Source organism: Prionailurus bengalensis, chromosome A1 (assembly GCF_016509475.1).
Source record: "Prionailurus bengalensis isolate Pbe53 chromosome A1, Fcat_Pben_1.1_paternal_pri, whole genome shotgun sequence".
In the NCBI taxonomy this organism is placed as follows: domain Eukaryota; kingdom Metazoa; phylum Chordata; class Mammalia; order Carnivora; family Felidae; genus Prionailurus; species Prionailurus bengalensis.
In genome coordinates, this window is record NC_057343.1 from 3312258 (window position 1) to 3384346 (window position 72089).

The window sequence follows — 72089 nt, forward strand, 5'->3', positions numbered from 1 at the left end:
TCTCTAGGATTTCCCAGGAACTCTCAGGAAAGAGGTGTGCAAGGCAATTGTTCCTTTAAATCATTAGCAAATTAATCTTGTAAATGGAGTAGGATCTTTCACAGCTCTTGTGTCTGGAGGGGCAAAAGCCTCTATATTTTATACTACTTTTGGGGGGAGAGTAAAGAAGTCATTCCCAAACTTCCAACATCTTGATGTTATCCAGTTTCCCAAATATTAGCATCGCTACGGTTTAAGCAGCATGGTGCTGGTGTATGTACATGGTAGGCACACAGGCACGCACACACGGACATGCACACACAGACACAATATGGCTCAACAGCAGACTCGGTAATCCAGACAGAAACCCCATAATTAAAGCTTGCGGGGCATCTCCACTCATGGCACTTTTGGGTTCCATGAGCAAATCAAGTTATGACAGGAGTCAAGGTGGGAAAGCAATCAGTCTCTGAAGAGACACCATTTCCTGCTTGGGCTGAAGGTTGTCTCCATATAGGCAATTTGGACAAAGATGTGCTTAGGTTACAAGGAAGACCGTCATTACAAACTCTTCCCCTAATTTACTCCAATCCAATCCAATCCAATGGCACGGACATCTACATTATCAACAGGATGGGGAGGGGGGATATCTGTGATGAATGAAGGAAACACGTCAGGAATGATAGGGTAACTCAGCTTGCAAATATGGTCCTCTCTCTCCTCCATCAGTTCTTGGCTCTCTATTAGCTCATTCCAATTAGCGTGTAATTTAAAGAAATTCTCTTACACTTGTTTTTGGTGCCAGGTTAAGACCCCATTTGGCTCTTCCCCTTTACGGCAAAATGCATTCATACATACTTGCGTAGGTACGTAAATGGAAGGGTAGCGTTTTACATTCTCAAACCAAACTGTCTACATTCTAACCTCCATGTCTTCTCTCTTTGTCCCTCCTTTGTCTTTTTTTAAAAAGTGTATTTACTTTGAGAGAGAGAGAGAGAAAGAGAGAGAGCAAGCAGGTGAGGGGCAGAGAGAGAGGGAGAGACGCAATCCCTAAGCAGGCTCCTTGCTGTCAGCCTGGAGCCCAACGTGGGGTTCAAACTCATGGACCGGGAGATCCTGACCTGAGCCAAAATCAAGAGTCAGATGCTCAACCAACTGAGCCACCCAGGCGCCCCAATTTTCCTTTTTTTTTAAGTTTATTTATGTATTTTGAGCACACCCACATGTGAGCGAGGGAGGGACAGAGAGGGAGAGAGAATCCCAAGCAGTCTCCGTGGTATCAGCACAGAGCCGGACGTGGGGCTCTCATGAACTGTGAGATTGTGACCCGAGCTGAGATTGGGAGTCAGACACTGAACCGACTGAGCCACCCAGGTGCCCCTCCTGTATTTGCTTTCAAGCAACAAAAATTTTATTTTAACTGGCTTCGAAGCTAAATATTTATTGCACAAAACTTTACAGATTGCAGTGTTTATAGACCACTCCGGCTTTTGAGAGCAATTAAGTCAGCCCATGCAAAACTACCACATGAATGAGCCAAGTACAGGCACGTTTGCGTCCCGTTCCCCTGTTGGTATAGAAAGGGAGAGAGCCGGTTCTTAGGATAAGCCCCAGGGACATAAGAAAGTAGATTTTGTTTGCATCCTGCTTCAAACACACTGATTTTTTTAAATGACACTTGCATACGGAGTTACATTAGGTAATATTTTTGTTCGACGTTAAAATGGTAGGGCGGCTGTGCTAAACAAAATTTAAATACCTTCTCAGGGAATTTATGAGTGAATACAATGACGCTTTATTTTTTTTAAGTTTATTTATTTATTTTGAGAGGGAGAGAGAGAGAGAGAGCACTAGTGGGGGAGGGGCAGAGAGAGAGAATCTGAAGCCGGCTCTGCACTGTCAGCACAGAGCCCGATGCGGGGCTCAAACTCAGGAACCTTGAGATCATGACCTGAACTGACACCAAGTTAGATGCTTAACCCACTGAACCTCCCAGGTGCCCCCAAATGATGCTTTATAATCCTTTAGAGAAAACTGTTTAGCAACACGGATAAAATGAAATTAGGAAAATATTGGCAGTTGATGAATGTTGGTAATAGAAATACGCGAATTCACTCTACTAAATTCTACTTTGTTGTTATGTTTGAAAAATCCTAATAAAAATTAATCTTATTAATGTAAGAATAAATAACGTACTATTTTTCCTCCATATATTCAATATCAGTAAAATTTCAAATATACACTTACTAATAAATAACTGAATTCCTACTCAGCAGTCAGTAGTTCGTCCTACAAGGAACAGAAAATGCCTATTTAGGTGAGGCTTTCAAGTTGGCCATACATTGTTCAATATGGTACATATATACTAAAAATAGAGACTAGGAAACTAAATGCCTAACGTGATATGATTGTTTTTGAAGCAACTTTTGGTATCTGACTTAGCCACAGAAGAATTTTAGCATGTGAAATAAAATATACTTTAAATGAAATTGAAATTATACATAGCATAACATTTTATGTATGTTTGTATGCAGTCTTAGTTAAATCTGCATATTTTTAAAAAGACTGGATATGAAACGGAATTCTCATTCAGCAATAGAAACTACATAATGCCTATTATTTTTCAAAAGACCCAAGAAAACTCTTCATTAAATTTCTCTAAGACTAAATTATATTTCAGATAGTCATAAATAAGGTATTTATTGATTAAATGATAAAGCAAAGCAAATTTACTACCAGATTATTTCATGATACTCACAGGCATTCAGTAAGATTTGTATATCCCCCCCACCCCAAAAATGGAGGGAATCAATTAAATTCCCAGCAGGAATCATAGTTGTGAACTTTATTTGTGAAATATGCCTATCAAATTATATTTCACTCAAAAGATTAATATTAAAAGATGAGATTTGTTTTAGATTTATAATTTCTCATCCTCGAAAGAACTCATCCTTATGTCCTAGACATAAGGACAATGTCTAATAAACATATAATGCAAGCTACAAATGTAAGTTTCAATTTTTTTGGTGTCCACATTACAAAGGGAGTGAAAGGAAACTGGCGAAATTAATTTTAAAAACGTATTTTATACAGTTCAATGTATCCAAAAGACAATTTTAGGACAAAATCGATCTAAAACATTTTAATGAACCTAACTTACTTTTTGTTACTCATATTGAGGTTATGAAATCTATTCTTTTTAATACATAAATCTATTTATTTAATAGGCAAATAAATAAGTCTACTTATTTTTTCCATTTATTTTTTCTATTTATTCAATAGATAAAGAAATCTATTTTTTCTATAAATCTATTTTTTTAATTTTTATTTGAATTTTAGTGAGTTAACATGCAGCGTAATATTAGTTTCTCAACACTTCCATACATCACCCAGTGTTCATCACAACAGGTGCCCTCCTTAATCCCCATCATCTAGTTCACCCAGACCCCCCACCCCCATCCAGGCTGGTAGCCGTCAGATTGTTCTCTATAGTTACGGGCCTGTTTCTTGGTTTGCCTCTCTCTCTCTGTCTCTGTCTCTGTCTCTGTCTCTGTCTCTCTCTCTCTTTTCCTCTTTGCTCAATCTAGTGTGTACTTCGTACTTATAGGACATTCCAATTTGAGTGCTAAATTTTCACTGGAAATGTTTGAGCCACCTTTCAAGCCCATAAAATTTATAGTTGAAAAAGTAGATTCATAGACTCACGTTGTTCCAAAGGTACCTAAAGTTTTCTACAACTTCACAGAGTGCCACTTTTTAAATTTCAGTGAAAACTAATCAATTACAATTATAGTTCCTCAGTCTCACTAGCTGCAGTTCAAGCGTTTTGTAGTTACACGTCACCAGTAGCTGCCGAATTTATCCACGCAGGCCTGCAGTCTTTCGGCACAAGCAGTTCAGGCAATGAAAGCGAAGAAGACTGAGTGATACCCATTTGGACTGTATATTTTAAAAGGGGGGAAAAATGAGGAAAATAAAAGTATTTCGGACTTTATCCCCCCCCTCCCCAGAAAACAGCAAGGCACAATTTAATTATTTTCGCTTTTATATATTAGCCACAGATAAAGTAAAAACTTCAAAGTCGGTCTAGTATTCACCATTATACTTTTAAAAAGTTTATTATCCCTTTGAGTATAAAATATTTGCTTTTGGATAAACAACCTTTGTAGTTATTTCTTTTAAAGATACAAAAATGTCCTAATAATAAATAGCCTGGATCTTTGCAATTTTATTTCCAAGCCCTGGGCTGTGGGCTTATTGCAGGCTATAAAAACTGATATGGGGTAACTTTGAGCCACAGATGTCCTGCTAACTACAATTCCAGTGACATTTAGATACACACGTTGCCAACGGAAATTTATTAGTTTTCCTCCACAAGCATCATAACATGGATTTGCACTGCACCTAGGTTATTTATATCCCTGAATTAGAGGGATATAATATGGTTTTTAACCCAAATAATTTATTTCAGTATGATCACACCAAGTGAACACTTGCGTAGCACATACAATAGCACCCACGCTGATCTAGGAACGTTACTTGTTCAAGGCTGTTTCTTCCTCCTAATCCCCCTTGAATGTTGTATTATTATCTTTCTCGTTTACAGATGTGGGAACCATGACCCAGAGAAGCGAGGGCTGTTGCCCAATGGTACTCCTGTTGGTACTCCGGAATCCAGGAGTCTGGTCCCAGTGTCCACATCCATCCACTATATTCCCTATCGCTTCACCATAAAGGTCTTTGGCCCAACCTCTTGACAGTCATGTCCTGAAGTCAGCTTGTTTCTTTGGAATGACATGTCATTTCAGTTGCTGGTCCCGTTATTCCAGGAAACATAAGCACAGCTAATCCATACGGAACCTGTCTTAACTCAATATACAGTCTTTTTATTTTTTTAAGTATAATTTATTGTCCAATTGGTTTCCATACGACACCCAGTGGTCATCCCAACAAGTGTCCTCCTCCCTGCCCATCACCTGCTTTCCCCATCAACCCTCAGTTTGTTCTCAGTATTTAAGTCTCTTATGGTTTGCCTCCCTCCCCGCCTGTGACTTGTTTTGTTCCCTCCCCCTCCCCCATGGTCTTCTGTTAAGTTTTTCAGGATCCACAATGAGTGAAAATATATGGTATCTGTCTTTCTCTGCCTGACTTATTTCACTTAGCATAATACCCTCCAGTTCCATCCACGTTGATGCAAATGGCCGGATTTCATTCTTTCTCATTGCCAAGTAGTATTCCATTGTATACACAAACCACACAGAGTCTTGACGCCAAGATTCCTCTTAGCCCCGCCCACATCACAGAGACTACAATGGCCACGAGTTCCAGCAGGGGGGTTTCAACCACCCGAGCGGCGCATCTTTGTAATCAGGGAAACAGCAGTGTACAAGACACTTTGAAAATCTTTTCACTAGCTCTGGATTTAGGAGTCTCACTCCAATATTAAGATATACACGAAACTCTCCTGCCTCCTGACCTCAAAGTACTGGAAGTACCTTGAATTTGACTCATACTGAAAGTAATCTCTTGCTCAGTGGCCTTTTTCTATCACCAATAAGCTTCTGTTTGCCCTTCCTGGAACAGATCTCGATTTTGACTACTTTTTAGATATTGGCTATTAATGCATATGTAGATGGCAGTACAGCTTATTTGTTAACCTCAAACCAATGGTTTATATTTCTCTAAAATGAAAGAGATGGTGATGAGCTTTTTCCTTAAATTCCAGGTAGCAATAAATTATTGACCTTTTTTGTTTTTTGTTTTTAACTTCATGATCCTGTCAATCACTGACAGTTGAATAAATGCCTCTAAAAACCTACCCCTTAATAGATTTGCATTTTTTTAAGACACATCTTTTTCTGCCCTCTATTTTTAATGGGTTTTTCCTTTCCTTTCTTTTTTTTTTTAATGTTTATTTATTTTTGAGACAGAGACAGAGCATGAACGGGGGAGGGGCAGAGAGAGAGGGAGACGCAGAATCACACAGAATCAGAAGCAGGCTCCAGGCTCTGAGCCATCAGCCCAGAGCCCCACCCCACGAGGGGCTCAAACTCACGGACGGTGAGATCCTGACCTGAGCTGAAGTCGGACGCTTAACCTACTGAGCCACCCAGGCGCCCCTTCCTTTCTTTTCTAACTTTAAATTTCTTAAAAAAAAATTTTTAATGTTTATTTTATTATTTTTTTTTTTTTTGAGAGAGACAGAGCATGAGTGGGGAAGGGACAGAGAGAGAAGGAGACACAGAATCTGAAACAGGCTCCAGGCTCCGAGCTGTCAGCACAGAGCCAGACGCGGGACCGAACTCAGGAACTGTGAGATCGTGACCTGAGCCGAAGTCCGAAACTTAACCCACTGAGCCACCCAGGCGCCCCAACTTTACATTTCTTTAAAATCTCGGCATAAGTCAGGACGCCTGAGTGGCTTAGTCAATTAAGTTTCTGACTTAGGCTCAGGTCATGATCTCACGGTTCTTGAGTTCGAGCCCCACTTAGGTGCTCTCTACTGTCAGCACAGAGCCTGCTTCTGGCCCTCTGTCTCCCTTTCTCTGCCCCTCCCTTGCTTGTGAGCCTGCACTCTCTCTCTCTTATAAATAAATAAATAAATAAATAAATAAATAAATAAATAAATAAATATTTTTAAAAAATAAAATAAAATATCAACATAAGTCAATATTTCAAAAAATGATATTTAGGGTAAGTGACATTTTAACAGTCATTGTTTTGTCTTTGATCCAAATAATCTGTGTTTTCTTTGTTTTCCCTTTTGCCTATAATCCTTCCACATGGTTCAGTCCTCCAATCGTGAAAGTGCATGGGTGCGCGGGTGTCTCTGATGGGTGTAAGTGATGGACAGGAAAGGCCCAGGGGGTCGGTGGGGGAGAGGAGACGGCTGCTTTACCATGATACAATAACACACTATGGGTCTATGCTTTCTTGAAACTATTCCAATTAAGGTTTCATACTCACCCACCATACTCTGGAATCACCAAATCTTCCCCCAAATCTTCCTGTGGCCCATCCAGTAATTGATAGGAATCCTCACTACTCACCTTCTCAGCAACATTTGACCAAGTTGATCACATTTCCCTTTAAAAATGTGATGACTCAGTTTATAGGACACCTTACTTTCCTGGTGACTTTTTTGCAGTCACCATTGCTACTCAAGATTCAGACCTGTTATTTTGTCCCATCATATTTATTTTGCAGGTGATCTCATGCAATCTTATGCTTTCAATATCAACCATTCACTGATGCATCTCAGATTCTTATGTCTAGCCTTAGCCTTGAGCCTGAGACCCACTCTTAAATACACAACTTTCTACTGAACATCTTCGCTTAGATGTTTTGAATTTAATACATCCAGTACTGATTCTTGATTTTCCTCCTTAATCTGCTCCTCCAATTTTTTTGTGTTTTAGTAAATAACAGTTTATGCAGTTGTTTGAACACGTAGCCATCACTTTTTGTTCACTCTTTCATCAATATTTCATCCCCAAAGCACATCTACCTAACTGATAAGAAGATGCTGACAATGTCAAACTGATAATTGTCTTAGCTCAGGCTGTCACAACAAAGTGCCAAAGACTTGGTGTCGGAAACAATAGAAGCTAACTTTCTCATAGTTCTGGAAGCTGGATTCGAGGAGCTGGCAACATAGGTTCATCCTGCAGTCTTTTTTCTTGGGCTGTAGGTAGCTGCCATCTTGCTATATGCCCACGTGACACACATCTTTCTTTCTGCATAGATGAGAAAAAGAGCAAGCTCTCTGGTATTTCTTTGTATAAACACTTAACCTAATGACAACCCCACTCTCATGACCTCTCCTAAACTTAACTACCTCCCAAAGGCCCTACTTCCAAATATCATCACATTGGAGATTGTCATCATATGAATTTGTGGGGACACAAACATTAATCCAATATAGTCACATATGAGTCTCACGACCACCATTGAGTTTCAGTGCCTCCTTTGCGACACCCTAGATCAAACATCATCATCTCTCTCCTGAGTGCAGTGACACCCTAATTGGATTCTCATATGTCCCTGTTGCTACTTTACAGACTACTTTCCATAAAGCGTCCAGAGAAATCTTTTAAATTAATTGTACATTTTAATAGGCGATTCTGGTACAGGGTAGCCTCCAGAACATTTGGTTTTGTCAATAGCCATGTTTTTTCTCTCATCACGAGGACCACAAATTAGAGAGTCTGAGAGCTTAGAGGCACATGTCTGTTTGTCATTCGGAGGTGCAATGAGACCTTCTTTGAACTGTTCTTAAAAGTCTAGGTCATCCTATTCCAACTCCCTGTGAGGTGCTAAAGCTGTATAATAAAACGTTGATCTGCTCTGCTGGGGGAAAAAAAACAATGGATAATATTGCTGGCCATATCTTACCACAAAACAGAGTCGTTAAACTTGCAGCTTAGTAAAATTCATGGAAAATTTAAGTCTTAAAAAGCAGCAATACTAAAAGCTAAACAAACAAGAAATATTGAGGTATAAATGTCACAAAATATGATCAAGATCTGTACCCTTGAAAACTAAAAATACCAATGAAAGAATTCGCAGAATATGTAAACAAATATAGAAATGTACTGTATATATCCAACAGTCCCTCCTTATTTGTCCCCAAAAACCACAGACCTGGGCAACATTTCACATAAATGGAACCATGCTGTATGTGGTCTCTTGTGACCGATTTCTTTCATTTAGCATAATGTTTTCAAGGTTCGTCCATATAGCATGTACCATGTACCAATATTTCATTCCTCTTTCTTGGCAAATAATATTCCATTATATGAAAATACCTTGTTTATTTACCACTTGATATATATTGGGGTTGTTTCCACATTTTGGCTACTATAAGTCCTAGTATAAGCATTCACATTTGTGTAGATATATGTTTATATTTCCATATCTTGATTATAGCCTGGATGGGTATATAGTGGCGTATCGTTGTGGTTTTGGTATGCATGTCCCGAATGACTAATAATGGTGAGCTTCTTCTTAAGTGCTTATTGCCCATTTGCACATGTTTGGAGAAATATTTATTTAGGTCTTCGGGTTATTGTGCAATTGCTTCATTTTTCGGTAATTGGTAGAGTTCTTTATGCATTGTAGATATGTCTTTCAGCATACATGACTTGCAAATATTTTTCATTCCCGGTGTTTTCTTTTCACTCTCTCAATAGTATTCTTTGAAACACAAAAGTTCTAAATTTTGATAAAAGACAATTTTTCTATTTCTTTTTTGTTGCTTGTATTTCTGGTATTATATCAAAGAAAACTTTGCCTAACTCAATGTCACAAAGATTGATCCTACCTTTTCTTGTAGGAGTTTCATAGTTTTAGCTTTGCATTCAGATATATGACCTATTTTGAGTTAATTTTTGTGTATGGTGTGAACTTGGGATTCAACTTCATTCTTTTGCAGGTGGATGTTCAGTTGGCCCAGGCCAATTGTTGGAAAGATTGTTCTTTCCCTCCTTGAATCTTCTTGGAACCATTGTCACAAGTCAACCAAGCATAAATGTAAGTTAAGGTTTATTTGTTGACTCTCAATTCTATTCCATCGATCCATATTTCTAGCTTTACACCAGTAACATACTCTCTTGAAAACCGTTGCTTTGTCATAAGTCTTGAAATCAGAAAGCGTGAAACCTTCATTTTTGTTCTTTCTTAGTTTGTTTTGGCTATTCTTGTTTCTTTCCCTTTTTACAAAATTTTATTTGAGAGAGAGAGAGAGTTAGTGAAAGTGGGGAAGAGGGGCAGAGGAAGAGAGAAAGAGAAGGTTCCATGCTCAGTTCAGAGCTAGACCCAGGGCTTGATCCCACAAGCCGTTATCCATTATTCCATTATCTGGGATAATGGCCTGAGCCAAAATCAAGAGTCTGAAGTTCAACCAACTAGACCACCCAAACGCCCCAGCTTCCTTCCTTTTCTATATGAAATCTAGGTTCAGCTTGTCAGATTCTGCAAAAATCCTGGCTGGTATTTTGTTAAGAATTAGGGGCGCCTGGGTGGCTCAGTAGGTTAAGTGGCCAACTTCAGCTCAGGTCATGATCTCACGGTCAGTGAGTTCAAGCCCCTCGTCGGACTCTGTGCTGACAGCTCAGAGCCTGGAGCCTGTCTCAGATTCTGTGTCTCCCTCTCTCTGACCTTCCCTTGTTCATGCTCTGTCTCAAAAATAAATAAACGTTAAAAATTAAAAAAAAAAAGAATTATGATGAATCTGTATATCAATTTAGAGAACATTGCCATCTGAGCAATAGTAAGTCTTTTGATCTATGAACATGGGCTATCTTTCCATTTATTTAGGTTTTCTTTAATTTTTCAGCAACAATACTTTGCAGCTTTCAGAGGATAAATTTTTCACTCCTTTGGATAATTTTATCTTAAAATAAATTTCAGAAACAAAATACCTAAGAAAAAGAAATAAAGTATTTTATACCATTAATGCTATTATAAATAGAATTGTTTTCTTATTTTAATTTTCAGATCTTTTATTGTTAGTTTAGAGAAATACAATTGATCTTTGTATTCCAATATTGTACCCTGTAATGTTACTAATTTGTTTATTAGTTCTATGATTTTTGTGAATTCCTTGGGATTTTCTATATACAAGATCACGTCAACTATGGAGTAGAGATAGTTTTGCTTCTTCCTTTCTAATTGGGATGACTTATTTTCTTTGTCGTTTTGTCTGGCTAGAATCTTTTGTAGGAGCTGGAATAAAAGTGGTGAGAACAGACATCATTGTATTGTTTCTTATCTTAGGGGAAGCATTGAGTCTTTCACAAAAAGATGTTTGCTGTGGGCTTTTCATAGATGTCCACAGGTTAAATTTGAATTTATCAGGTTAAATTCATGTTTATTGAGATGATAGTGTTTTTGTTATTATCCTATTGACAAGATAGATTAATTTATTTTCAGATATAAAAACACCTTGCATTCTTGGGATTAATGTCACTTTGTCATGGTGTGTAATACTTTTTATATGTTAGTAGATGAAATTTGTTTGTATTTTGCTGAGGATTTTTTGCATCTATATTAATAAGAGATATTGTCTACATCCCTTTTGTTTAATGTCTTTGCCTGATTTAGATATCAGGAGAATATTGACCTCATAGAATGAGGTAGGAAGGGTTTCAATTCTTTATTAGTATTATTTTTTATTTTTTTAATGTTTATTTATTTTTGAGAGAGAGAAAGACAGAGCATGAGCAGGGAGGGACAAAGAGTGAGAAACGGAGCCATAGATTCTGAAGCAGGCTCTGGGCTCTGAGCTGTCAGCACAGAGCCCGATGCGGGGCTCAAACCCACGACCTGTGAGATCATGACCTGAACTGAAGTCGGACGCTCAACTGACTGAGCCACCCAGGCACCCCTCAATTCTTTATTTTTTGAGCCTCTGTAAAGAATTGATATTAATTCTTCTTTAAAAGTTTCATAGAATTCACCAGTGAAACCATTTGATACTGGGCTTTTCTTTGTGTGAAGTCTTTTGACTGTTAATTCAATTCTTTTTTTTTTTTAATTTTTTTTTTCAACGTTTATTTATTTTTGGGACAGAGAGAGACAGAGCATGAATGGGGGAGGGGCAGAGAGAGAGGGAGACACAGAATCGGAAACAGGCTCCAGGCTCTGAGCCATCAGCCCAGAGCCTGACGCGGGGCTCGAACTCACGGACCGCGAGATCATGACCTGGCTGAAGTCGGACGCTTAACCGACTGCGCCACCCAGGCGCCCCTGTTAATTCAATTCTTGTTACACTTGCTTAGTTGTTATACTTCCCTTGTTATTCAGGGTTTTTATTTCTTCTTGAGTCAGTTTTTATAATGTGTTTCTTGTAGGAATCTTTCCATTTCATCTAATTTATCCAATTTGTTTGCCTACCATTGTTCATAGTATTTTTTATCATCGTGTTTCTCTAATGTCTGTATGGATGTCTCCTATTTCATTCCTGATTTTAGTAGTTTGAATTTTCTTTTCTTTATTTCTTTCTTTTTTTTTTTTTTGGTCAATCTAGCTGAAGGTTTGTCAATTTTGTCAATCTTCGTGAAGAACCAACTTCTGGTTTCTATTAATTTTCTATCTTGAATTTCATTTACTGATGCTTTAACCATTATCATTGACTTCCTTCTTCTTTCCTAGGATGTTTTTTGGTATTTTTCTAGTATCTTAAGAGAGAAATTTAGGTTATTGATTTGAGATGTTTCACGTATATACACGTAAGCATTTACACCTATAAATTCCCTTCTGAACTCTGCTTTAGCTGCATCCCAATGTTTGGCATGTTGTGTCTTTATTTTCATGTATCTCAAAGTATTTTCCAACTTCCCTTATTTTTTTTTCTTTGATTCACTTATTATTTAGGAATATGCTATTTAATTTTTATATGTTTGCGAATTTTCCAAATTTCTTTCTGTTATAAATTTCTAATGTTATTCTATTGTGGTCAGAGAACATATTTTGTATGATTTCAATCCTTGTAAACTTAATGAGTTGTTTTATGGTCTACTATATAGTCAATCCTGTAATTCTATGTGCACTTGAGAACAGTGTGTATTGTGCTGTTGGGTGCAGTGTTCTACAGATTTCTGTTAAGTTTGGTTTATAGATAGTGTTGTGCACATGTTCTATTTCCCTGTTGATCTGCTTAGTTTTTCTATCCATTATTCAAGTCTCCAACTATGATATTGCATTATCAGTTTTTCTCTTTACTCAGACTTTTTCCTATATTTTGAGGATTTGGTATTAGGTGAATATAACATTATAATTGTTATCTTTTCCTTATAGATTTTTAGCTTTCATCACTATAAAATGTACCTTTTCATCCCTTCTATCCATTTATTTTCAACCTATTTGTCTTCTAATGTAAAGTGTATACAGCACAAGTTAGATCTTATATTTTCTAAACTGAGTCTGACAATCTTTGCCTTTTCATTCAATTTTTCATTCATTCGCATTAATTTTTTTAAATGTTTATTTATGAGAGAGAGAGAGAGAGAGCAGGAGAGGAGCAGAGAGAGAGGGAGACACAGAATCCAAGGCAGGCTCCAGGCCCCAAGCTGTCAGCACAGAGCCAGATGCGGGGCTTGAACTCACAAACCAGGAAGGAGATCATGACCTGAGCTGAAGTCAGATGCTTAGCCTATTGAGCCACCCAGGTGCCCCTCAATTCATTCACATTTAATGTTATTGATATGGTTGCGTTTACTTTTCACATCTTACTTTTCGTTTGCTATGTGTGTCATGTTTTTTTATTCCTATTTTTTCCTTTCCTGCTTTCTTTTACATTAATGAATATTTTCTAGGGTAACGTACTAATTCCTTTAATTATTTTTCAATCTGCATTTTTTTGGTTATTTCATGAGTAGTTGTTCCATGGCTTACAATATACTTCCTAATTAATTAATATTAAATTCAGGCTTCCACTAATTTAATTCCAGTATGTTATAGAAACATTACTTCTCTGTACTTCTATTAACTCATCCTATTTTCTGTGCTATCATTTATTCATAACATCTGCGTATGTTAAAGGCCCAAATATGCATTGGTATAATTATTAACTTGAATAATTGTATTCCCTTCAGGGAAAGAGAGCAAGCATATGTGTATAGAGTTTGTTGTATTAACCTTGTTACTTTCCATTTGTTCCTGTAATTTCACTACACCGTGTTGTGTCATTCCCTTTAACACAGCTTTCCTCCCACCCATCTGCTTTGTACTGTTCTTGTCAAGATGTTACATATCTGTATTTTACACGTCCAATTCCATACATATTACTTGACATTACTGCTTTTGAAATAAGTTAATAGAAGAAGAGAGAAACATATAATTATATTGTTTTTAGAATTACCTTAGTGATTACCATTGGCTGAACTCTTTGCTTTTCATGTAGATTTGAATTATCCTATGGGGCCTCTTGCTTTCAGCTTAAAGAGCTTGCTTGATAAAGTGATATGCTTCCAATAAATTCTTTGAATTTTTGTTTCTGGAGAGAGAGCACTGTCAGGTTTCCAGGTACCACTGCCAGACAGGCTTAGATAAATAACCCCAGATCCACTGAGGTTACCAAAGGAAGCATAACCATTAAGGATGATGCACCCCCGCATACGAAAGGCAGAAAAACAACCCAGAAGAAAGATAGGTAAAACAGAGAGGGGAAGGTAATCTACAAACTAAAATCTGAGAAATGGTAAACGTTGGGCAAACAGGTGAATGTCGATGTAAATGTAATACGTGTGTGCTGATGGGACGGGGTGTTTGCTGAGGTCATTTATATCCAGCAGAATGAATCTGGAAGAATCAGTGGGACATAGGCTACCAGACAGTATTTGTAAAGGTGAACAGGAGTCTGCATCCTAAAACCAGCCCAGTAGGAACAGCAAAGTCAGCAATATGTCATTTGTAAATCCCTTCAAATCATTTTCCTGGTCAATGCGACACTATTTTTGTCACTTTGTTGAATGACAGATATTTGAGCTTAATCATCTAGCTATTGAGAGGTCTATAAACACTTGAGGTGTTGCTTTAGGCTTTTTATCTTCACCTACCAGGTATTTACGCCAATCTAAGCAGCCTTCTGAGCGAATGAATCTAACCCATCAGACACGGGTATGTCAGAGGGCAGGGAGGGAAAGAGGCGCGCGAGAGATGGCAGTTACGGACAACTTCAAAGTTGTTGGCATAAACAAAGGAGTGGCTGAATGTGACAATTACTGGAATTGGGACCCTGGAGAGGACAAGAAAAAATCATATCGGGAGAAGAAAAATCTGTCCAGAGTCCATTCAGACTGTTTTGAGAATTTACTGAAATAAATAGTAACGCAAAGGGGCCTAATCCAAATATTGATGGTGATGATTGATTGCTACCTTGCAGCCATGGGCTTCCCCCTGTACAAATATTTTGAAACCACTTCTATTATGTTCAACTTCATATTAAACACTGCCAAAATGTTTCTAGCTGTCTAGCCTATGTTTTGGCCCTAAATATAAATGTGAATGCTAATTCTTTTATACTCCTTGGCATCTCAGTCTTCAGTATTTTCTCATTTCACTGGGATAAACATAGCCGAGTGTTTTCTTCCAAAATACATCTACAGCACATCCAAGGGTTTTCCTATCGACATATTCCCAGAACACTGAGCAAAAACTAAAAGACAGAGTATAAACAAAAGCATCTCTATGTATAAAAATTGAACTTGAGATTGAACAGAGGAAGAATGAGTCAACACCACTCGCCATCAACAGATGTTAGAGGTCACCGGGGGTTGTTGTTGTTGTTGTTTGGTAAGCTCTGTCAGTTGTTGTTTTTAATTTTAGTGAGCATGAGATTCACCTGGTGGGCTTCCTACATGAAGATTTCCTAGGACACCCAGAAAATCCGATTCAATAACTGAATAAATCCCAGGGAACTGCCTTGTTAGCAATAATCAGAAACTAATGGTGAGATGGTGTTGCCCGTGGATCACACGGGGAGAAACCGTCCATCATTTTGGTCGTTCATATTTGGCATGCTTTCTTTCCCTCTCTCTGCCTACTTTTGAAGATGACAACTGTCGGTAAGATTAAGCACACCGCGATGCCTAATGCCACAGCTGTGCAAGGGTACTCGCCTTCGCTGCATGTCTGTAGATGCCAGACTCCTCCTGCTGTTGTCACTGGTCCCACGGAACACTCTAGAGCTGCCTTGAGGCTAACACAGCTGCCTCACAGAGAAAGGAACTGAGAAATGTTTCTAATTAGACAAATCTGATGACCAGTTATTTTGAAAACATTTCAGAAGCTGTTTACCAGAGGACATGTACAGATTTAAATTTGACTTGATGATCTGTGTTCAAAGGACTGTATGTCAAAGCCACATATTACATAATTGCTTGAGATTTCCTACTGTGTCATTCAGCTATGTCTTCTTGTAGAAGGCTTTTCTGGAGAAAAAATATTGTCACGACCTCAATTTCCCTTTGTCTTATGCCTTATTGGTGGAGCGCTCTAAAGGTTATAGGTATCGGAATTACAAAATTGGGATTGTGTGAGAAGAAACACATTAGCCTTGGGAGATTGCAAGCATTGGACGTGTCCTAAGATTTGAAGATGTATCTGAGCTGTTATGTTGGAACTCTCCAACCCACCGGAAGTAGGAGTAGATAGTAACTTCTGGAAAATGGAAAGTAGTTTTAAAAACCATCAACTTATGATCAAATGGGCTTTACAAACCGTCTTTCAGAGTTTAACTTCCTTTTTATTGAATGTAAATGCTTCCTGAAAATTGATATGTGTTGCAGCTTTCTTGGGTGACACGGGACACAGCTAATTAGAGTCCTGAGGGGAGATGGTCATGACTCTGACACTTAAAGAGATGATACTCACCATCTTTTCTTCAGTGGAAATGGGAGGAGGAATTCCTAGAGCTAGGAGGGAACATTCACAATCATTTCGAGAATACTGGGAAAGTAGCTACTAATTCTTTTTCTTTTTTTTCAGTTTTATTAAGCTACAATTGACAAATGAGATTGTAAGATATTTAAAGTGGACGATGTCTTCTTTGTCCATTCATCTACCAATGGGCACGTATTTACATATATCAGTCAGCCATAAAAAAGAATGAGATCTTGCCATGTGTGACAAGGATGGACCCAGAGGGTATTATGCTAAATGAAAGAAGTCGGACAGAGAAATTCCATACGATTTCGCTTACATGTGGAATCTCAAAAAAACAAAAAACAAAAAACAAATGAACAAACTAACCCAGAATCAGAATCATAAATAGAGAGAACAAATACCAGAGGGGAGGGGGTTGGGAGGATGGGCAAAATAAGTGAAGGAGTTTAAGAATTCCAGTTATAAAATAACTTCCAGTTATAAAATAAATGAGTCATGGGAATAAAAAGTACAGCATGGGAAATGCAGTAAATGATGTCGTAATAATATTGTATGGTGACAGATGGCAATTACTTACTTATCCTGGGGAGCATAGCTTAGTGTATAGAATTGTTGAATCCCTCTGATTCTAATCACTGTGCTCTAATCACTCTGAAACTAATATAACATTGCATGTGAATTAGATACTTCAATAAAATAAAAGAATAGATAATAAAAATTTAAAAATAAAGTAAATAACGCGACAACTTGATGTTATGTATACGTTATGTGCACATACATACATATTCCTTTCAGAGAAAGGTTTTTAAGCGTCAAGGGTTTGTCTTGTTTATTATTATTTTGGTACTCTGGTGTGTAGTTGATATTCAATAAATAATGAGTGAATTAAATTTCCTAATTATTAGATTATTTTTATTGCCCTTCTCTGTGAAAATATTTCTATGTGTTCATCATTTATCTTATATTTGAGCTTACTCCGAGTGCTGCAACATATCATTTTTTTAATCAATGTTTTTTTTTAAACATACATTCTAGTCCTTCTCGAGCTCCCTTTCTAGCTGGGACTAGGATAGAATCTAGATGGAGAGAAAAGCAATACATAAGATAAGCAGCGAATTTCATGTTATGGTAGAAAGTGGTCAATAGTATGGATGAGGAAAAGAATACAGGGGAATCCAGTGAGCAGAGCCAAAAGCACCAGGCTGAGGAAAAATGAGGAAGCAAAGACTTGAGGGAAATGAAGGAATTAGCCATGAGCCATGTGAGGGAAGGACATTCAAGGAAGACGGATTTGCTGATGTAAAAGCTCCGATGTAGCAGGGTACCTGGGGTTTCAGGAGAAGTGAGGAGGCCAGTGCAGCTGAGCAGGGTGGAGTGGGGGAATAGTAGGATTCTGGGGGGTATCATTCAGGGTCCTGTAGAACTGGCGTGTGTTTTCTCCCCCTCAAATCCCTGAGAACTCTACGTTTCTGTGCTTCACCCCGGCTGCTCTGCCAAGAATAGACTGTAAAAGCAGATTGACCAGTTGTGAAGTTACTGCCATATTCCAGGTGAGATATGATGGGGACTGTCCCATAGGTAGGCGTAGAGGCACCGGCATGAAATGGTCAGGATCTTTGCTTTTGGCCATGACGGTTAAGGTTTGATCAGCCTAACCATAGTGGAACACTATCAAAAGATGATAAAATTGAAACCACAGCCACAATCTTCCGAAGGCCCCAGAGAAGAGCCAAGGTACCTACAACTCGAGTGACCAAGAAGCTTAGAGCAGGAAAATGGCATTGAGGTGAGTCTACCGGGGCTCACCGCTTCTCTCATCCTGGTACCTGTCAATATCTAAGGATGAGAGTCTGAGAGGATAAGGTGAGAGCAGTGAGGACATTTCAGAACTGCAGGAATTCCACAGATATGGGGAGACGAAGGTTGAAATCTAGAGGTACCAAGGCAGCCTGGATTTGAGAAGGGTAAAGCCAGACAAAAAGGTAATCGCAGAAAGCCAAGTCTGTTATTTTTCATGGAAGCATTTGCTGATTCTTAAGTTAGATGGGGGTGAGGGGAGATGGCAGGTGAGAAGCCAAGGAGTCAAGCAGAACTAAGGTGACAATTCCATGCAAATCAAAGCATGTAATTCAGCATTTGGCTGAGAATGCAAACACCAAAGTTCAGGACAAGATAAAGAGGAGGGGTCACGTAACACTGCGGGCTTTCAGATTGTTAGGGAAAGATCTGTTCTATGATGGCCAACAGGACTGATAAGGGAATTTCAGTCCCTGCCTGAAAACTTCCCTTCTGGGTTCTTGTTCCCACCCTGCTTGCCTCAGGTGCCAAATTACTACTAATGATGAATGAGGAAGTAACAGACTATAAATTGTCCCTTCTGTTGATGCTCTGGGCTCAGAGCTCTGGAGAATGATCTCCTCTGATCCCACCCACGTAAAGTAAACCTCCTGCCTTCCAAGATCTCCGAGTGCCACTTGGTTCTTCTCCCGGGTGATCCAGACCAGTTTCCATAACAAGATGAGATCCATGAAAGACTGTTTTCTAGGAGAAAGGCAAAATAAGAAATAGATTATCCTTCCCTGAGATAGAAACCCAGTTTGAAACATCTATCCTGGAATGGGTCAAGTTCATCTGAACTTAGAATAGGAATTCTAAGTATCTTCCAGATCAAAGGAAATAAGCCCTAGATGAAGGATAATATCTGTGAAGTCTTTACATATGTAGACACAGTATCCTCCATTCAGTAATGTATCATCAAGCTCTTAGGAGATAAAACCAGGTAATCAAAAACAAAGAGAAAAAATAGACACTAGCAGCAGCTTCACAGGTGATGGAGTTGTTGGATTAATTTGTTCAAGTAAATAGATGACAAGCTGGAAGTTTTTATCAGATGATGCAGATATATTCAATCAAATGGAAATTATAGAGCTATAAAATAAAATCACTGAAAACAGCAACTCAATAAACAGTCTCAGCATCCGGTCAGACCCAGGACAGAGGGCAAGTAAGCTGGAGGATAGATCTTGGAGAAAAGACTCCCTTATGAAGGATAGAAAGAAACTTTAAAAATGAAAAGAAAAACAGTATAGAAGTACATAGAAGATATTGTGAAGGATCTAAAATGTATCTATTCTCAGTTCCAGAGAGAGAGAGGCCATGGAATAGAAACAATATTTGAGAACATAAGAGCTGAGAATTTTTTAAACTGATAAAAGACACAAGTCAAAGATTAAAGAAAAACTATGGAGTTAAGTTAAAAAGCAAGTTAAGTTAAAAAGAAAAAAAAAGCACACATATCTGCACATCAGCAGCATAATAAACCTGCTAAAAGACAGAGGAAATTTGCAACCATCCAAAGAAAAATAGACCTATTACATTAAAAGGAGTAACTGAGGGCTGAGTTCTCAATAGAAATAATCTAAGCATAAAGAAAAGGAAATGACAACTTTAATATGCTGAAAGAAAATAATCGTCAATCCAGAATCCTTTATTTAGGAAAAAAACCTGAAAATGAAGTCCTTTACACACACAGAAGCTGGTATGATGTATTGCCCTCAGACCTACGATGAAAGACAGAATCAGGGAGTTCTTCAAGCAATAGGATGATGGTGGAAACACGGGAACAGAGAAAGGAATGAAGAACAATGAAAAAAAGTGAATATATTAGTAAATCTAAATGACGATTTGTCTCCACAAAGATAATAATGTCATAGACTTGAAAATATAGGTACAATGAAAGTACATGACATTAGTAGAAAGAGGCTGATGGAATTCATCCTTTGCATTGATGAAGAAGTGATAAACGTTATTTAGAGCAGCCTTATTCCATTTAGGATTTATGTTTAAATCTGTAGAGTAATATACTAATAAAACTATAGACAAGAAAAATGAAATAAAGAACAGAATCATAAATATTTGATTGACTTAAGTAATTCAATAGAGTAATAAAAGAGCAAAGAGTAGAGGATAACAAGTAAATATTTTATAGATGTAAGATTAAGTAAATGCTTCAATTAAAAGGCAAGGGTTTACAATTTTTCAAACTCTCCGATATCTGCCGTTTATCAGAGATAAGCTTTAAATATAGGTTAAAATTAAAGGATGTAAATGATACAACATAAAGACTAACCAAAGCAAGCTTTAATGACTGTGCTAATGCCAGACAAGGCTGAATCTAAGGTGAGAAGCAGTGTCAGAGACATTTCATGAGGATGAAATGGTCCGTCTACTGGTAGATACAATTCTGAATTTGTTTGAAGCTAATAAGATAACCTTAAAATACGTCAAGTAAAAACTGGAGAAACTGAAAGGAGAAATGGAGAAGTCCACAATCATAGTCTTTATCACCCTACTCTTGTTAATGAAACAGACAAAAAAAATATCATACATAGAATATTTAAATAGCACATGTAACAAATTTGACCTAATTCATACATCTGGAACATTGCACTTAACTTGTCAATGCACTTGAGATATACACTGCAATGGGCCCTATTCTGGGCCTTAACGCAAGTGTCACCAAATTTCAAACTATTGAAATCATACAGAACATGTCCCACCCTCCTCCTCACCAAGGACTGTGCACACAGGACTGAGACTGCTGGGAAGGAGCCCCCTTTCCTGGTTGGTACGCAGGCATTGGACAGGTGGCTCTGGGAAACTTGAAGGGAAAACGAAGTAACACAGGTAATTCTGAAAGTATTCTTAAAGCATAAAAGCACCAAGCAAACTGGGTTGACTACCAAAAAAAAAAAAAAATCAGACACTCATGTTCCTATGAGTCCTTGTTAGTGAAGCTGAGGACGAGTTGTCTGCAAATGCCAGACATGTCAGGCAGACAAGAAAATAATTAGGGAAACTGTCCTGCAACCACAGGGACTGAAAATGAGCAAACATTGTATGTGTCTGTAGAACTACCGGAAGTATGGTAGTTGAGGAAAAGTAAATGTTATATCGAGGGTGCAGAGAATGTGCTGATTGCTTCATCTGTAATACTTGAGAGACAAAGATTCTAGGTCATATCATGCCCAAAATTCCCATAAGAGAAGTACAAGGCTGGGCATTAAGAGAAATAATATTGTTGTCTGAAGTTGGGTGATACAAAAAAAATGAAAAGAGAGAAAAAAGAAATGAGATCACTTGGGGCACCTCGGTGGCTCAGTGGGTTGAGCATCCGACTTCAGCTCAGGTCTTGATCTCATGGTTTGTGAGTTCGAGCCCCGCGTCGGGCTCTGTGCTGACAGTTCGGAGCCTGGAGCCTGCTTCCGATTTTGTGTCTCCCTCTCTCTCTCTGCCCCTCCCCAGCTCACGCTCACTTGCTCTCTCTCTGTCTCAAAAATAAATAAACTTAAACAAATTAAAAAAAAAAAAGAAATGAGATAACTGTATGATTGATTGGAGTTTAGAAAATAAAAGAAAATAAAGCATGAACTAAATCCATTATTCTAATATATGGTTCTAATAATAATGGCCACTTCCACAACAAAAATGTAGCCTTTCCTAATTATTGGGGCTTCATAAAGAAAATCACACAGAGGAAGAAGATTGCATAGCATATAATAGTTATAAATATAAATCAGAAACCAAAACACATTGTTCGCGGCTATAATATGGGCAGCAATGTGTCGGGCAGTAATCACATGTGAGAGAGGAAAACACTCCAGAGAAACCCAGCATGAGGGGCAATCTCGCACTTTTGTGTCAACTCCAGATCAGAGCCTAACCTGCTGGGACTATGTCAGCGGCTAGCTGACCCGGGGAAGGGAAATTGCCAATTCCATCTCCCTGTATCCTTCCATACGGGAGAACGAAATATCCAACTCCAGGCTCCTCTAGCCATCCTTCACCACGTGAGGCAGAGGGACCTGAGCTAGGGACGCAGGCTGACCAAGAGACTAGAGGATGCTCCCCGTTCCTGCACACCTTACCACTACATGACCAAAGGCCTACTTACTACATTCACTTTCACCCAGTGCCTCATGTTCAACTTTCATCAAAAAGTGAATGCTAGGCTATGGGGCGCCTGGGTGGCTCAGTCGGTTGAGCGTCCGACTTCGGCTCAGGTCATGATCTCACCATTGGTGAATTTGAGCCCCGCGTCGGGCTCTGTGCGGACAGCTCGGAGCCTGGAGCCTGCTTCCGATTCTGTGTCTCCTTGTCTCTCTACCCCTCTCCCCTGCTTGCATTCTGTCTCTCTCTCAAAAATAAATAAACATTCAAAAAAAATTTTTGAAAAGTTAATGCTAGGCTAAAACCAAAAAATATAATTTGAAGAGGCTGAGCAAGCATCAGCACCGGAGTCAGCTATGGCAGATATTTTTAAAAGTATGATGAATACATTGAGGGATTTGATGGGGGAAATAGACAACATGAAAAAGCAGATAAATAAGGTCAACAATGAAATGAAAATTCTAAGAGAAGTCAAAAACAAATAATGGAGATCAAAAAGTCACTAACAGAAATGATGGGTGCTTTGGATAAGCTCATTAGTAGACTGAAGAAAGCTGAAGGGAAAAAAAAAAAAAAACATTTGAGTTTGAGGATATGAAGGGAGATAATTCCAAAACTGAAAAGTAAGGAAGGAAAAAAACCCAGAATATCTAAATAATAGTGGGACATCTACAGAAGTTATAACAGATGCTTAATGGGAATACCAGAAGAAGATAGAAAAAAACAAACCAAAACAAAAAAAAAAAACAAGAAGTATTTGAAGTAATAATGACTGAGAATTACCTCAATTAATGTCGGACACCACAGCACAGATCTGGGAAGCTCAGAGAACACCAAACAGGATAAATGCTAAAAATTCTACAGTAAGCATATCATATTCAAACTTTAGAAAACCAAAGATAGAAAACAATTTTTGAAAGAAGTCAGAGGAAAATCTTACCTATATCTTACCTATAGAGAGGAACAAGGATGAGAATTACATATGACTTCTCAGAAACGTTGCAAGGTAGGAAAGAAAAACAAAAACAAAAAAACAAAACACCAACCTAGAATTATGTAAAATTACCCTTCAAAAAGTGAAAGAGAAACAAACACTTCCTCAGACAAACCAACCATGAGAGAATGTGTTGCCAGTGTATCTGACTCGTAAGAAATATAAGAATTTCTTGGGAATGCAAGCTGGTGCAGCCACTCTGGAAAACAGTATGGAGGTTCCTCAAAAAACTAAAAATAGAACTACCCTACGACCCAGCAATTGCACTACTAGGTATTTATCCAAGGGATACAGGTGTGCCGTTTTGAAGGGACACATGCACCCCCATGTTTATAGCAGCACTATCGACAATAGCCAAAGTAAGGAAAGAGCCCAAATTTCCATCGATGGATGAATGGATAAAGAAGATGTGGGATATATATACAATGGAGTATTACTCGGCAATCAAAAAGAATGAAATCTTGCCATTTGCAACCACGTGGATAGAACTGGAGGGTATTATGCTAAGTGAAATTAGAGAAAGACAAAAATCATATGACTTCACTCCTATGAGGACTTTAAGAGACAAAACAGATGAACATAAGGGAAGGGAAACAAAAATCATATAAAAACAGGGAGGGGGACAAAACAGAAGAGACTCGTGAATATGGAGAACAAACAGAAGGTTATTGGAGGGGTTGTGGGAGGGGGGATGGGCTAAATGGGTCAGGGGCATTGAGGAATCTACTGAAATCATTGTTGCACTATATGCTAGCTAATTTGAATGTAAAATACTCTAAAATAAACTATACACTTTGATACCTTCCCCCCCACCCCCCCAAAATAAATAAATAAATAAATAAATAAATAAATAAATAAATAAAAAGAAATACAAGAATTTCTTCAGAGAGAAGGAAAATGATAGAGGCCAGAAACTTGGATCTGTGTGGAGAAAGGAAGATCTTGAAAAATGAGGACGCGAAAGTAAAATAAAAACTTATATTTGTCTTACTCTTAGCTGATCAAACAGATAACAGTTTGTTCAAAACAATAATAGCAAAACATACTCAATTATGTGGCTTATGAATAAGAGAAATGACAGCGATGATACATGAAATGCGGAGCAGGGATGAGGCGTGTTGTGTCCGTCCGAGACGCTTGCACCACAAAGTGCTACAGTGTTACTTTTAACATTTGGAGGAAACTCCATACTGTTTCCGGGGTAGCTGCACCAGTTAGCACTGTCACCAACAGCGTCTGAGGGTTTCTTTTTCTCCACATCCTCTCCAACACTTGTTATCTTTTGTCTTTTTGATTGTAGCCATCCTGACAGGTGCACAATGATGTCCATCGTGGTTTGGATTTGCATTTCCCTGACGGTGAGTGAGGCCGAGCATCTTTTCATGTGTCTGTTGGCCATCTGTAGGTCCTTTTTGGAAAAAAGTCAACCAAATTCACACTGAAAAAAAACAGACGGATTGCCAGAGTGCACAAAAAAACAAGACCTAACTGTATGTTGTCTATAAGAAACACACTTTAAATATAAAGACACGTATAAAGGAAACAGATGGAGAAAGATAAACCATGCTTCCACTCATCTAAAGAAAGTTGGCATAGATATGTTAATTTCAGAAAGAGCAGGCCTCAGAGCAAGAAAAATTATAAGGGATAAAGAGAAACATTACATAATGGCAAAATTGTCAATACTCTAAGACGTAACAACTCTTAGTGTGCGCACCTAAGAAAAAGGCACCACCATACACGAGGCAAAAATAGAACTGCAAAGAGCAATGTATTAGTCCATTATTAGAGCTGGAGAGTTCAAGACCTGTCCTAGGAATGGACAGGTCCAGCAGGCAGAGAATCAGTAACAATATGGTGGAACATCAATCAACTGGATGTAATGGCATCTACGGACTACTTCATCCAGCAAGAGAGAATTCTCATTCTTCTCACGCTTACATGGAATACAAGCCAAGATCAATCACATTCTGCACCCTCAAACACATCTGAACCGATTTAAAAGAACAGAAATGGTGCAATGTCTGCTCTCAGAATACTGTGGAATTCAACTAGGAATCGTTAACGGGAAGATAGCTGGAAAATCCCCCAAATACTTGGACATGAAACTCCATACTTAACAACATGTGGGTCAGAGAAGAAGTCTCAAGAGAATACTTAAAACATTAATATTGAAATTAAAGAAACCTCAAGGGAAATTAAATGTTTAGTTCAAAACATTTGAACGGAATGACAATGAAGACGCAACTTATCAAATTTTGTGAGATGCCGTGAAACATTGCTCAGACGCCAATTGATAGCACTGAATGCAGATATTATTATAAAAAGGAATTGGTATTGACTAGGAAAAAAGAATAGCAGGGGCTACCCGAATCAGCCACACGGTAGGAGTGACCATGGCTCCCAGGGGCCTGTTCTGCAGAGGACCCTGCACCACCGAGAACCTCAACAGCCCTTGCAGAGGTCAGAGTATCCACAGATTTCGTTACTGAGAACCTCATCGTGGACTCCAGTGGATGATTCCACAAGGAGCCCCAGTGGCTTTCACCAGCACAGCAGGTGCAGACCTGCTATGCATTCAGTGCTGAGGCCCCCACAGGTTTTTGTGCTCACAGACTCTAAGACTCTGGGTCTCTCCACACCTCACCACAGAAGCTCCAAGCCCCAGGGTCCAGTGTGACCTCCACACCATCATGCTGCCGGATCAGTCCCCTGCAGCTGCTTGAGTGAATGCAGATGACCCCGCCACTATGCCCATGCCCATGACTAGCCCGCGAAGTGCAAGGGCACACTGCCAGCAGCTACATGTCGGCCAACAGTTGGCCCCTTCCCCAGCCCTTCCCACTATATGGGTGCCTGTAGCCCATCTCTGCCACCACACAGGTACTTGCAATTGACCCCACAGTAAAGCATGTGTATACCACTGACTCCAGCCCCCATTTTCACATGACTCAGTCCCTCAATGCCGGACCTAGAGGCACTGCTTTAGGTTCAACAATCCTTGAAGCCACTGAGGATCCTCCCCAGCATTCGTTACCGAGGACCATACCATTGTCAATGTCATGGACCCCAGTTTCCTACACCAGAAACACCGTGAGTCCTGGCCCTACAATTGCCACATGTCCCCCTCCTTGGTGCTCCGCACCACCAGATTCAGTGTGCTCCCACCTGCCTGTGAAGGTATAGCCTTATTAAAGTCAGTCCATATAGTCTGGAAGAGGTGACTTCTTCTTCAAATGCACAGACACTTATGCAAGGCTATAGGGATCATGAAAAGTCAGAGAGACATGACTCCATCAAACTAATACAATAAACTTCCAGTAACTAATCCCAAAAAAGGGAGATCCAAGAACTATCTGACAAAGAACTAAAAGTAATTGTTCTGCAGAAGCTCAGCAGGCTACAAGAGAACACAATTTAATAAAATCAAGGAAACAATACAAGGACAAAACGAGAAGTTCAAAGAAGTGAGAAAATATGACAAAGAACTAAACAGAAATTTTGGAGCTGAATAATACAAGGAACAAACGACAAAATAAATTAGAGCTCTTTAATAGCAGATTCAATCCAGAAGAAAACCACCAAACTCAAAGAGGTCATTTGAAGGTATCCAGGGACTCAAGAGAAACCATCAAAGGAAACAATATTCAAGTTTGGGAGCCCCAGGAGGAAAAGACAGAGAATGGGAAAGATATGGACATTGAAGGTCGTGAAGTTAAAAGATGCCCAACCAGTTTCCGTTAAAGGAAACCTTAACCTAGACACATTATAATAAAACTTTCAAAAATCAAAGTCAAAGAGAGACTCTTGAAAGCACCAAGAGAAACAAAGCTCATCACATGTGAAGGAACACACATAAGGCTATAAGCAGATTTCTCAGCAGAAGCTTTGCAGGTCTAGAAAGAGTAGGATAACATATGCAAAGGACTTAAAGAGAAAAGCCAACAACCAAGAATATTTTACCCGGAAAATCTATTCTTTGGAATTGAAGAACTCATAGACATCCCCATACAAAGAAAAGCTGGAGCCTACCACCACTATAATTGCCTTACAGGAAACGCTAAAGGGAATTCTTCAAACTGAAAAGGGAGGATGCCAACTAGTAAAATAAAATCATATGGAAGCATAAAAGTCACTGGTAAAAGCAAGTATATAGTCAAATTCAGAATATTCTGCTATTGCGATAGTAGTATATAAGTCAGGAATAACTCTAGTAGAAAGATAATAAGGCGAAAGTAAAAGTAAGTATAGCTACAATAATTTAATGGACACGCAATGGAAAAAGCTGCAAATCGTGATGTCAAAAACATAAAATGGGAGGGAATGAAAGCATTGAGCTTTTATACTCAAACTCAATTTGTTCTCACCTTACCAGTATTTATGTAAGCCTCATGATGTCATACCCTGAAAACTAAAGGAATTAATATTGTTAAAATGTTCACACTACCCTAAGTGTTATACTGATTCAAAGCAAGCTCTATCAAAACTCCAGTGGTATTTTTCACAGAAATAGAGAAAACAATTGTGAAATTTGTTTGGAAACACCCAAGAGCTAACACAAACACCTAAAGCAATCTTGACCAAGGAAAATAAAGCTGGAGATACCACTTCCTGACTTTGAACTACATCTTAAAGCTATAGTAATCAAAACAGGACGACACTGGCCTAAAAACAGACATAGATCAAGGGAACCTAGACAAGACCCCAGAAGTGAAGTGATGAGTGCACAGGCAGCTGAGTTTTTAAAATGGTATTAGGATTACACAAAGGGAAAGGATAGTCTCTTTGGTAAGTGGTGTTGGGGAAAATGACCATCCACATGTAAAATAATGGCATTGAATTCTTTTACCGTCTAAAAAGAAACAACTTGGGGCGCCTGGGTGGCGCAGTCGGCTGAGCGTCCGACGTCAGCCAGGTCACGATCTCGCGGTCCGGGAGTTCGAGCCCCGCGTCGGGCTCTGGGCTGACGGCTCAGAGCCTGGAGCCTGTTTCCGATTCTGCGTCTCCCTCTCTCTCTGCCCCTCCCCCGTTCATGCTCTGTCTCTCTCTGTCCCCAAAATAAATAAAAAACGTTGAAAAAAAAATTAAAAAAAAAATAAAAATAAAAAAATAAAAAGAAACAACTCAAAATGAATCAATTAGGAACAGAAGCCATACAACTTCTAGAAGAAAACAAAGGAGGAGAAGCTTCTCAACATTGGTCTTGAAAATAATTTGGGGGGTTTGACATCAAAAGTATAGGTAGTAAGAGGAAAAACAAATGCCAGACTACATTAAACTAAAAAAAAAAAAGTTGCACAGTAGAGGAAACGGCCAACAAAATAGAAAAGAAACCTATAGAACAGAAGAAAACAATTGCAAAGCAAATATCTGATAAGGGATTAATATCCAAAATATATAAAGAATTCACACAACTCAATAGCACAATTCCCGAATAACCTGATTAAAAAATGGGTAAAGGACCTGGGTAGGCATTTTTCCCAAATGGCTATTAGTTGCAAAGATGCCTAACATCACTAATCAGCAAGGAAATGCAGATCAAAACCATAATGAGATATCGCCTCCACCTCTTAGGATAGCTATTATCAAAAAGTCCAAAGGTAAGTATTGATAAGGCAGTGGAGGAAAAAGAACGCTTGTGCACATTAATTGGAGACAATACATTTTAAAAATGTGATATATATAAAATGAAACATATTAATGTATTGCATGTTATGCCATAACATATGTTATAACACAATAATGCTATATTATATTAGCATATGTGTTATATATAAATATGTAATAAATAATAGCATATACAGCATATATGTTACATATAATGGAATATTACTCAGCCATAAGGAAAGGACACCATTTGTGACAACATGGTTGGACCTTGAGGGCATTCTGCTAAGTGAAAGAAGTCAGACAGAGAAAAACAAATACTGCATGATCTCACTTATATATGGAACCTTAAAAAAAACCAAAGTCCTAGAAACAGGGAACAGATTAGTGGTTGCCAGATGCAGGGGATGAAGGGTGCAGGAAATGGGAGAAGGTGGTCAAAAGATATAAATTTCAGTCATAAAATAAATAAGTTCTGGGCATGAAATATACAGCATGGTGACTATCGTATACTTGAAAGCTGCTAATGGAGTAACTCGAAAGTTTTCATCACAAGAAAAAAAATTGTTACTATGTGCGGGACGGATGTTAACTAAACTTATGGTGGCAATCTTTTCACCGTATATATAGATAGATATAGATATATAAAGATGTAGATAGATGTAGTTATAGATATATAGATACAGATATAGGTAATCATTATGTTACATTACACACCTTAAACTAATACATTATATGTCAACTATATCTCAATGAAACTGGAAAAATATTGAAGACAAATTTTAAAGAAATGATTATGCATTGTAATATTGTTTATAAGAGCAAAATATAGAAACTCACCTGTAAGGATACCAACAAGAGTCTGGTTAAATAAATTAGGGTAAGCAAAGAGAGATCTCTTTTTCAACTGAAGTATATTGACATACAATGAGAAATCTCTTTTAATTATTGTATGGACTAATCTTCAAAGGTATTGTTGGTTTGTTTTTGTTTTTGTTTTTGTTTTTGTTTTTAATCAGATGCAGGGGCATCTGGGTGGCTCAGTCAGTTAAACATCCGACTCTTGGTATCAGCTCAGGGCATGATCTCACAGTGGGTGAGATTGAGCCCTGCGTCCGGATCTGCAATGACAGTGCAGAGCCCGCTAGAGATTCTCTCTCTCCCTCTCTCTCTCTGCTCTGTACCCTGCTCAGGCTCTAAATAAATAAATAAATCAGCATTTTTTCCTAAGTCAGGTGCAGAACAGCACATAAAGTATGCTACCACTTATGCAAAAGGGCAATGACAAAATACGTAAGCGTATTTCTTCCATTTGTGTAAAATTTCAGGGAAGATTACGGTCACCAGACAAAATACAGGGCACTAGGTTAAATTTCAATGTGCGATAAACAATGATCTTATTTTAGTATGTGTGCATCCCATGCAATATTTGGAGCATGCTTACACTAAAAACATGTTCATTGTGTACCTGAAATTTAAAACGAATCAGGAGCACTTTGGGTTTTTTTCTGCTAAATCTGGCGATGCGATGCAACTTATAACAATGTTTAGCTATGGGTGTGAAGAGTCTGGGGTACTCATGGCCAAACGGGAGGCAGGGGCTGAAGGAGGACTTTCTCCTTTATACACTTTATACTTTTTGATTTTGAAACCGTGTACCTATTACCTATTAAAGGAACATAAGTAAAAATAAATGTGAATCCAGTGGAATATCCATGTAAGTGCACTACCAAAAACCACGTGTCATTATATTCTGTTTATAGTGAGACCAGGTCCCATCCATCACCTTATAATTTGAAAATACAAATATTCAGAATTCGGTGAAAGTCGAAACATTAGGTGATTTTTACGAAGTGCCCAGGCTCCCCCTAGGCTTCTCGTTGTCCCCATTTAAGCAATGGAAAGAAAAAATATCAAACATCTGAGGTTTGGGATAGAGGATAAAAGTGTCAGAAAGTGTTATTCTTGAGAAGGCAAGCTGAGCCAGGTTTTTGAAATCTTCCCAAATCTTCCCCGCCTTTTGACAGCTTCTCAGATAACTCAAATGGCCAGTCAGACAGGTTGCTGTGTAGCGAGCACCAGGTGTGAAAAAAATCAAAGAGTGTGACACACACTTGTTAGCATGGCAGGCTGCACATAGACACCTGGTGGGCTCATATACATGCACATGCACACACACACACACACACACACACACACACACACACAATTACACGCGCACAGGAACCGAGCTGTAAAAGTAATGTGAGATTCTCTCGATCATTAGCAACTTGGGTTCTCATTCTAATCCAGTAAGTGTAATACTCAATTGGTGGGGAAAGTGAAAAGAAAAAATAAGTAATTCTGACTAGCTTTGGTCTCTCTTTTTTTTAAAAAAAAATAACATTATGAAGTTAGTGCAATGAATTAACTTTTCGACGTGAATATCTTTGCTGTGTTCCTTTAAATTTCATTTTACTGTTTTTTAGACGAGGTATATGACAAAATTACTATCAGAGGCCTCTTAAGTGTTAAAAATGTAGCAAGTTTTTTCTCTTAAGCAGGTTTTTGAAAAATTATAAGTAAATGACTTGTTCGAGGAATGCAGGTAATATGAATTAGAAGAGATATTTTGAGCTGAACATTTCTGAGGCCGTTATTGTTTGGGAGAAAGGTTGGGTTTTCCTTTGCTCAGGATTTTGAAAGTAGAGTTTATGAAAATGTCACAGCCATAGTTCTAATCAGCTGAGATTCCCACCCTCCAACCTTATGCCAGCTGGCTCACGTAGCCTCAGACTTTTTTGGCAAATGGTCAAATACAACACACACATTTTCAGCATCTGGATTAATCAGTGATAGAAGGCTGGTATTTTACTGCAGTGTAATTAGAAAACACACACACACTTTTATTCCTAATCAATAGAATTATTTCTGGAACGAAAACTTAACTTTGGAATTTCAGTGGAAAGACGTTGTTAAAAGTAAAAGCTCATAAATTTACAATTCTTTTCAGTACATAGTTTTCTGTTCCTTTTCATTTTTGGTTATAATTTCATCTCGAAAGCGGGGGGGGGGGAGGCAACAGTTCCCTTTCTGTCTTAATTGTCTGTTCTTTAAAATAAAAATCAAAACAGCAACACAATTAAGACGCTAGAATTCTTAGCTGAGCATTCAGGGTTGATTTTCCTTTTTCTTTTTTTTTTTTTTTTTCTGTCTGAGATTATAATCAAAACAGTGTTGGTCCTTCTTAAAATTTCACAGTCTCCGTCATGATGATGTTTGCAATGTTTCAAATGAGAACCGTATGTTCTTCCCTAACCTATTTAACAGGGGTAGCCAGATGTTTGAACAAATTATGAAGGACAGGTCTACCAGCTTATCCTAACAGAGAAGCATAATGCTGACCACTTACCAGTTCTAACGATCTGTCCTCACCTCAGCTAGCAGAAAGAAAAAGAAAAGTATGCCTTTAGTAGCAAATATGATTGGGACTCATTGTGTTGGTCCACGTTAGAAGGTGACAAACCTTCCAAGAAGTAAACAAAAAAACCTTTAAAAAATATTTATAGAGTTCAGATGGATTATGAAAAACTAGCATCCTGCAAAAATACTAAAGTCAGAGTGAAATCACAATAGCTTTATTATCAGCTACAGCTGTGATTTCTCAGTAGACTTTCTTTTGATTCTGCAGGTTCAATAATAGATTCCTTGGTGTTAAAGACATTTGCTGTCGAAGCCATGCAAAGCAGGTAAAACAGATTAGACATTATCTCTTGAAGCAAATGTCTAAGGTAACCAACTCAACATGGAATACATCACTACCACTCCTTTCTACACATAAGGATTGCATTTGCTTGCAATTGTAGCTAATTGTAACCAGTTACTTAAAACTATTACTACTTGGGGAAAACGTACATATTTAAGGTATATTTTTAAAATAAGCAAAGAGACAGATACTTTTATACATGTGCTTATAAACAGCTCTGGACAAGCAAGCTAGATCTCCGGCAATTACATAAAAGGATGATACATCACTACAGCGTCGGTTACGTATGATAGGATGGCATGTTTTTTTAAACATTTCAAAATCGATTCACATAACTAACTACAGTAGTAGGTGATTGATTACAATAAGAAAGTCTCACTGAAATAAGATTGAAAGAAAAGATCTATCTCAACCTGATAAAAGCCCTCTACAGCAAAGCTAGAGCTAAATTATATTTAATGGTCAAACACCAAACACTCCTTTCTCCTTTAATAGTTGGAATGAATCAAGGGTGTCCTCTTTTGTCACTTCTACTAACATTTTACTAGAGGTCATTTTCAGTGTAATGAGGCAAGAAAGAGAATCAAAAGGGACACAGGTAGAAAAGGAAGAAGTAATAAAAAAAGTAAAAAAAAAAAAAGAAAAGGAAGAAGTAACGTTGTTTTATTTATTTATTCATTTATTCATTCATTCATTCAGTTATTTATTTAAATTTTATTTTGCCATTTTTCACATTATCATCTTGGTATTTTTTGTTTCGTTTCGTTTTCAGGTTAGTTAACATATAGTGTAGTCTTGACTTCAGGCATAGAACCCAGTGATACATCTCTTGCATCTCTTATATGACACCCAGTGCTCATCCTGAAAAGTGCCCGCCTTAATCTCCATCACCCATTTAATCCACCCCTACGCACCTCCCTCTCCATCAACCCTCAGTTTGTTCTCTGTATGTAAGAGTCTCTTATGGTCTGCCTCCCTCTCTGTTTTAACCTTATTTTTCATTCCGTATGTCCATCTGTTAAGTTTCTCAAATTGCACATAGGAATGAAGCCATATGTTATCTGTCTTTCTTTCACTGACTTATTTGGCTTAGCATAATACCCTCCAGTTCCATCCATGTTGTTGCAAATGGCAAGATTTCATTCTTTTTCATTGCCAAGTAGTATTCCATTGTGTAGATAGATAGATGATATAGATACATATGGATCTATGTACATATATATAGATCTATCTATATATATCCCACATCTTCGTAATCAATTCATCAGTTTATGAACATATTTTGGCTCTTTCCATAATTTGGCTATTGTTGATAGCACTGCTATAATCCTTGGGGGTTCATTTGCCACTTCAAATCAGCGTTTTTATATCCTTTGGATAAATACCACAATTGCTGGGTCAATGGGAGCAGTTCCATATTTGATTTTTTGGGAACCTCCATACCATTCTCCAGAGTGGCTGCACCGGTTCGCATTCCCACCAACAGTGCCAGAGTGCTCCCGTTTCTCCACATCCTTGCCAAGATCTGTTGTTTCCTGAGCTGTTCATTTTACCCATTCTGACAGGTGTGAGGCGGTATCTCATCGTGGTTTTGATTTGTATATTGTCTTTATTTTTAGAAAGTATGATGGTATAAGCAGAATACCCTAGAAATTCACAAAGAAACTACTGAAACTAAATGAGTGGGTTTAAGAAGGAGGAAAGTGGAGGATAAAAGGTATGTCTCTAAAATCAGTCATATGCCAATGTACCAGTAGCACCAAAAATAAAATGGTAACATAAATGCCATTAAAATACCCATAAAATCATGAAATATTTAAGGATGAATTTAACAAAATATATATGAGCCCTGTCACTGAAAACACAAAATGCTGCTCAGAGAAAATAAAGGAACTAGTGATATACAACCCAACAGGGATGAATATTAAAAACATTATGGAGGGGCGCCTGGGTGGCTCAGTCAGTTAAGTGTCCAACTTCCGCTCAGGTCATGATCTCACGGTTCATGGGTTGGAGCCCTACAGCTGTGCTGACAGCTCAGAGCCTGAAGCCTACTTGATATTCTGTGTCTCCTTCTCTCTCTCTCCCTCCCCTGCTAGTGCTCTGCCTCTCTCTCTCTGAAAAATAAACATTAAAAAAAGTTTTTTTTTAATATTATGCAAATACCTGATACATTGTGTGAAAGAAAACAGACACAAATGACTACAGATTGTGTGAAGTCATTTATAGGAATTTCCTGCAAAAATTCTCGGTATTGATACAGTACATATTGTTTTCCAACATTTCACATGATTGACACTACACCAAAATGGTCCCCAAGATTCTTACCCACCTGTGGTATACATGCATTGGATAATCTCCTCATCAAGTGTGTGTGGGGAAGAAGCTTTTGAATATATAATGAGATATCATACCCATGAAAAACACAATCACTGGAGTGTTTCTTAAATTTCCATTCTTCCAGGGCACCCGGGTGGCTCATTTGGTTAAGCCTCTGACTCTTGATCTTTGCTCAGGTCATGATCTCATGGTTCGTGAGATTGAGGCCTGCATTAGGCTCTGCGATGACAGTGCATAGCCTGCTTGAGATTCTCTCTCCCTCTTTCTCTGTCCCTCCCCTGCTCATGCTCTCTCTCTTTCTCAAAATAAATAAGTAAACTTAAAAAATTATTAAAATCTCCATCCTTCCTACTATTGGCCTCATTTCTCAGTTTGTAAATAAAAAATAAATCACTTACTTCCATTATGCCAAGCTATATTACTTGTAACTATGGTCTGCAAGTGGATACAGAAAATAAAGATAACAATAGATGGAAATGTTAGTAGAGCACAGAGTGGAGAAGGGAGTGAAAACGTCTTGATTTTTCCAAGAAGGAAGTTCTATGCTGACTTTCACGTGGAGGGTCTGTAAGAGTAAAGACACATATCTCTGAAGTAAGTCCATGTAGTGGAAGATAGGAATTACCTAAGCCTGCTTACTTCAACCGTTACACCTCAATACCTCATGATTGATTGCTTTAGCTGGAGATTTTACTTTGGGCTGATAAATTCCTGATAACTCTGCTTGTGTCCATTGTTTTAGTAAGTCCTTCTCCCCTTGCCCCTTGATGACCCCATGTATTTTAATAAGATCATGGACTAGGACAAATTAGAAGAATAGTTATAAAAGCTACTTATTCTCATCTGCTAGTTTCCCTTATTTGTCATTTCTTGGCATATTCCTAATGATTAAATTTTCTCCTCATTATCAGTCACACTTCCAGTTTGTTTTTTTGTTTGTTTGTTTGTTTGTTTGATCCTTGGTAGTTTGTGATTGGATGGCAGATATTGTGAATGTTATATTGTTGCCTGCTGGATTTTGTTTTATTCCTTTAAAGAGTGTTGCCTCTTTTTCCTGTCAGTTAATTATATTACTTGAAATCAGATTCCTTTCAGGTTTCCTTTTAAGCTTTGGTAAGTCGGGACTAGTGAATGTACAGCTTTAATGTACAGCTAATTTAACCACACTATTAAGGCAGGTCTAGTCACAGTAGCCTTAGCACTCCAGTGGAAATACAAACTATTCTCAGCTTTGTGTGAATCCTGCGAATTTTTGTACCTTCTCTTTTCTAGTTGTTTTTTCCTCTAGCTTTGGATCATTTTGGAGCATTTTGACTCATGCATGCACAGATAAGTACTCAGCCTAAACCCCAAGGCTACTCCCCTGCAGATCTTTCGGTGCAGTTTCCTCCTTTGTAGTGTCCTGCCCTACAAATTACAGGTGCCTTAGCTTCCCTGAGTTTTCATTTCAGTCTCTTCAACTTAGAGAGAATGGTAGGCTCTGTTTGAGTTCTTCTTGAAACTACCTGTAAGCATTTAGCTAATGCAACCATGGGTTTTCTTTATTTCACTATTTACCCAATTTTATGTTTGTTTAGTTAAGTTTTAGTGTGTGTATGGGGAGCAGGAGGGCAGGGTCATTAAATCCAACTCTCTTACTTCATCTTTACTGGAACTTACTTGATTTCTTTTTAAAGTAATAAAACTACAATTCTAGAACCACAGAATTCTACAATTCAGCCTTTTTAATAATACAGAACTATTTTCAACCCATCCACAAATTCATAATTTTTCATCTGCGTTTTTGAAAAGGAACATCATACTGTGTTAATGATAATACTTCCCTCTCCTCCCCAACATGTTAATGTTTGGCACCGTATTCATTTTGAACCAAGAATTTGGTTAAAGTTAAAAGTATGTATTCTTAATTTTCCATAGACTTTCACAACTGTATGTGCATTACACATACAAATGTAATACAAAACTATTAATACAAACAAAAACCCAGAGAAGTAGAGGATGGAATGGAAAAGGACATTGGAAAAAGCTAATTGGGGTCAAGTAACTGAACCACATAAGATGAAGTATAGCACATGTGCTTTATGATCAAGTGGTTTTCCACATCCTATGTTTTCATTTCTAATTCGATGGTGACAAGACCACCCTCTAGTGGGATAGAGAAGCATGTTGATTGGCCAAGTTGTAAAGGAAAGCAATGAAATATTCTGCAGTATTTACCTCTTATCTTTCTTTATTTAAGAGATTTTACTTCAAATTTATTAGCATAATTTGGACATTTTAAAGTTTTACATACTTTGAAAAATAGTGTTTTATTCTCGTGTAATGCTCATGAAGTGGAGAGGGCAGGGATTAATAACCTTATTTTACAGATGTTGAGGCCATGGATTGAAATAGGTTTAACCGACTTGGTTAGCTATATTAATAATTAAGTGATGTGATTAGCATTCACAAGTCTGGTGTTAGGAATAACATTCATTGTATCATGAAAACAACTGTATGCATCTCTACAGAGAAGGCTACTGACTGCTCCTAGATTTTTAATAACAATCATGGTGTGGAATATCCATATTTCCCTTTCGGGAATAACTTTTCCAGTCCTTTTTAGTATGCAATCTTGATATTAAGATTACTTAAGATTACTAAAATCATTACAGAGAAATAAAAACATCTTCCTAATTTATTATATGTATTTTAAAGTTTAAAATAACAAAACCAAACAGTGTAGATATCTTTAATCCTGAAGTTAAAATTTCCAAGAATATTTGGAGAAAAAAGTTTCCCTTGTGTGAAAAAAACATCTATCTTCTTTACTGTATCATTTTCCAGTAAGTACCAGTAAACCTCTGACCTTGGGGGTCTCTGAGAAATTCCTAAATACCTCTTTGGTTTTGTGGTGTGAATTTATTTAAAGGCTCCATTAACTTTATTTTGCTAAGAAACTCTTTATCCCCATTTATTCATTGTGGATTTTTGTCTTAGTGGCTAAGATAGATGTGAAGTTCAACCCAATAACCTAACTTCTAATTTTATCTCATCACCTCAAAATCATATTTTTACACCTATTACCTAAAGGAGTAATTAGAGGGAGCAGTAGTGTGGTTTAGTGGTTAAAGACTTAGCCTGAGAACTAAAGAAACTTTACTCCCACTCCTTGAGCTGACTGTATGTCATTGGTTAACCCTTTAAGTTCTATAAATGTAGGGTTTTCAAAAAGAAAACCAACACTTCTCCAGAGGTGATGAGGCAAGTATTTTCCAGAATAGAGCCACGTTGTAATTGTCTTGAATGACCGCAATTTAATTCGAGGTTTTACAATCAATGGTAGATTTTGAGGGAAGCTATTAAAAGATCATGACCTGGAGTGAACAAAAGGCAACTCTTCCGTTGGCCCGGGTTTACTGTGGCATGCCACAGAAGGCACAAGAGAGTCTGGAGGACTTACTTTATTATAGAAAACAAGCCAGTTACCAAAGAAGGTTGCAAGTATCAACTCTATTTTACTTTTGATCAAATCCATAGTGCTCTATAGAAAGTAGTACACTATAATAGCTGCCATTTAATCTAAAATGCTAAAGCTTTCAGAGAGAAAAGGAAGAATAAGATATCTTTCCAGCTTGGCCTACTACACACTCCCAAATCCTCTGAAAAGAAATACAAGAAAATGAAGATAATTCATTCACACTAAAATTACAATAAAACCCAAGTTTGTATCTCAAACTCCAGAAAGTAACTAATCAATTAGGTTTATAGATCACTTTAAATTAAGCTGAGGGAGCACATTAGGAACCTTTTAAATATCACAGCAAGTTAAGGTAAGTATAGAAATTTTAGACAGATTGTACTTGTATCCCCTGAAGAATTTTTAGATTACACAATTTCCACTCAGGGAAATTTTCAAAAAATTAACTCGTTGACATAGAATATAAGACAATAGAATGATATAAATAAGACATGGTATATCTAAAAGGCAAAATTACAGTAAAATAATAAAATTTGAATACACACAATAAAACATAGGCAGAATTGACCCTGGAGGAAATAAAATTAATAACACTGAGGTATGAAATAATCAGAATATAAAGAAGTCTTACAACTCAACAACAAAGAGATACAACTCCAATTTAAAAATGGGCTAAGGCTTTGAATAGACATTTCGCCAAATAAGTTATACAAATGATCACCAGCACATAAAAAGATGCTCACTGTCATTAGTCATCAAATAAATGCAATCAAAACCACATTCTGATAGTTTAATCATGAAGTTACCATATGATCCAGCAATTCCACTCCTTGATTGACATCCAAGATAGATGAAAACATATGTCTGCACAAAACTTTTACAGAAATATTCATAGCAGCATTATTTACAATAGCCAGAAGATGAAAATAATCCAAACGTCCAACAATGGATAAGGGAATAAACAAAGTGTGGTATGTGTGTACAAGGAATGTTGTTCAGTCTTCAAATTGAAGGAAATTCTCACACACACTATAACATAGTTGAACCTGGGTGACATTATGCTAAGTGAAATAAGCAAGACACAAAAGGACTAACACTTGGTGATTCCAAATAAGGTCACATTCTGAAGTCAGGTGAACATCAATTTTTGAGGGACACTGTGGAAAATCTGATCATTTTTGCGCTAAGAAATAATAATGAAAAGAATATTTACATCTAATGTATAATTTATTCCTCACAATAACCTGGGAAGTCAGTACTGTTAAAATCCATCTTTTCAGATAAGGAAACCACCATGGATTAATACACACAGCTGGGTGACTGAGTCACATTTGACCCATGGTCAAATTTAAAAGCATTTGGCTATGCACTCGACACTGATGAGCAGGCTTGGTTTGGCATATTTTTGTATGTTTACTCTCTTTCACTTACTTAAAGAATTTTTCTACTTTCCCATTCATTTATTTATCTTCAAATTTATAGTAATCGATTCTCATTATGCATTATTTTTAATGGCAAATAGTCATATAGTGAATGCTTAACAAATTAGGTTAATAATAACAAATGTCTAACAGTAAAATTTATCCTTAGGTTTTTTAAAGTTATGTTTTTAATCTCAAAAATAATAGATGTTAATTTCCCAAAAAAATAAATAAGTAAATAATCGTCAAGGATGGAAAACACAATTCCTCAGCTCACCTACCCAGTGATAATCATTATTAAGACTTCAGGGCATAACTTCCTGTTTTATATAGAATTTCTTTTACTATGCAGTCATGGTTTACACACTTTTTACATATTTCAGTTGTGAAATTAGAGGTTTGATTTTTATTCACTTCATTTGTTTGCGTATTCAGTAACAGTTTCCCAGGTACCTGTAATGTGTTGGGTGTTACGCCAGGCATGGGGTACAAAGGTGAACAACTTGTGAAGAGTCCCTGCCCTCATGCAATGTACAGTCCGGTGGGAGATACATATTTTTATAAAATAATCATACACATAAAGGGAATACACATGATGGGGAAAACACAGGCAAAAAGGGAGAGCAAGACATTTCAAATGGAGAATACATCATGTGCACAGGGCTTAGAGATACTATAGGTGCTCAGTGGATTCCACGACGTTAAAGGATCAGCTAGCCAAAGAGAGTTTGGTTCTAAATCTACCAGTCGTATGAAAGATGGCCCAGGAGCCTCTACAAAGCAACATTTGATTCACCCTACTGTGGAGAAACATGGCTTTTTATCACTCCAGTGGTAATTCTGAAACCTAAAGGTAACATATAATTTCAAACCTTTCTGTCACTGAACACTTTTTACCAACAATGGAGAAGTAGATTTGATTTCTCTTTGGGCCTTGATTCCAACACAGGTGGTTGTCCAAATGCATAGAGAGAAATTATAAAAGGGAAATATAGCATATTAAAAATTAAAAGCAATGTAAGTAGGGGAAAATGTCATGAGTAAACATTTAAAGAATCAATAAAAGAATATTTGTAATAATGAAGAGATTTTCATACGGAAAAGGCAACTAGGTTCTAAGCTGAATTTATAAAGCAAAAACACCAACCTCCTCTACAAACACAGGACATTTTTTAAAATTTCCCAGAAAAAAGGAATAGATTATTTGCTGGATGTTAAGCTTCCTGGCAACAGTAACTACTAGAAGACAATGGGGTCATACCTTCCATATTCTGCACGAAAATAACCTTGAACATTGAATTTTAAGCCAAAACAAACATTCAGCCAAGCTCCGTTTAAAGGGTCAGAATAGGGGCGCCTGGGTGGCTCAGTCAGTTAATCGTCCAACCTCAGCGCTGGTCAAGATCTCACAGTTCGTGAGGTCAAGCCCCACATCTGGCTCTCTGCTGTCAGCCTGTTTCCGATCCTCTGTCCTCCTCTCTCTTTCAGCCCCTCCCTCGCTCATTCTCTCTCTCACGGACTCTCTCCCAAATAAATAAATAAATAAATCTAAAAACAATAAAAAATAAAGGGTGAGAGTAAAGTGATAACATTATACATGCATAGAACAAAAACTCTATCAATTACTTACCTCTTCTAAAATATGTACCAAGGGATGTTTTTCAGAAAAAAGAAGGTAAATCCTGAGTAAGACATATACAAAAAGTAGTGAAAAACAAACATTTATTATTAAGCCAAAATGTGTTGGATATATGTGTCTGTCAGAATTGAATCTGGAAATATGACAAAATATGCAGTTTTATACTCATATATCTAAACAGATTTTTATTGGCATGAAATTGACAAAACACACAAAATTAGTCATTTTAAAGTGGACAATTCAGTGGCACTTAGACTTTATCCGATGCCTTTGCATATGTTGTGGTTTCATATTCATTTATCTCTAAGTGTGTTTTTTCTATTCTAATTTCTCTTGTGGTTTCCTCTTCAACCCATTGGTTGTTTAAGACTATGTTGTTTTAAATATCGAAATATTTTAACATTTTGCCCAGGATCATTGTGGGCTGTTCAGTTAACCTTACGTTTTTAAGGACTGCTCAGTGCTTTTACTCCCTGACTGAGTCATGGGACCCCCCCAGACAGGTTAGAACAGACAAGCACGATTATTTGTGACCATGATCTGTAGTGCTCCCTCCAGAGTCGGGGATCAGGGTCCCACACTGGGAACGTGGGCTGCCGTCTTCAAAAATGCCGTGAGCCAGAAAGGCGTGGGACAAAGGCAATTAAAAACACCACAAAGTTTTCCTACTATTTTCAAGGTGCCTGCTCCTCGATTCAGGACTCAGTTAGATGTTATAAACCTTTGACCGTTTTTCAGAGTTCTAGCAAAATTGGTTCTGACTGCGTCTGCTTGATTTCTTGACGTTTCTGTGGAGGCCTGGGTGCTCAGAGATGCCTCCTGGGCCATTTTTGCTGACGCCATTCTTCTACACCCACATATATCTTTTCTTTTTTTTAACATTTATTTATTATTGAGAGACAGAGAGAGAGAGAGAGCGCAGGGGAGAGGCGGCGACAGAGGGAGTTACAGAATCCGAAACAGGCTCCAGGCTCCGAGCTGTCAGCACAGAGCCCGATGTGGGGCTGGAACTCACAAACCGCGAGATCGTGACCTGAGCCGAAGTCGGACGCTTAACCGACTGAGCCACCCGGGCGCCCCTACACCCACATATTTCTGCCCTGTGGGGGAATGGCACACTTTCCTGGGGAAAGGTGAATTATATTTATCTCAAGAAAAGGTAGGTAACTGGAATGCAACAAGAAATAAAGAAAACGCTGAAGTACTAATCAAGATCTGACCCAGAGAATGGAACAAGGCTCTGGAGGTTTTATAGTTGATTTCAATGAGACTCCTAAGAAATAAATAACCCTGAGCACATAAGACACAGAGATTTATTCCTTTCACATGACTGCTTTTTGCTAAAGTCTTTAAAGAATTATGAAACACGGCTAAGAAAGTTTATCATGAATGTAAAGATGGCTCAATATGAGATAGTCTATCAATGCTACTCTATACTAATAGAGTTGATGGGAAGAAAATCAGTCATTCATATAGATGCCTAAATGACAGGTGAGAAAGTTCACCACCCAACTCTGGCTCAAAACTTAACTAATACACATTGCCTTCTAAACCAAACCGAAATTCTTATTCAGTGTATTATTAAAACATGAACAAATGCAGATCTGATCTAGAAGAAAGAAAGTGTAATATCCAGGTGTCAGAAAAACAGAAGGCACTTGTAACTGAAGATAAAGCCAGCAAGTTAGAGATGCTGTGGTCCCAAGGGATATTTTGAATCTGGATATAAATTCTCTATCTGTGCTCATATAATTGGTCTGATTTCCCTAAGAAAATTTCAGCATAGAGGAAGAGAAAGACAAGTAACCGAGACTAATACAAGGTTTTGGCCTCTAAATTATAGGTGGCCACCATTGGAGGCCACAGTGGCAAATCCCCGGCTCTCAGAGGTCACACAACATTGATTGTAGCAACAGAGTTGAAAGCGTAGGCAGTGGAGGGAACTGGACTGAGCCGAGGAGGGTGGCCCATATAAAATATTTAAAGCCAATTTTTAAGAAGTAAATGCTGCTGGCAAACAAACAAAGAAACACATCCTCTTGATTCATAGTTGAATAATTCCCTGGCTGGCTTTGGCTGCTGGGGGACCTATCTGCAACGGCGTGGGGGAACTCACATCATTCCTCGGGGGGGTTTTGGTCAGTCCTGCTCAACAATTTTACCCACAGCCAAATGAGAACTCCTTTCAGTCTGTCCCATGTCAGCAAGCTGTTCGTGCCAATCATCAAATTAAAATACGTGTCCTCAGCATTCCCTCACAAGCACAGATGTGTAGGCAAACCACATTACAATAGAACGTGAAGAATATCCATCTTGCCTGTTTAAAACAGTGTTTGAGCCCTTTGGCATATTTTTTAATATGTACTCTGATTTCCCTGTTGTCACCAGTGGGTTTTCAAAAATTGCTTAGTATTTATTTAATCCCTATATAAGCCAGGTCTGTGCTAGATAGAGGGGAAAATGGGGGGCGGGGGGGAAGAGAGGGAAAAACAGCCATTGACCAATGTAATTGGAACTTCTGATAAGAAACCTAAAGGCAATTACCAGAGTTCATTAAAACAGGAAAAGAGCAGTATATGTGGGCTGTGAGTGTATTTGAAGTCAGAGACTACGTTAGATAAGGGTGTGGTCATGAGAGGCCCCATTGAGACACAGAGCCTATGTTCAAGGTTGATTTCTGTCTTCTTTCCCTGGAGGTCAATATGGTGTTTAAGCTCACCTGACTGAACACGTAACATTGCTATTAAAGGCACCTAATTATAAACCTAGGTGCAAACGTAACACAATTTCATTTATAAGTACAAGAATATTTTTGAACCAGATTATTAAAATAAACATGCCGAACTTGCTATAAATTTTTTTTAAAGACTGCCCAAAGAAGCTTGCTCTCCCCTGTATTAAGATGTATTATGAAACCACAGTAATTAAAGCAGTGCGGTACTGGCAGAAATAAGTCAATGGAGCAGAAATTCATAAAAGCTCTACAAATTATTGAAAGCTTGTATAAATGTAAAAGGTATAAATGGTTGTCCCTGTGTGGTATAGTCACAGCCATAATCATGTCCCACCTTTTTCTCTTTTTGCTGATATGGAATTGATAGACCACAGCAAGGGGCTTCCTTGAATAAGGCTTTCAGTTGGGTTCAGCCCGTGAGAAGCACAGCAGGAGATTGAGGGTAGGAGGCTGACTGCGAGTTTGGAGTATTCATTCTTCCCGCTCCCTTGTTGCTATGTTTTTGGGGCTTGATTGTATCCCTCTGCCCGAAAGCCACAGCTCCTACCGGTGGCACTCTCTCCCGTTACTCAGTGTTGTTCTGGTGTCACTCCTTCCCTTGGCTTCTCTAAGTTATGCTAAAGGATGTCCTGTGGCTAGCGTCAGGGTACTTCACTTTTCTTTATTCATTTTCCTCAAACCTGCCAATACCTTTGTAGTAGTTTTATTAAACTTCCTTCAATTGTCTTCTGTGATTGTTCTATCTTTGTCCTATCAGGGCTCTAACCCATTCAGCAGAACGGGGGTGAAGGAAGGGATGAGTTGGCCACAAGTCGAAAGAGCACAGGGATAACCTCATTGCTGGGCAGGTGTGGAAATACCTTGTTAATTCATAAAAACTTTGTTAATTGGTTAGTCATGAGACACTCTGCCATCCCTGGGAAGAGGTGCTATTAGAAGTCGCGACACTGGGACCAGCAGCGGTGAGTTGTTTTGGCAATAATGGTAATCGTGACGGTAGGTGAAAGAGTTGATTCTGTTGGCTATAGAGATTGTACTCTGTGAAGAAGACAGATTGAAGGCCTTGAATTACTGGCTTATAACTTGTGTGTGTGTGGGGGGGTAGGAATCAGACTCTGTGATATCTTTGAAGGACTCTCTTCCAGTGGAGAGGCACAATTGTGGAGTTGGGTTGCTGAATCCTGCCAGGTTTCTTATGTGAATGTCCGGAAACTGGTAGAGCCCGACAGGGATTCTGAGATGTGGGAGGAAGAACTTTGGGGAGATACAAATGAGTTGAGAACTTTGAAAGCCCTGATCCTCTGAAATTCTCTTGTTGATTTAAGGAGGCAGTTCCACCAACTGATCTGGCAGGAGAAGTTAGTCCCAGAAAAACATCCTTAAGTAACTACTTCAGAAGTGATTGCCTCTCAAGAGATGCTGCTTGTCTTCAGAATTCATTCCAACCATTCCTCCCTGACTGCAATTTCATAAAGAGAATTGGGTCCCAGAAGAACCTACACCTAGGAAGTGTGAAGCATAGTCTTGAGAAGACTTGTTAGGACTTAGAAAATTGTACCAGTGGGAATCTGGAGAGCAAACATGGGAATAGAGGCTCAGGTGTTAAACCAAAGAGGGTATAATTTTGAGTTTTGATCTCAAAATCTATTGATTTTGTTTATTGATTTATTGATCCAAAAGTTTAACTTTATTGATATAAATGGGTTCACTGGAAATTTGGAATTTCATGTGTGGATTTAAGCACCTTGGAGTGGCTAAGTTTGCTTGTAGTCACCTAGACTCAACTCATTGGGTTACGACCAATGAGGTTCAATGATGGAACCTGGCTGACATACTACAGAGGAAGATGTCTACAGGCTCAGGGAGTTAAGAATGTTGAATTGAATGGATTTTGTGCATACTTCCCAAATTCACCTATCACCTATTTTTAAAAGACCTGGAGAACATTTCTTTCTCTCCATCATTAAGAAATGCATTAGAAAGAGGTTCACTGAGATTCTTGAAAAGCCCTGTGGCGATGCCCTCTCTGGGATGAAGACGTGGTGGGATGTGAGTTCAGGCTGGCGTCATGATTTCTATGGAAATAATGAATCCTAGGGTGGGAGGTGCTAGAAAGGATGTGGTACGGTTATTTATAGTAAGGCCCAGACTTGGAGTCATAGCACACATTTCGGTATGGAGGGGTCTTTGGTGATTAAGAACGTGGGTAAACTACAGAGTTTTGGCTTGATATATACATTTTCTGAGATGTGATAGGCAGCAGCATGATTTGATCCAATGTGGAGGATGTTCACATCAACTTACCCAGTCCCCAGGAAAACAGTTCAAAACAGAGCACCTCAAATGAGGAGGAAGCTGAGTCCCTTAAAGGAGGAGCCCTTCAGCAGAGACACCAGTATATATAGGTGACCGTTGGAGCAATGTGGGGGGTTAGGGAAGCCAATTCTCTGCACAGTTGAAAATATGCATATGACTTTTGACTCTTCCAAAACTTAACTGCCAATAGCCCACCGTTGACCCAGTCTTGCCGATAACATAATTAGCTAATTAACCCATATTTTGTGTAGGTATTATAAACTGTATTCTTCTAATAAAGTGAACTAGAGAAAATAAAATGTTAAGAAAATCACAAGGAAGAGAAAATACATTTACAGTACAGTACTGTAAAAGATCCACATATAAGTGGACCCGTGTAGTTCACACCATGTCATTGAAAGGTCGACTATACTCTGAATTATCTCAGTACTTTTCCCAGGGGGATCTGCATCCTTTCGCCAGTTTGTACCTGGGAAAGGGAATACCTGGTCTTGCCGTAAGTCATCATAATGGAACTTTAAGAGACAGCAAACTCCTGGAGACTCACAAAGTCACTGTGGCCTTAGGTCAGAGAGGAGTCTTGGCCTAAGTCCACTTCTCTCTAAGGCCAATAGACCCACTGCCCTAATTCTAGGTCTCGGTTGTAAATGTCCCAATGTGATCTCAGAGGGCTTTGGCCTTCTTGATGTTCCACTGAGCATTCCCTTAATGCCATTCCACTACTGGGACATAGGTACAGGAAGTTCCTGCAGCATAACTCTGGGTGCTTGGGCTTCTAGACTGTCTGTTCTCTACAATGACCCCCTTTCACCAGACAGCATTATGAGAAACACCTCCCCCAGTTCAGTCTTTACCCAAATGTTTGTTCTTCAAAGAGACTTCCCTGGTTACCCTATTTGAAACCCTATTTGATGTTGCGTGCTTTACAAAAACCTGTTTCATGTTATACACATTTAAGTAGGGGCTCTTGTGAATAGAGAGTGGAGAGAAGGAATATTAAAATGAAATAGGAGGGCTTGGGCACCCAGGTGGCTCAGTCGGTTCAGTGTCCAACTTCAGCTCAGGTCATGATCTCACGGTTTGTGGGTTCGAGCCCCGCCTCGGGCTCTGTGCTGACAGCTTGGAAGCTGGAGTCTGCTTCAGATTCTGTGTCTCCCTTTCTCTCTGTCCCTCCCTGGCTCACGCTCTGTTTCTCCCTCTCAAAAAATAAAATAAACATTAAAAAATTAAAAAAAAAGAAATCAGAGGAGGGCTTTGGATGGGCTGATGACACTAGTATACCATAAACTATAGGACATTTATCTAATTATTTGCATCTAAATCCCAAAAAAGAAAAAAATAAATAAAAAGACATCATGCAGTATATCATAAAGCTATGTATAGTCATCTATTTTATTTATGCATAGACAAATATATAGTAGATATATAACATAGTTTTTTTTTAATATGTACTTATTTATTTTGAAAGAGAGCAGGAGATAGAGAGGCAGAGAGAATCCCAAGCAAGCTTTACACTGTCAGCATGGAGCCCAATGCAGGCCTTGATCCCATGGACCACAAGATCATGACCTGAGCCGAAACCAAGAGTCAGACACTTAACTGACCGAGCCACCCAGGCACCCTATTCCCTAATTTTTTTGTAATGAGGTAGAGGGGAGTGGTGGACGAAAATGGAAAGGTAGAGAAGGAGAAGCTTATGAAGGGTCCTGTATTCCATTCCAAGAGGTTTAGACTTTGTCCTATAAGAAAAGGCAAGCCACTGAAACGGTCTCAAAGCAAGCAAGTGGACAGATTTTTCCTTTTGTGTGAATCACTCTGGCTATCGTATAAAGGGGGGGAAAATGGAAGTCCAGTGCAAGACAGCAAAGAATAATGGCTCAGATGTGGGGAGGTAGTGGGAAAGGATGCAAAGAGGGAGCCGAAACCAGGATCCTCACTTGGTTGTTGTGTGGCTTATCATGGCATAATTCAGCATACGAAATAGAATTGGGATGATTAGATCCAGTTCTGCATGCAGCCTAAATCCCTGGGCTTCGCACAATGTGGAATCATTCTGCTGAATAAGATGCCAATCATCACACACCAAAATGTGGTACAGGATGATAATGAACGTCCAAGAAATGTTGCTCAGCACTATATCCAGGTGATATGAAGTATTCCTTATTTGTAAGGTCTGGAGGGAGAAAAAAAATCTGCTTTAAATGATTCTTCTTAATTGCTACCTAAAGTCCATAAAATTTAATGGTTGCCACCTCAAAGTGGTGGTTAACACATGCATTGCATTTTCGTAAAACTGTATAAATCGAAGTTCTATGAAAATAAATCAGTAATTACTCACGTAAACTTTTTTTGAATCAACAACCATCATTATATAGGGCTTGACTTATAAAAACCCTGCATAAAGTAGATCAAAAGTAAAGCAAAACTATACATATTTAAGAATACTGAAGGAACACCCTAATGAGTAACAGAAAAATAAAAGTAGCATTCCTATAGTTTCAAATAACAGGTTTGGTAACATTAAGTAAATACATGTCAAATAAAATATCTAATCCATGCCATAATAATCAATCAAATGGAAAGGTCAGACAAATTTACCTAAGTGAGCCATGAAGCTACTGGTTTTCATAACACATTAAAAATGCGAATTTCATTTTTCTTGGTTTTTACCCATAGCGTTCCCCAAAATAGAAAATCTAACACCTAGAAAGTATGTACACGTGTATATTTTTAAATTAGTCCCAGTAGTAATACATGCAAGTGTTTGGTTTACAATCCACGCATGTATAAAGGCTAAAGATGTTGGTACGGCATTTTAATTAACCCACGGGTCACCAAGGTTAAACAGAAGCCCGGGGGAAAGTGACAGAGACAAATCGAATCCTTTACAGCTCATTATATTCTGCTAGTGGAAATCAAATGTTCATGGCTAATATCCTCTGTAGGAACCTGTTTCTATACTTCTTTCTCTAGATGTACTGCGAATCAGTATTTCATCAAACTTGGGGAGGGGAATGTAATACCTATCTTTGAAACATTAATGCCTATGATTCGTGATTTCTTGAGGAGAAGGGAGGGGGGAAAATCACATTGAAGAGAATGGTCTTTTTTTCCTGAGGATCTCCAAGCACGGTTCATGTTTTCAGCATTTGGTAACAAATTAGAGATGGAGCGGGTCCTAAAGAATTTACTAATCCTCACCTGTACTCCAAGGCAGAGGGAGAACCAGGGAAAAGTACGAATCATGAATATTCACAAGGCAGTCCTCTGAGGGCTGCTCCGGAGGCCGCCTCCCAGGGAGCCACCAGCAGGGAAAGGAGTCCTGGTCCCGGTCCCTCAGCAGGTGTCACTGTGATTCTTAGAGGTGGTAGCTTCTGCGCCTGTGGCTGGGTTTCAGGGTGTGCAGCCAACGTCCCAGCCCGGAGTTCCCTGCGACAGGTGTCTCCAGGGCCCGCAGCCTGCGGAGCAGAGACACAGAAGCAGTGGGTTACTCTTTCTGGAGTGTTGGAGGAGCGGCCACGTCCTCAAGGGGAGCACAGCACAGCCTCAGACACGGCCACCCTCAGCCGAGACAGATTTGCGGGGCTGGCAGTAGTCCTGGCGGTCCGTTCTCACTCTTCTCCCATCTGCGGCTGCAAAGAACACCCAGGTGCCCTTCTTCCGCTGTTGAGGTGTGCGCTCAAAAATCTGTGCTCCTCTCTGGCTGTGTGATAGGAGCAGCCGCTGCAACGTGCCACCAGCCTTACTATTTTCTCCACCTCCTGAATGAAGGCAACCTCAACCTTACACGTGGGGGGTTCAAGATGCCAGCTGGAGGCAAAAGTCACCCCGCACCCATCACCCCCTGGGGACACACGACTGTGGCTTGGGGGAAAGGCTGTTGGGGGGTGGTCGTTCTTCTTTTTGCTAATAAAGCCTGGGCTACCTGGTGCCCTGCATTGACCATGTGGAGCCAGCTTCCTAAATGCATCCTCGGTAACTCCTGTGACCCAGAGAAGCAGTCTCTGTAAATCCTTCTTTAAAGGAGCAGGGGCCACATTGCGAGTCTCAGGGAAGGGGCCAAGATGGTCGATCCGAGCGCCTCCCTCTGTTATCCTGGGTCTGTTTGCACAGCAACATGTTTGTCCCCGACATGAAACTGCCTTCGCGGATCGGGGAACAAAACAAAAAAGCAAAACAACACACAAGTTTTAAAATAACTTTGAAAAGCCCGACTGAGCATGAAATTGAGGTTGGGAGAGACATCAGTGATTGTAATAAATATTGCCAGCGATCCAGACTTGACATGTGGATGAAGCTAAAACAAAAACAAAACAAAACAAAACAAAAAACAAAAAAAACAAAACAAAACAAACAAACAAAACAAAACAAAACAAAATCAGTTTCCGTTGTGAAAGAGTCAACGTCATTCTGTTTAAGACTGCCTTCCAATGATCCTTCCGCAGGAAACCCTGCAGCGTGCGCATGCCTGAAATCTACACCACAGGGTGGCAGGCGGTGGGAGGCTCCCCCCGGGGTGCTGGCGCAGTGCACTTGCTTTCAGGGCAGGACCGCGGACGCCCCGCATCCCCGCAGGAAGCGGGGGATCCGCAGGAACGGGAATCGAAAGGCAACTGCCTGGCACGAGGCTGGCACAATCTGTTCAAGGGACTCGCCTGCCGGCATGGGGTCAGCGTGAGCGAGAAGGACCTGGTAACAGATCTCTCCTCCGGCCACGGAGTTTCCCAGAGATGAGATTGGTGCCAGGTAGGAAAGGGGAGGGCTGGCCAGACTTTGGAAAGGGGAGAAGGAAAGGGGAGGGCTGTATCCTCCCATCTTTATTCCCCACGCAGAAGACTGTGTGTGTCCCAGCTATCGAGGACCTTCAGTTTTGTAAAGCAGCATGTTGGGGGGGGGGGGAGGGGGGTTACCATCAGTAGCTTCCCTCCTTGCCTTCTCTTTATGGTTGTATTAGATAAGGAATTATGATATGAGCCGGAGTCCAGGCAAGACAGAAGCAGAACATACAAAAACAAGACATCCGTTCAAAAGCGAAGGAGAGCTTAGATAGATAGCAAAGCAGATAGATTTCTGTGTGGAAATCCAACATTTCTATTTCTCTTTGGGAAATCCAGCTAACATACAGGATTCTAGGTGTAGTTTTACTTTGTTATTTTGGCTAAAGACTAAGAACGAACCTTAAATGTATGACTCTAGAAATGATAACAAAGGATCTATTGGGTTAATCACAGAACCTTCCAGCTCCGATGCCTGGAGTGTTTCTGAAAGGAGACTGAGACGAGGGTTTTAACCTCCTGGTTTGTCCTGCAGAAATACAGCCTCTTGACCTCTCTTTGGTAAAAAGAGAGCCGACGGGAATTTCGCAACAAATATACAAACTTGACCGTATGGCAGGTCAAAGAGGAGACAACGACGCAACGACTCAAAGACTGGTTTAAACAGATGCTTCTTATGGGACACAATCTGTATCCACCTCATGCAAAATATGTTACGATCACAGGAACAAGCAATAGCATATACTGAGACAGCTAATGGCTATCGCCTGTGGACTGGACTCTTTGCCCCCACAATAACAATGAACGTACTTAGGAGTTTGAGAGCCTACTATCTACGAGGCAGAAAGACTCAGCAATTACCTATGCTAAAAGAAAAGTTAGAGAGCTTAACTTGATACGGACGTCTTATGGAGTGAGAAACAGACGGTGAACAGAGAGGCTTCAAACAAGAATGTGGTATGAAGGTCAGGGTCCCGAAATTATGGGCTGACTTATAAAATGAAAATGAGGAAGTTGTTTTCATTTCATAATGGTTGGTGAATACAAGGGGGTTTCCAGGCAGCAGGGGATTGGTTAAGAGTGAGTATCTTACATCATTTGGTACGACAAGTGCATGGGTTAAAATCTTATATCACTTTAGGAAAATGACTTACGTTTCGGTTATGATTTTCAGAAGCATTTGCAAGAAATAAGCTACGTTTTGCTTACGTCTATGAAATCGGCCAGCTTAAGTTTCTGTCACGTGGCCTAACTAGTATTGTCTGTTTGGGGGATTTACAGACCTGGGTTCCCATTTATTTCATTTCCTCCAACAGTAGATGAAATTCCCACTTTCTAGATGAGCAAGCTGAAACTTTATATTCACTTAACGTCAATAAGCCTACCTGGAAAGATGTCAAAGGTGGCTCTTACCTTGTAAAAAATGTAGACATAGCGTGGCCTCGTTTTATAAAATAGATGGCCTATTGGCACCTGTGGTTTTACTTGGGTGGGTTTTTTGCACACTAGAGAGCAAGGTGAAAGAGACTTTTTGAATCTTTGGAATTTTCTGCTTCTCTCTCATTCATGAGAACACTATCGGAAATAAAGGAAGATTAAAAACGAAAGGTACAAGCCTAAGGGACTGTGTTCACCAAGAGGTTATTATTGTAAACAACGAACAGAAGCTGAAGGAGACACATAGATGACCAGTGAATTTTACAGAAAAATTAGACTTTTTGTACCACTGAAGTCCGACCAAACACCACCGTAAGGCAATGAATGCTTCCCTGCTTTCCTTGTTGAGGTTCATCTTTTGTTTTGTTTAACAAACCTGCATCAAACTTGCGCCTTTAATCTCTGATCGTTCTGGAACAAAAGGAGAATTAAAACTTTTGACATTTAAGTGAAAGTGATAGGTTTTAGACCCTGTCTGGTGAACTCAAGTTCATGAGGAGTGGCCAGTCCAGTTCCGGTCACGAGCAGGTACAAATGACAACATGTCAGCACATCTGTCAGCCAAACAGGTTTTCAAGTTTCAAAGGCCATGATCCTTCTGAAGTCCGTCCAGGATGACAGCTTTTATCAGGGTGCTGAATTCATCACGATCACTTTCAGAGTGAAAGAAACTGCGCTCCAACACAAAGTTTGGACAGTAAATAATCTCCCATTTTCCCTCCTTGATGTTCCGCGAGATTGTGACTGGGGTAAGTATAGTCCAAGTTACCAAAGCAAAGGGTAAAAATAGACAAGGTATTTTCAAGGATTCCAAAATTTGGGATGGAAATTCTTAGCGCCAATGCTTTTGAAGATAACAGGAGAGAGAAGCCAAAATTCTTGACAACTCAGAGTCAAAATACTTTTGGAGATACCACTGAAAGGTTGGACAACTCCAGCCACAGCCATGGCCACGGCTGCAGAGAATCCAACATTGTCAAGAGAGAAAATTTCAGCCTTCTGAGAGAGAATTCACCTTTCCTTGATCTCTGATTTCACATAGTTGAACTTTTGCTCGTGTCTTTTTTTTTTTCCTTAGTATAGTTGACACACAGAGTTGCATTACTTTCAGGTGTAAAACACAGTGATTCAACAAGTTTAGGTCATTTGATTTTAATCTATTAATACAAAGATCTCACTTGCCAACAAGAGTTTAAAAAATAATATGAGAAACTTCTTATGAAGCATCAAGAAAAGATCACTCCCCACATCAAGGAACTCAAGATCAGCAATAAACAAACTTAACAAACTTCTCTCTCTCTCTCTCTCTCTCTCTCTCTCTCTCTCTCTCTCTAGTTTAGGAAATGCCTTATGAAAGAAAATTGTTTTTAGAAAAACAAAATTGTTTTAGAAAAACAACAGAGATACACTGCAACGTGTGAGGGCTTGGAGGAAAAGCTATCACAAAGACTGGAAAGTTCTCTTAAGGCTCATGATGTGTGAACCTCAAGCCCAATGTGCTCCACTCAAACGTGGCTCATATTTGAAATAGTTTAGAGGTTTTCTTACTTAACACTGGAAAAAAGAGTTTTTATTTAAAATTTTATGATTTGCTCTACCTACTGCAATGTATTTTGCAAGAATTTTATCCATTATACACACAACGCGATACATATACCTAGTAGTATGCCTGCATACGTTAATTCTAGCGGCTAATACACATGGGAAAAATACATGGTTTGTGAATTTTGATCTTAGACATAAGAGAGAAACAAACTTATATACCTCAATAAATCTTCTGGGCAGTGACTCTCTTCATTCTAAACCCCAGCTGAATCATGGAACTAATTCCAGGTGAGAAGCTTAGCAGCCCATGATGCCCAGAGTTCACTGTCATCGTCGGCAGAAATTCAAGCTGTTTTGTTTGAGACTTACATACGATCTCTGATTTACTTGACACCTTAAAGACTATATTTTAAGGTTCAACATTTCTTTCATTTGCTAAGGCAGGTAGTATATACCCTCTTTATGGATAGAAAAAAAATTACGGGAACAAAAGATTAATTGATTTGCCTACATTCTTTCATTCAGTTTGTTAATGGTACTAATGATGAAAGTTATGAGTCTTTTGATACTAGGTTTTTGTTGTACTTCTCTCTAGACCAGTATTTTTCTAAATGATTTTGACTGGGATCTACAATAAAAATTACATCTCATAAACAACCCAGTGAAATATACGTCAACCAACACTAAAAAAGAAAAGAGCTTTATGAAACAAAATTTAACCTTTCTTTCTTCTTTTTCTTTCTTTTTCACACTACTCTCTCTCTCTCTCTTTCTCTCTCTCTCTCTCTCTCTCTCTCTCTCTCTCTCTCAGTTGCTATTCTAGTCACTTAGTCCACTTCTTTTCTTTAAAACCAAAATACTGGTTTTCCAACCCTCGAAAGGGGCCCAGATATGCAGATTGAAAAACACTGCTTTACATTTGACATCATCACATGCTTTTTCTGTTGTCATTTTGTTCTATTATTCGGTTTTAGAAAAATAAAGCACTCATAAAGGCATGTCAATATTTTGCAGCAGAACTTCTAGAAAACTACCATTTTTCTGACTACTAATTCTCACTCCTCTTTGGGGCTACAATCTCATCCCATCCATACTCCAATGTCCTTTGCTTTTTAAAACAGTGATGATATTATCTCAATAATTATTCCTGTTTTTAACATCTTGTAAATAATTAAACAGTTGTCAATTTTGTGTAAGTCCTCTAAATTTTATTTGTTGTTGTTAAAAGTTTTGGTTAGTGTTGAAATGTTTATGTCTGTTGATATTTTTAGGTACTTGAAATCATAATGTCTAACAGCTATGAAAAATGACCCTATGATCTGCCTACTGCTATTTCTGGGCTCTTATGTATTTCTGTATACATAAATATATCTCTAAAAAGCTGACTTTGCCAAAAGAGTAGCACTGTTCTTCAATAAGAAACAATTATTTTGCAATTTGGAAAAGCAAACTTGTCTGAGAAATACCCAGGACGATGAGGCTTACCCTATGCAGCATTTTTTTGAGGGAAGGTGTTACTGATCTCTTTAAATCTGCTGAAAGCTGCCAACCTGTGCTGTCCAAGAAGATAGATTCTAGCCATATGTGGCTACTGAGCACCAAAATGTCAACAGCATGACTGAGGAACTGAATTTTAAATTCATTTAATAGCAATTAATTTTCATTTAAATTTAAACATTAGTATTTACCTAGTTAATGGGAAATTTTTCACTATGTTATTCCAATAACTTAAGCATGTGAATCTATTTTTCAGAAAATCTAATTACAGATCAAGTATTTCCAATGCAGATATAGCAAGGTGAATTGAGATACGCTACACGTGTGGAATATACCCCAGGTTTCAAAGACTTAAAATGAACAAGCCAACAGGGAGGAGTTAAGATGGCAGGCTACTAAGGGGACCCTGGGCTTGCCTCATCCCCCTCACACAGCTAGATCAAATGAAATCATTTTAAACACCTAGGAAAGCGATCTGAGGATTGAGAGAACAATCTACAAAATTTGAGGGAGAGAATGTGGCAGGTATGTGAAAGGAAAGAAAAACCAAGCCACTGTATCATGGAGGGGTAGGAGCCCTTTTCACAGAGAGGAGAAAGAGAGAGGGGGAGAGAGAGCAGTGCATCAGGTTCTTCTAAGAAAAGCAGTGCCCCACCCCCACCCTCCCCACCCCTAAAAGTAACTAGAGAGAAAGAGTGAAAACATGTGCAGGGGACTACACAAGAAGACTGTTACCCAAAACCACTAACAGGGAAAAAAGAGAGGGTTTCAGTACCTCTAGTTTTTTATGAAGAGCGGAGCACAGAGTCTGGAGTTTCAGAGGTGAGTGCCTGGCAGTGTTCTGATGAGGAAGCAGGGCTGAGCCCTGGGAGCAGGCAGCGTGGGTCTGACAATCCCCTGGGTCTCACATATTCCCCTGCTTGAAGTGTGTTCGGTAGAGGTGATATGGCCTCTCTGCAGGTAAAAGACCCAGTGAACGCCATCAAGCAGCCCCATTCGCCCAAATAGGAACAAAGACACCAGTTGAGGGCAGCAAACCCTGGTGCCAATCGTGTGTGGCAATTTGCCATAAACTTCAAGCTGCTGCCACTGTGTGGTTGCACCACTGTTTCCCGGGACAAGCCACAGTGCAGCAAGTCCCTCCTCCAGAGGATCAGCATGGGTCCAAGCCACAGGGGTCTCTGAAGTGTGGGGTTTTGAAGCATAGCTGCAGCCAAGATAAAACTGAGGACCGAAGCACCACCTGGCAGGTGAACGGTTTGTACCCAGACAAGGCGAAGGTGAGGATCTGACAGAAGCTGGGGACATAGGAGTGGTGACTGTGCATCTGTGAGGGGGCGAACTTCCTGCTCCGGAGACTAGAGATTTAGGTGAAGCCATTTTTACCCCTATCCCACCAGAACTGATCCACCTAAGTGGGCTAAATAAACAAAGCTACCAGGTGGAGAATAGAACTGTTACGCCAAGCCTTGCTCCCTGCACCCTCCAAGCATATCTCCACTAGGACAAGTTGGCCTGAGAATCAGAGCAGCAGGTACCTCCCCCAAAGGATCAGCACAAATCCCTTCCACACACTAATCTACTGATCACAGAGTGCTACAATGTTTTAGCTCTAGGGGAAGCTGGATCTAACTTCCTTTGGGTCTTTTTTGTTTGTTTTCTTTGTTTCTGTTGTTGTTTTTGTTTTTATTTGTTTGTTTTTTGGATACAAGAAAGAGCAATTTTTGTTTAATTTTATTTCACTTTTTTAATTTTGAATTTTTATCTATTTTTTTCTTTTTTTTCCCCAAGCTTCTCTTGACAAGTAGACCAAAACACACCTAGGATCTAGCCTCCTTATTATTTAATTTTTTAATTTTAATTTAATTTTATTATTATTTTTTCCCTCCAAAATGACAAGATGGAGGAATTCACTCCAAAAGAAAGAATAAGAAGAAATGCTGGCAAGGAATTTAATCAATACAGATACAAGTAAGATGTCTGAATTTGAATTTAAAAACAATATAAGGATTCTAGCTGGGCCTTAAAAAGCATAGAAGACACTAGAGAAACACTTACTGCAGAGATAAAAGACCTAAAATCTAGTCAGGCCAAAATTTAAAATGCCATAACTAATATGCAAACTTGAATGGATGCCATTACAGTGAAGATGGATGAAGCAGAGGAATGAGTTAGTGATACATAAGATAAAATTATGGGAAATGATGAAGCTGAAAAGAAGAGGGAAACAAAGGTAACGGGTAAAAAAGGTAGACTTAGGGAACTGTGTCACTTATTAAAACAGAATAACATTCATATCATAGGAGTCCTAGAAGATGAAGACAGAGAAAAAGTGCAGAAGGTTTATTTGAGCAAATTATAGCTAAAAGCTTCCCTAATCTGGAGAAAGACACAGACATTGAAATCTGAGAATCACAGAAAACTCTCATTAAATTCAACAAAAGCCAGCCATTGCCAAGGCATACCATAGTCAAATTCACAAAATACATAGACAAGGAAAGATTCCTGAAAGCAACAAGGTGGGGGTGGTGGTGGCGGGGAAGACCTTATTATACAAGGGAAAACAGATCCGTTTCTTAGAAGATCTAAGACACACAAACTTGGCAGGTCATAAGGGAATGGCAGGATATATTCAACTTGCTGAATGGCAAAAATATGCAGCCAAGAATACCTTACCCAGCAAGGCTGTCATTCAGAACAGAAGGAGACAAAGACTTTTCCAAAAGAACAAAAACTAAAGGGATTCATGATCACTAAACCAGCCCTGCAAGAAATATTAAGGGGCACTTCTTGAGGGAAGAAAAACAAAGACCAAAAACAACAAAGACTAAAAAGGAACAGAGAACATCACTGGAAACACCAACTTTACAAGCAATACAATGGAACCAAACTCAAATCTATCAATAATCACCCTGAATGTAAATGGACTAAATGTTTCAGTCAAAAGACACAGGGTATCAGAATGGATTAAAAAGCAAGACCCATCTATATGCTGCTTACAAGACACTCATTTTAGACCTAAAGTCATCAGCAGATTGAAAGTGAGGGGATGGAGAACCATTTATCATGTCAATGGAGAACAAAATAAAGCCAGAGTAGCCATACTTATATCGGACAAACTAGACTTTAAACTAGATGTAACAACAGATGAAGAAGAGCATTAAAACATAATTAAAGGGCATATGCATCAAAAAGATGTAATAATTGTAAATATTTATACCCCCAACTTGAAAGAACCCAAATTTATAAATCAATTAACAACAAACATAATGAAACTCATTGACAATAATATGATAATAAGAGGGGATTTAACACCCCACTTACAACAATGGACAGATCATCTAAGCAGAAAATTAACAAATAAATAACACACTAGACTGGGTGGACTTAACGCATATATTCAGAACGTTTCATCCCAAAGCACCAGAATATATATATATATATATATATATATATATATATATATATATTCTTCTTGAGTGCACACAGAACATTCTCCAGAATTGGTCACATGATGGTTCACAAATCAGCCCTCAAACAGTGCAAAAAGTGTGAGATTATACCATGAATATTTCAGACCACAATGCCATGGAACTTGAAGTCATTCACAAGAAAAATTTGGAAATTCCACAAATACATGGAGGTTAAAAAACATCCTATTAAGTATAAATGGGTTACCCAGGGGCACCTGGGTGGCTCAGTCAATTAAGCGTCCAACTTCAGTCAGTTCAAGATCTCTGTGGTCTGCTTCATGGGTTGAGCCCCATGTTGGGCTCTATGCTGACAGCTCAGAGCCTGGAACCTGCTTCCAATTCTGTGTCTCCCTCTCTCTCTGCCCCTCTCCCACTCGTGCTTTGTCTATCTCCCTCAAAAATAAATAAACATTAAAGAAAAACATTTTTAAAAAAGGAATAAATGGGTTAACCAGAAAATTAAAGAGAGAATTAAAAAAGCACGTGGAAGCAAATGAAAATGAAACCATGACAGCTCCAAATCTGTGGGATGCAAAAAAGGCAGTCTCAAGAATATAAGTGTGCCTCAAGAAGCAAGAAAGGTCTCAAGTACACAACCTAACCTTACACCTACAGGATCTAGAAAAGGAACAGCAAATAAAGTCTAAAGGCAGCAGAAGAAGGGAAATGATAAAGATCAGAGCAGAATAAATGATATAGAAGCAACAAGAACAACAAGAACAACAAACCAGAACAGATTAATGAAATTAAGAGACGGTTCTTTGAAAGAATTAATACAATTGATAAACCCCTAGCCAAACATCAAAAAGCAAAGAAAATGGACCCAAATAAATGAAATCAACAAATGTAAGGTAGAGAACACAACCAACGTCACAAAAATACAAATGATTATAAGAGAATATTATGAACGCTTATATGCCAACAATTTGGCGATCTGGAAGAAATGGATAAATTCCTAGAAACATACAAACTACCAAAACTGAAACAGGAAGAAACAAAGTTTAAACAGACCATAATCAGCAAAGACCTTGAAACAGTAATCAAAAATCTCCCAGAAAACAAAAGGCCAAGACCAGATGACTTCCCAGTAAATTCTACCAGATATTTAAAGAAAAGTTAATACATATTCTTCTCAAGCTGTTCCAAAAAATAGAAACAGAAGGAAGACTTCCAAACTCATTCTACAAGGCCAGCATTACTCTGATTCCAAAGTCAAAGACCCCACTAAAAAGGACAATTGCGGGCTAATAGCTCTGATAAACATGGATCTGAAGATTCTTAACAAGATACTAGCAAATCAAATTCAACAGCATATTGAAAGAATTATTTACTACAATGAAGTGGGATTTATTCCTAGGCTGCAGGGCTGGTTCAATATCAGCAAATCAATCAGTGTGATATACCACATTAATAAAAGAAGGGATGAGAACCATACGATTGTCTCAACAAATGCAGAGAAAGCATTTGACAAAATACAGCACCCATTCTTGATAAAAACCCTCAACAAAGTTGGGATAGATGGAACATACCTCAACATCATAAAGGCCATATACAAAAAACCCACAGCTAGTATCACCCTCAATGGGGAAAAACTGAGAGGCTTTCCTATGATCAGGAACAAGACAAGGATGTCCACTCTCATCATTACTACTTAACATAGTACTGGAAGTCTTAGCCTCAGCAATCAGACAACAAAAAGAAATAAAGGGCATCCAAATCAGCAAGGAAGGAGTCAAGCTTCCACTATTTGCAGATGACATGTTACTTTACGTAGAGAATCTGAAAGACTCCACCAAAAAATTCCTAGAACTAGTACATGAATTCAGGAAAGTCACAAGATATAAAATCAATGTACAACAATCTGTTGCATTTCTATACACCAATAATGAAGCAACAGGAAAATAAATCAAAGAATTGACCCCATTTTTGATTGCATCAAAAACAATTAAATTCCCGAATAAACCTAACCAAAGATGTAAAAGATCTGTACTGAAAACTATAGAAGACTTATGAAAGAAATTTGAGAGGACACAAAGAAATGGAAAAACATTCCATGCTCATGGATTGGAAAAACAAATATTGTTAAAATGTCAATACTACCCAAAGCAATCTACACATTTAATGCAATCCCCATCAAAATACCACCAGCATTTTTCACAGAGCTAGAAGAATCCTAAAATTTGTATGGAATCACAAAAGACCCAAAACAATCAAAGCAACCTTGAAAAAGAAAAACAAAACTTGAGGCATCATGATTCTGGATTTCAAGCTATATTATAAAGCTGTAGTCATCAAGACAGTATGGTACTGGCACAAAAACAGACACATGAATCAGTGGAACGGAATAGAAAACCCAGAAATGGAGCCAAACTGTATGACCAATTCATCTTTGACATAGGAAGAAAGAGTGTCCAATGGAAAAAAAAAGACAGCATCTTCAACAAATGGTGCTGGGAAACTGGACGAAGTTCTTACACCATACACAAAAGTTAATTGAAATGGACAAAAGACCTAAATGTGAGACAGGAAACCATCAAAATCTTAGAGGAGAACATAGGCAGCAACCACTTTGACCTCAGCCACCACAGCTTCTTACTAGATATGGCTCTAGAGGCAAGAGAAACAAAAGCAAACATGAAATCTTGGGACTTCATCAAGATTAAAAGCTTCTGCACAGCAAAGGAAACTAGCAGTGAAACTAAAAGGCAGCCGATGGAATAGGAGAAGATATTTTTAAATGACATATCTGATAAAGAACTTACCTAATTCAACGTCTAAAAAACAAATAATCTAGTTAAGAAATGGACAGAAGACATGAATAACCACTTTTCCAAAGACATCCGGATGCCTAACAGACACATGAAAAGTGCCTCAACATTTCTCAACATCAGGGAAATGCAAATCAAATGAGATACCACTTCACACCTGTCAGAATGGCTAAAATTAACAACACAAGAAACAACAGGTATTGGTGATGATGCTGAGAAAGGGGTCCATCATCCAATGTTGGGGGAATGCTAACTTGTGCAACCACTCTGGAGAACAGTATGGAGGTTCCTCAAAAAGTTAAGAATAGAACTACCTTACAATCCCGCAATTGCACTACTAGGTATTTACTCAAAGCATCCAAAAACACAGATTCGAACTTATAGCAGTATAGATATGTGTGTGTGTGTGTGTGTGTGTGTGTGTGTGTAATACACACACACAGTGGAATATTACTCAGCCATCAAGAAGAACGAAATCTTGCCATTTACAATGATGTGGACAGAGCTAGTGTATATTATGCTAAGTCAGTCAAAGAAAGACAAATACCATGTGAATTCACTTATATGTGGAATTTACAAAACAAAACAGATGAACATATGGGAGGATGGGGAGAAAGAAAAGGGGAAAGAAACCGTAAGAGACTCTTTAGGATAGAGAACAAACAGGGTTGATGGAGGGAAGTGGGTAGGGGATGGTCTAGATGGGTGATGGGTATTAAGGAGGGTATTTGTTATGATGAGCACTGGGTGTTATATGGAAGTGATGACTCACTGAATTCTACTCTTGAAACCAATATTGCACTGTATGTGAACTAACTAGAATTTAAACAAAAAATTGAAAAATAAAAATAAAACAAAACAAACAAGAATGTAAAATCTGGTTAATAATTCTTTATGTTGATTTCATGTCAAAAGAATAATATTTTTAATATATTGAGTTAAATAAAGTATAAAATATACAATTAAAGTAAATGGCACAATTTCTTTTTACTTTCTTAGGGCTACAAACAAACTTAAAAGTGCATACATGGCTGATCTATTGATATATCTGTGGGACAGCATTTTTATAGACCTTTCCTCTTCCCCATTTTGCACACATGCCCCCATATCAAAATACTTCATGTAATTCAGAATTAATAGACTCTTTGAAGCCTAATCATAAGCTCTTGTCCAGGTATCTCAAATAAAAAGCCAGGTCTTATCACTATATCCATTGTACAGAAATGGAAACCACATCTCTGGAAAGTTTAGTGACTTGAAGTAGGTCAGCTAATAAGTGTTGAAGCTGAAGTAAAACCATATTTGATTGCTTTCATTATTTTCTCATAATCGGCACTCAAGTGTATAAATTCTATTCTTAACTGCATGGATGCTTTACTAAGTTTTCAATGATTGTTTTCAATGTTTGAGAGAGAGAGAGTGCACCAGCAGAGGAGGGGCAGAGAGAGAAGGAGAGAGAGAATCCCAAGCAGGCTCAGTGCTGTCATTGCAGAGCCCGACACAGGACACGATCCCACAAACCATGAGATCATGACCTGAGTCAAAATGGAGAGTTGGAGGTTTTACTGACTGAGCCACCCAGGCGCCCCTTTAAATGATTTTTGTGTGAGAAAGATAAATGAATATCAGACCCAATGAAACTTTAAAATGATGTGAGGGCTTTGAAAATGATTATCCATGTTTGAAATGTACCATTACAAAGGTCACAATTAGTAAATTTAAAATATATAGAAGAGGGGCGCCTGGGTGGCTCAGTCGGTTGAGCGTCCGACTGGGCTCAGGTCATGATCTCACGGTTCGTGGCTTCGAGCCCCGCGTCGGGCTCTATGCTGACAGCTCAGAGCCTGGAGCCTGCTTCCGATTCTGGGTCTCCCTCTCTCTCTCTCTCTGCCCTCTCTCACGCATGCCATCTCTGTCTCTCAAAAATAAGCATTAAGAAAAATTTTAAAAAATAATAAAATAAAATAAAATAAAATAAAATAAAATAAAATAAAATAAATAGGAGGGAATCAAACCCATACTTGATTTACCAAAGGATATCATATTTCTTACTTGTAAGTCACCCATGAGATTGACAAGGTGGGAAGCGATCAAGGCACTGAAAGACCAGGGTGGCTAGAGCATAGGGGTGAGGGGACAAATAACACGTGCTGGCAGCTGGAGAGGTAGACGAAGCCAAACTGTTACATGCGCTGCCATAGAAATTTTGTCCCAAACCCAAGAAGCCAGTAAATACATTTCTGGGTTAAGACTCCTTGGGTCCTCACAAGAAACATGCAGTGATGTCTAGACTGCTTCTAAAGCCTTTACATTTGCCCTCTGCTCATTTTAGAGATTACTGCAAGATTACTGTTCCCAGAGCATCCAACCATTTGGAGTGCCTGTCCTTCTATGGCTATGGATCCTAAATATTGTCCTTTGAGGTCTCATGCCATTTCTCATGGAGACTTCTCTGACCTCACAGATGGCAATAATTGTATCATTTTCTTATATGGTAGGTTTTGCCTGATTTCTCTTATAATGCTTATCATATTCTCACTTAGACTCATGTTTTCAAGTTGTGAATAGTAACCCTTTTATAACTCACATGAGCCCCACGTTGGGCTCTGTGCTGACAGCTCAGAGCCTGGAGCCTGCTTCAGATTCTGTGTCTTCCTCTCTCTCTGCCCCTCCCCCACTTGTGCTCTGTCTCAAAAATAAATAAATATTTTAAAAATTTTTTTAAATAAAATATGAGTGCATTTTTTGGTATTAATTTGTGTCTATTATTTTACAAAAAATAAATAAATATTTAAAAAAATTTTAAAAATAAAATATGAGTGCATTTTTTGGTAATAATTTGTGTCTATTATTTTACAAAAGTACAGTATTTTATAGTGTTTCGTGCTGAAAAAACTTAAGAAACACTGTTAAGTAGAAAGCATTTTTTCTTGAGAACATGTGCTGGCTCGTATTCACCTATTTGTAAAAAGTGTTGAGCAGAGTACAAAGCATTGAAAGATTTTTGTTCAATGAATGCGTCATAGTTTTCTGTGTTCCTATTATTTCCCTCATTAGACTGAATAAGTCTAAATACGTCAATCATCACAAAAAAGGCGAATGTGCTAAGTCTCTTACAAAAAAACGAATGAGCAACAACCATTTCTGTGCATTTCTAAAAAGGAATCAACTTGTACTAGACGTTACTCAAGCATCAGTTATCTAATTAAATGTATCTAATCTGTGTTCTAATTAAATATCTACGTAATTCTGAGTGTCCCCACTTTACAAATGAAGACGCTGACCAGGCCAAATATCTTGGGTTGGTCTCCCTAGGAAATAGAGATTCTTGTCTTAGTGCAGGCTCCTACAGCAAAACGTCATGGGATGCATGATTTATAAACAACAATAGATTTCTCACAGTTCGGGAGAATGAGAAGTCCAGTAACAATTGCCTACCAATTCTGTGTCTGGCCGGGGCCTGCTTCCTTGTTCAAAGACAGCATCCTCACATGCGGGAAGGGAAGAAGGAGGTCTCTGGAATCTCTCTTATAAGGGCACTACTCCCATTTAGGGGGCTCCACCCTCGTTATCTAATCACTTCCCAAAGGCCCACCTCCAAATGCCATCACACTGGGGTTTAGGCTTCAACATATGGATTCGGGAGGGATACACAGAAATTCAGTCTCCAGAAACCCTGAAGCAGAGACTGGCATCCGGGAGGCTTATTGGCCAGGATCCTGGGGGCAGGAAGAGAAATCCACACCCACGGTATGGGTTGATTTGGGGCAGATTGAATCCCTGCTCCCATCATAGTAGGAAATATTTAATGTAACCAAATTGCACAACTGGTGGTAGTTTCCTTAAAGGACGGTGCCACACTGGGCGCGTGGCTCTCATTTCTCTTGGTGGCAGTTTGGCCATTCGGTGGCATTAATAAGAGACCAGCCCTGAGGAATGGGAATGCATGTTTGGTTCCAGGCATGACCTCCATTCCTGAAATCATGGCTAATTATTTCCTGAATTCATTTTGCTAGCACTGGAGTGGCCATTGGTAAGGCTAACGACAGCTGGCTGAGTCATTTTGTCTACTTCATTGTTTAGCACTTTTTCCATGGTGGGTGTTCACTAATTGGCGCTGACATATGATACAAAAAATCCTCATACTTCGTGCCTGCTCCCACAGGTCCATACACATGCTGCTTCTCCAGAATACCTTGCCCTCTAGCTTCTAGGCCTTTGCCTGGAAAGCAACGACTTGCAGTTTTCCCATGAGTCTATGTATATTCTTACCTCAGGCCATTTCTCTTTCCACACAAAGCAGATAACCAAGCGCAGTGGCCAAAACATTGTCCATTTAAGGCTTTCCCCTGAGCATTGTCTTTCAACTTGCACTTATATATTTAGCTAGCCCATCTCGATCTTTTCCCTTTTTGTCAAGCAAGTCATAAGGGATCGCCTGTGGGGCTAGAGGTGTCAGCTGAGAAAGAGACGATAGGCAGTGGTGGAGAGATGGGGAACTGGCTTATATGCTCATGAAGTTTATTTGTTCTCTCTGACCTTGCTTGTATACAATCCCGCATGTACTATGCCATCTTGTTTTCGTTGGGCTTCACAACCCAACTCACTTTGGACATCCATCCCTGGCTGCACGGTCCCTTGATGTCCTGAGGTGAGATGTTCCGTTTCTACCAGCCCAATGGCGTGTCAGGAGTCGTCTGCCAAGTGATATTTAATTCTATGCATTATCTGGCATTATCTGGCCAGGCTCCAAACCCCCAAAGGTCTCTAACACCACAGAATCTGCTAGGCTGTGTTGCCCGAGCAGTGGGGCTGTTTCACTGCAACTAGAACCCACTGTAGAGCTCTTTACTGTTCTAGACTTCTCCCAAAACCGGAAGACCTTCCTTGTTCTTGGTATGTGCTGGGACAGTGTTCCCACGACACCCAGGTGATACAACATTAAGTACAGGATTTGTAGTCAGCCAGCGTGGCTCAACAGCCCATGGTTTTAACTTCTGCATTACCGCACCTCCGTAGGATAAAGAACTAAATAGGATGACTTACAAAATAGAAGGATATGAGAAAACAAAAAACCGGAAATGCAGAAGTAGCACTCTTAATATTAAGGTAAAATTTAAGACACAGTATGAAAAGGGACAAAGAAGGATTAATAATATTGTTAACATGAAAAATGCACTAAGATACAACAAACATGAGTCTTTAGATGCTAAACAGCACAGCATATGAAGCAAATTAGGAGACGCCTTGTATCTAGTCTTGCATGTAAGGTGCTTGTAGTCTCCATGTCATCCTGACAACAATGAAAAAGCTGAACAAAGTGAAAAATCAACTCATTTTAGATCCACGGGAGAAACGGGGTCACAGTGCAAACTGCCCCCAAGGTTGGAAAGACAGACCAAATACAGAGAATTATAACTTTACTGGAGCCAAACTCCCCAGGGAGAAACCTCTGTGGGAACCAGTAGCCAAGTATGTAAACATGAGTTATAATTGACAAGTTTCCAGAGACTCAGTCTAGAAAAGTCTGTGCATTAAAAGCGCCAGGGATAGAGAACACACTGTGAGTTTTATCTCCTGAAGCTCTACCAGGTTTTAACAGTGAAGATTAGAGAAGGATCCCCTCTTGCTTCCAGCAGGGGGAAAGGGAAAAGGAATAATTTGGAAGGGTAATTATTGAACCGGAGTCTAATTCCTGAAGTTTTATCAGGGCCTAACGGACTGGGGGGAAGGGAAATACTGAACTCTAGCTTCCTCTAGTCATCCTGTCCTACCTAAGAAATCCTTGTAAATTTCATAGCCAAGAAGCACAGATTACTAAGAGATTGAACTTAATCATAGGACTATAGAACACTTCCCCTCCCCCTACCCCTTACAACCTTATTACTAAAGGCCTATTTATTGAAGTTTCTTTCACCCAGGGAGTGGAAATACCTCACCTCTGGCTTTCTTCAAAAAATTACAAGGCATACTAAATGGGAAGAAAACCACAGTTTAAAGACAAGACTAAGCATCAGAACCAGACTCAGATATGGCATTACTGATGGATTCGGAACATGAATTTAACTATGACTAATATTCTAAGGACTTTAATAGAAAAAAAATAGCCTTCAGGAATATATAAGTGGAAAGATATTTCATGTTTATGAACAAGAAGCCTCAACATTGTTAAGATGTCAATACTTCCTAACTTGGGCTATAATTCAATACAATCCCAATCAGAATCTTATTGAGTTATTTTGTGGATATTGATAAACTGATTCCAAAACTTATACGTAGAGCACAATACCTAGAATCTCCAATTAGTATTGAGTAAGAACAACGTCAGAGGACTGACGCTACCTGAATGATAGACATACTAAAACTATAATAATCAAGAAAGTGTGGTATTGGTAAAAGAAGAGACAAATTGATCAGTGGAAAAGAATAGAGAGTCCAGAAATAGATCTAGATTCATAGAATCAACTGATCCTTAACAAAGGAGCAAAGATAATCTTTTCAAAAATGGTGATGGAACAAGGGGACATTGTATGTCAAAAAAAAAAAAAAAAAACCAAAAACCTCTAGACCTAAACTTTATACCCTGCACAAGTCTTAACTCACAATGGATTATGAAACTGTATATAAAAATAGTAAACAAAACCTGAAGAAATAGCAATACACCCAAGAAAGTAGAAAGAGGCTATTAATAAAACATGAAAAAGAGAAGACAGTAACTGATTTTTAGAAAACAGGTTTTTTGTGTGTCTGATAACTTCAAAGACATCAAAATTAACTTTTTTAAATTTTATTTATTTCATTTCGGGAGAGAGAGAGTGCACAAGTGGGGGAGGGGGAGAGAGAGGGAGACAGAGAGAATCCCAAGCAGGCTCTGTGCTGTCAGCGCAGAGCCCCATGCAGGGCTCGAACTCACAAACCATGAGATCATGACCTGAGCCAAAACCAAGAGTTGGATGCTTGACTGAATGAGCTACCCAGGAGCCCCTGAAATTACAAATTTTAAATGGCAGAACCTCCATAAATTAAAATAAAATTAAAAAACAGCGTGTGAAAAGGAATTTGTTACATAAAAGGAGAAAAATAATGCTTTCTTGCGCACATCATATAGAGAAGATCTATAATTCAGTAAGAAAAATGGGAACAACCAAATAAGAGGAGGGACTCTCTGGGGATGCACAATTGGCAACAAAGAAAGACAAACAGTTGGCAAGCATTTTCAAAGCTTCATGACCTCCCTAATAATCAAGATCTTTCAAGATTTAAAAGAGAAATTGGTAATTAAATTATTAGCTTCTCAATAATTCAATGGAGTAATATGTAGTGGTTAGAAAAGAGTAAGTTAGATCTTTATATATTGACTTAAAAAGAATCTCCATCCAATTTGCATTAGAAAAAATGGATATTCCAGAGCCAGTCTTATATATGGTATAATATTCTTGTAAAAATATGTAAGAAAGGTGTACGGTACTAGAGTGTGGCGGAAAATATGCGGAAAGTGATGCATTCAGGTGATGATGGCCACCACTGAAAGGACTGGGTGCGTGGTAGCCGAAAAAGTGTATTTTATTTGTAGTGTCTGATTTCTTTTTTACATCTACCCATGACTTTCCAATATACTTAAAAATAAAATGTAATAAAATTCAAACCAAGGAGAAATGAAAAAGAAAACAAATTAAAATTTTAATTTTGTTCAAAATAAAAAGTAAAACGTGTTGAGTTTATATATTAAAGCATTTTTTGAAGTGTTTTTGCCAATATTAGCTTATTTAACAATCCTCATAACGATTCTGTGGACCAGGTACTATTTTTATCCCCATTCTAAAGATTTAGAGAGGACAGGGAGTTTAAGTAGGATCAAATGAGATAACAGTTTATGCTCTTCATACATTTAAGAGGGAAAGGAGTTAAACAGTAGACAGAGTTAAAAGCGGACAGGCCCTGGCACAAAAACAGACACATAGACCAATGGAATAGAATAGAAACCCCAGAACTAGACCCACAAACGTATGGCCAACTCATCTTTGACAAAGCAGGAAAGAATATCCAATGGAAAAAAGACAGTCTCTTTAACAAATGGTGCTGGGAGAACTGGACAGCAACATGCAGAAGGTTGAAACTAGACCACTTTCTCACACCATTCACAAAAATAAACTCAAAATGGATAAAGGACCTAAATGTGAGACAGGAAACCATCAAAACCTTAGAGGAGAAAGCAGGAAAAGACCTCTCTGACCTCAGCCGTAGCAATCTCTTACTCGACACATCCCCAGAGGCAAGGGAATTAAAAGCAAAAGTGAATTACTGGGACCTTATGAAGATAAAAAGCTTCTGCACAGCAAAGGAAACAACCAACAAAACTAAAAGGCAACCAACGGAATGGGAAAAGATATTCGCAAATGACATATCGGACAAAGGGCTAGTATCCAAAATCTATAAAGAGCTCACCAAACTCCACACCCGAAAAACAAATAACCCAGTGAAGAAATGGGCAGAAAACATGAATAGACACTTCTCGAAAGAAGACATCCGGATGGCCAACAGGCACATGAAAAGATGTTCAGCGTCGCTCCTTATCAGGGAAATACAAATCAAAACCACACTCAGGTATCACCTCACGCCAGTCAGAGTGGCCAAAATGAACAAATCAGGAGACTAGAGATGCTGGAGAGGATGTGGAGAAACGGGAACCCTCTTGCACTGCTGGTGGGAATGCAAATTGGTGCAGCCGCTCTGGAAAGCAGTGTGGAGGTTCCTCAGAAAATTAAAAATAGACCTACCCTATGACCCAGCAATAGCACTGCTAGGAATTTACCCAAGGGATACAGGAGTACTGATGCATAGGGCCACTTGTACCCCAATGTTCATAGCAGCACTCTCAACAATAGCCAAATTATGGAAAGAGCCTAAATGTCCATCAACTGATGAATGGATAAAGAAATTGTGGTTTATATACACAATGGAATATTACGTGGCAATGAGGAAAAATGAAATATGGCCTTTTGTAGCAACGTGGATGGAACTGGAGAGTGTGATGCTAAGTGAAATAAGCCATACGAGAAAGACAGATACCATATGGTTTCACTCTTATGCGGATCCTGAGAAACTTAACAGGAACCCATGGGGGAGGGGAAGGAAAAAAAAAAGAGGTTAGAATGGGAGAGAGCCAAAGCATAAGAGACTGTTAAAAACTTAGAACAAACTGAGGGTTGATGGGGGGTGGGAGGGAGGAGAGGGTGGGTGATGGGTATTGAGGAGGGCACCTTTTGGGATGAGCACTGGGTGTTGTATGGAAACCAATTTGTCAATAAATTTCATAAAAAAAAAAAAGCGTACAGGCCCTTCTGGGGAAATATTTATTCAGGGCCATCCCTAAGCGATTTCTATAAACATTATAGGAGAATATGTGCTCCAAATGGAAAACTCTAAAATAGACCTGATGATATAAAACTTAAAATTCAGCCCAGCTCTGATGGTGAAGGAAAGATCTTATGTACCTGCCATAAACTGCTATGTCCTCATTTCATTATGAGTCTTTGGATGTAGCCGGTTTAGAACAAATCAAGAAGCCTCATGATTATCCCCACTCTTAAGTTACGGTCTTTTGTAAGATTATCTGCAACCGTCTGCCAAATTCGGGACTCAGCTTCCCTCCACCAGCCTGGTAATAAATGTAGGTAATTAGTCTAGAGAGCTTTCTAGTGTTCAGTAAGCAGTGCCCATAGATACCTCACATGGCAGGACCCATGGAAAGAAGAGCGGGGCACACGCCCCAAAGCCACGGGTACCACCGTCACCTCTCTCTGCTCCTGCTTTTGCTTTGTATTCCTTCCTGTGGCCTCTGGCAACGCGTATGTCATTATCCTTATGCAAGGGACCCTGTAGGTGTGTATGAAGAAGAGAACACTTTCTAGAAGATCCTTTCTACATCTGGCGCGTGAATGATGGACAAATCTAAGAGCGAAAACACGTACAAAATCACCACCATACAAGGCAGAGACAGTGAAGTGCATGAATAACGTGAAGT